Source organism: Lynx canadensis, chromosome A2, assembly GCF_007474595.2.
Source record: "Lynx canadensis isolate LIC74 chromosome A2, mLynCan4.pri.v2, whole genome shotgun sequence".
NCBI lineage: Eukaryota > Metazoa > Chordata > Mammalia > Carnivora > Felidae > Lynx > Lynx canadensis.
The window spans coordinates 161,804,421-161,874,359 of record NC_044304.2 but is presented as its reverse complement, the minus strand read 5'-3'; the positions used below and the strand labels follow the sequence as shown (position 1 = coordinate 161,874,359).

General features: G+C 50.2%; 2 protein-coding genes and 1 non-coding gene across 7 annotated transcripts in view; all 3 read left to right on the top strand.

Annotated features, from left to right (window-relative positions):
* Positions 1–13,529, top strand: part of ZNF746 (zinc finger protein 746) — a 23,814-nt gene extending 10,285 nt beyond the window's left edge. For 2 of the 4 annotated variants that reach the window (XM_030308706.1, XM_030308703.1), the window contains exons 5-7: positions 8,969–9,160; positions 9,647–9,772; positions 10,722–13,529. In XM_030308706.1, coding sequence (XP_030164566.1) covers positions 8,969–9,160; positions 9,647–9,772; positions 10,722–11,776 — 1,373 coding nt within the window. In that variant the 3' untranslated portion in view covers positions 11,777–13,529. Of the gene's footprint in view, positions 1–8,968; positions 9,161–9,646; positions 9,773–10,718 lie in introns of all 4 variants that reach the window. The other 2 variants (XM_030308705.1, XM_030308702.1) reach the window with 1 other exon arrangement.
* Positions 13,530–25,870: 12,341 nt separating this feature from the next.
* On the top strand, positions 25,871–54,138 carry ZNF777 (zinc finger protein 777). Of its 2 annotated transcripts, none has more exons than XM_030308701.1 (6): positions 25,871–25,924; positions 30,729–31,580; positions 32,814–32,940; positions 34,962–35,075; positions 49,254–49,505; positions 52,924–54,138. In XM_030308701.1, the coding sequence occupies exons 2-6, from the start codon at positions 30,744–30,746 to the stop codon at positions 54,078–54,080; spliced, it is 2,487 nt and encodes an 828-aa protein (XP_030164561.1). In that variant the 5' UTR covers positions 25,871–25,924; positions 30,729–30,743; the 3' UTR covers positions 54,081–54,138. The 2 variants fall into 2 exon arrangements, with proteins under 2 accessions (XP_030164561.1, XP_030164560.1); XM_030308700.1 differs by lacking the exon at positions 25,871–25,924 and adding an exon at positions 26,637–26,689.
* A 13,994-nt stretch (positions 54,139–68,132) lies between these two features.
* TRNAC-GCA lies at positions 68,133–68,204 on the top strand. The gene has a single exon. It is a non-coding gene; the product is annotated as a tRNA-Cys (tRNA).
* The last annotated feature ends 1,735 nt before the right edge of the window (positions 68,205–69,939 follow it).

The following is a 69,939-nucleotide window of genomic DNA, read 5'->3' as shown; positions in this document are numbered from 1 at the left end:
CAGTCTGTATCAGGTCTTCTAAGTTTGTAGTGCCTTGTATAGAAGTCTTGATTTTGGGTCAAATCAAACTTACCCATTTCTTCCTTTATGATCTGCTTTTTCTATCTTAAGATAGCCTTCCCTACCTCATTCCAGGTCAGAAGGACATTCGCCTCTACCTTCTTATAAAACTTTCAGAGTTTTGCTTTTCACATTTAAGTATTTATCAAGAATTAATATATGTGTAGGTTGCAAGGGAGAATGAAAAATGTTTTTCCCCACAAGGGTATCTGATTTCCCAACAAGGTTTGCTGAGGATTCTTTCTTTTCTCCAATGATTTGTACTGCCAGTTTAGTCGTGAACCGGGTTCCCATACACACAGGCACATTTTCTGGGCTCTTTATTCTGTTTTTTGGGTCTTGGTCTCTACGCCAACACGCAGTTTTTTTTTGTTGTTTTGTTTTGTTTTGTTTGTTTTTGTTTTTTTTTTTTTTTAATTTTTTTTTCAACGTTTATTTATTTTGGGGACAGAGAGAGACAGAGCATGAACGGGCAAGGGGCAGAGAGAGAGGGAGACACAGAATCGGAAACAGGCTCCAGGCTCTGAGCCATCAGCCCAGAGCCCGACGCGGGGCTCGAACTCACGGACCGCGAGATCGTGACCCGGCTGAAGTCGGACGCGTAACCGACTGCGCCACCCAGGTGCCCCAACACGCACTGTTTTAGCTTCATAATAAGCCCTCGTACCTAGAAGACTAAGCCTTCCCTACTTGCTCTCCAGAACTTTCCGTGGCTTTTGTTCTTCTTGGGCCTTTGTTCTCCTATATGAGTTTCAGAATCTTTATGTCAAGTTCTCAGAAAATCCGGCTGGCATTCTGATTGGAATTGCATTTACTGTATAATTTCATTTCTGGAGAATTACCCTTATTACAATATGAGCCCCTCTACCCATGGGAAGACTCGTTTAACAAAGGTTTCTGTGTGTGCTTGAAGAAGGCTTCAGTTTTCTCTGATCGTTGTGTCTATTGTGAATGGGGTTTTTACATTAATTACACTTTTTATTATATGAAATTTATTGTCAAATTAGTTTCCATACAACACCCAGTGCTCATCCCAAAAGATGCCCCTCTTCAATGCCCATCACCTACCCTCCCCCCCTACATTTTAAGTAGTTATCACAGGTACACAGCTCTGCTGTTGACTTTCTTTAGTAAAAAACAACTTTTAGTCAACTTTCTTATTCTAATGATTTGCCAATTTAGGTTCTCATGGTTTTTTGGTTTGTTTTTTTTTTTTTTTTTAATGTAGGCAATTGTACCCTCCACAGATAACACAAAAGTTATCTCTTCTTTTTAAACTGTTGTAACTTTATTTTTCTCATCCAGCAGTTTGGCTAGGACATTGCCGAGCAGTTCCAGAGATAGCTGGCATCCTTATCTGTGAGGTGCTTTGAAGGTCTCAGCAGTTAAGGATGGTTTTTGCCATAGACTTTCGATAGTACTCTTATTATAAGTTTATAGAAGTTTCCTTCCACTTCTGGCTAAAGCTTGTGAGCAAGTATTATGTTGTATCAAATGGGTTTTTTTTTTCTTTTTTAATATTGTTTTGTTTCTTTAAAACATTGTAACCGTGTATCATACATAACATTAGCAAATACATACAGAACAAAATCCGTGTGACCCTTGGAGAATCATAGTAAACACCCATAGTCTCAATACCCAGCATCAGAAATAGAACACAGCCAGAACCTTCCATGGCCCCATTGTCATTCTCTGATCCCATCCCCCTCCCTTCCTTTTACAGATAAACAGAAAATTCAGAAGTAGATATGACCAGTCCCTTGGTTTTCTTTACATTTTTCATTCCTTATGTGTATATTCCTAAATGCCATTGTGAACCTTTTTTGAATGACACCACACCATCTCTAGTCTTCAAGTTGAACTTGGTACAGATCATACCATCTGTATCCTTTCGTTTGACCTTGATTCTGAGCGTCGTCCCTGCTGATGCGGTACAGCTGATGTCCGTTCCTTTTCACCACTTCATGGGTTTCTCTCTTATGACTATGACACAGCGCATTTTTTCCTTCTGCTGATGGGCGTTTGTCTTGTTTCTAACTTTTTTGCTTTTAGGAACAGTGATGTTGGGAACATCGTTACGCGTGCGCAAAACTTCCTCTAGGTGTAGACCCGGGCGTGGAACTGCCGGGGCCTAGGAAAGATGCATGTTCGACTTTTCCAGGTGACGTCTGAGTGTTCAAAGCAGCACTGCCACCAGGCACCCGCCAGCGGTGCCCAGACGTCCGCGGCACCTCATCCTCGCCAGCCCCGGAAATACCTGCGTCCTCGCTTCTGCCCATCTGGTGGGAGTGAACCGGGTTAAAAGTCGTATTTTACCACGTGCATTTTCCTAATTAGTGAGATTGGACATCACGTCCCCCGCTTCCAGGCCACTTACCTTTCCTTTTCTGTGAAATGCCTGTTGAGTATGTCTGTTGTCCATTTCTCTTGTAAGTTGTTTTCCCTTTACTTACCGATTTGTAAGCGCTCCTTTCATGTTCTGAGTATTAATCTTCTTGTCAGGTATGTGTATTGCCGATACCTTCTCCGGTCACGGTGTATTTTAAAGAACAGATGCTTTTGATTTTAATGTACCGGGATTTACTAGTTTTTACCTTTATGGTTTGTCCTTTTTATGTCGTAAACTAGTAAGAAATCTTCCCTACCTCGAGGTTGCGATACACCATCTCACATTTTCTTCTAAAGGTTCTGCCTTGTGCGTTCAAGCGCTGAGTCTGTCGGGGCTGGATTTCCCTGGCGGTGGGAGGCGGGAGCCTGGTCCCTCCACACCAGTGCTTCGGGTCTTTTCCTTTGTTCTTTGGGGTCAGCTTCTCAATTGCCTTATAATAAGTTCTGTGAAAAATCCAGCTGGGATTGTGGTTGGAGTTGCACTCAGTCTATTATGCCCGTTGGAGACAACGGACTCCTTTGCCGTTATTCGTGTTATTTGTGAATGTCTGAAGCCCCTCCGTTCAGCTCGTCTGTACTCTCTCATTGAAGTTTTAGTATTTTCCCCCAAACGATCTTGTTTTTTTTGTTGTTAGGTATGTTACTAGGTTCCTGGTGTTTATTTTTATTCTTTCTTTTTTTTTTTTAGTTATTTCCCTTGTATTTTTCTTAAGTTTTATTTATTTATTTTGAGAGAGAGAGAGAGAGAAAGAATGAGTTGGGGGGGGGGGGAGACGGGAGCAGAGAGAGCGAGAGAGATGCAGAGAACAATGCAGGGCTCGAACCCACGAACTGTGAGATCGTGACCTGAGCTGAAATCTAGAGTCAGATGCTTAACCGACTGAGCCACCCAGGCGCCCCTTTCGTTGTATTTTTTTTAAATCATTATTACCAGTGGTGCCTTTTGTTAACATGCTTCTTCTATCTGTTGCCGATGTATGCTAGAGCTGCAGGGCAGGAAACACTCCTCTCCAGGCACTTTATCTCTCGCAGGGGCTCAGTTATGTGACATCCCTCTCTGCCCCCAGGCATCCCCTCCAGGGGGCCCACCAGGGACAGTCCTTGTTTGTCCGTCCTCCTCCCCTGGGGCAGCTGGTCACCCACAGGGGACAGGTTCCTTCACTGCGGTCAGGTAGGGGACTTCCTGTCCTAGAGTCAGTAGTAGGAACCCCTCTTGTGCATGATGATCCTCAGCTATCATTATGTAATAAAAACAGTTTACCCTCACCTGACTTCCTCTTTTGTTTTATTTTCTCTGTTAAGATCCACGAGAGGGAAGAGAAATGGTAGTTGATGGGCTCCCTTAAAACCCTTTTGGAAAGCATACAAAAATACAGTTGTATTTCATTTACTGATATTTCCACCTCAAAACCTTGCTCACATTCTCATTAATGCTAATAACATTGCTAATAATTGTCTGATGATTCTCAGATCTCCTGAAAAGATAATCCTATCATCTATGAGTAATAAGAATGTTTTGTCTCCTTTCAGATCTTTACGGTTAATTTTTTTCTTGTCTTATTGTGCTGGCTGAAATAAAAGTGGCAATAGCAGGTATCCTTGGTTCATTTTAAAGAGAATGCTTATTAACTTTTCACATTGAGTCTAACATTTGTTAAAGGTTTTGTTTATCAGTACCCTTCATGAAGTTAAAGAAGTTTCCCGTATTTCCAATTGATGAGATATTTCTAATAAGGAAAGATGTTGAATTTTTATAGAATGCTATTCTGGTGTTTGTTGAGATGATAATGTGATTTTTCCTCCGTTAACCTGCTAATACGGCAAATTATGTGATTTTCTATTGTTGAATCAATCCTGTGATCTGAGAATAAACCTAACTTAGTCATGAACTTTTATATACACTGCTGGATTCTGGATTTAGTATGCTAGTTGTTTAGGATTTTTGAATCTTTGTTCTTGAGTGAAACTGGCCTATTTTACTTTTTTCAGACTGTCTGGTTTTGATATAAGCTATGACGTATTCCCTCTGTTTTTATTTTCTGAGAGCGTTTGTGTAATATTGCAATTATCCGTTCCTTGAATGTTGAGTAGAGAATACCAGTGAGGCCATCTGGGCCTCAAGTGGTCTTTATGGGGGGAGATTTTGGTCTACTGACTGAAGTTCTTTAATAGGGATAGGACTATTCAGGTTTTCTATCACTTTTTAGTCAGTTTTAGCAAATTCTAGTTTTTCTAAGAAATTTGTCCACCTCCCCAGAGTTTCCAAATGACTTGGAGTAACATTCATAAAACCGTCTTCGGGGCGCCTGGGTGGCGCAGTCGGTTAAGCGTCCGACTTCAGCCAGGTCACGATCTCGCGGTCCGTGAGTTCGAGCCCCGCGTCAGGCTCTGGGCTGATGGCTCAGAGCCTGGAGCCTGTTTCCGATTCTGTGTCTCCCTCTCTCTCTGCCCCTCCCCCGTTCATGCTCTGTCTCTCTCTGTCCCAAAAATAAATAAAAACGTTGAAAAAAAAAATTTAAAAAAAAAAAAAAAAAACCGTCTTCTAATCTCTGCTGTGTTTATAATTCTGTTCTTTTTCCATTCTTCATGTCGGTTTTCAGTGCTTTCTCCTTTTTTTCTTAATAGATGTAACGGTTTAATAGTCTCTTCAAAGAACCAACTTTTGGCTCTCTGTATTCTATCTTTGTTTTCTCTTTTATTAATTTATGCTCTTGTATTGTTGCCTGTCTTCTACTTTTTATTTATTTTATTTTTAATGTTTATCTATTTTGAGAGAGAGTGTGTGTGCACGAGTGGGGGAGGGTCAGAGAGAGAGAGAGAGAGAGAGAGAGAGAGAGAGAGAGAGAATCCCAAGCAGGCTCCACACAAACTGTGAGATTGTGACCTGAGCCAAAATCAAGAGCCAGACTCAACTGGCTGGGCCACCCAGGCATCCCTGTCTTCTAGTTTTTAAAGGGGTTTTGTTGTGCATGTCATTTCTTTTCCAGCATCTTGCCCTGACCCTTAATTTTCAACCCGCCTTCTCTTTTTAATATAAATATACAAGGTCATAAAATTCCCTCTAAGTACCATTGTAGATGCAACTCACATATTTTGATAAATTATATTTTCGTTAGCATTGGGTTCCAAATATCTTCTAATTTTCATTGTGATTTCTCCTTAGAATCTTGAATTATTTAGAAAACATAGATTTTTTTTTTTATGTTTATTTTCGAGAGAGAGAGAGAGAGACAGAGTGTGAGTGGAGGAGGGGTAGAGAGAGAGAGGGAGACACAGAATCCGAAGCAGGCTCCAGGCTCTGAGCTGTCAGTCAGCACAGAGCCCAACGTGGAGCCCAAACCCACAAACTGTGAGATCATGATCTGAGCCAAAGTCAATCGCTTAACCTACTGAGCCCCCCAGGCGCCCCAGATATTTTTAAATTTTAGTAGGTATGGGGAGTTTGGGGGTATGTGTTATTGATTTCTAACTTAATGTTATAGTTACAAAATCAGTGTTTAAAAGATTAGTATTTTAAAAATTGACTAAAGTTTGCTTTATGGTCTAGAAAGTGTTCATTTTTCCTTCTTGCTCGGGGTGGCTTAAAAAACTTGAGTTTTCCTTGTCTTTAGATTCTACTATGTCCATTTGATCAGGTTTGTTAATAGTGTATTCGAATCCTATGACCTTGAATCAGCTAGATTTATCAGTTATAGAAACAGGTATGTTGAAATACTCCACTGAGAAGTTGGGAGTTATTTCTTCTGGAGTTTTGCTGTATTATTTTAAAGCTAAGTTATTAGATTAAAAATGTAGAATTAGTTTTTCTTTCTGGCCAATATAACTTTGCACAGTGGTCCTTTTTTTATTTCTGTGAATATTTCTCTTTTTAAATTCTATTTTGATGGGGCACCTGGGTGGCTCAGTTGGTTAAGCTTCCAACTTCGGCTCAGGTCATGATGTCACAGTTTGTGAGTTCGAGCCCCATGTCGGGCTCTGTGCTGACAGCTCAGAGTCTGGAGCCTGCTTCAGTTCTGCATCTCCCTCTCTCTCTCTGACCCTCCCCTGCTTGTGCTCTGTCTCTGTGTCTCTCTCTCAAAAATAAATAAACATTAAAAAAAAAAATCTATGGGTGGCTCAGTCGGTTAAGCCTCTGACTTTGGTGCAGGTCATGATCTTGTGGTTTGTGAGTTCAAGCCCCACATTGGGCTCTGTGCTGACAGCTCAGAGCCTGGAGCCTGCTTTGGATTCTGTGTCTCCTTCTCTCTCTGCCCTCCCCTTCTTGTTCTGTCTCTTTCTCTCTCTCTCTCTCTCTCTCTCTCTCTCAAAAACAAACATTGAAAAAAAATTTTTTTATTTTATTTCATCAGATATGGGATAACTGCATCTTTTTAAAAATTTTCTTTATTCTGGCTTTGATTCTTTTACACTGCTTTTGCAGCCTTCTGTTGTAGGCGTGTCTTTTGCAAACCGCATATAGTTAGGTTTCTTGTTCATTTTTAGTCCGATCATCTTTACCTTTTAAATGTCCAGCATGGTGGGCACTAGCCACATGTGGCTGTTGGTGACTTAAAAAGTCCTATAAAGATGAGATACATAAATGCTGAACATTTTGGATATATTGGGTTAAGTAAAATATATTGTTAAAATTAATTCCACCTGTTTCTTTTTATTTTACTATTTTTTTTTTTTAACATTTGTTTATTTTATTTTTGAGAGAGAGAGAGAGCATGAACTGGGGAGGCGCAGAGAGGGAAAGAGAGGTAGAATCCCAGGCAGGCTCCACACCACCAGCACAGAGCCTGACGCGGGGCTTGAACCCAGAAACCGTGAGATCATGACCTGAGCTGAAGTCAGACACCCAACTGACTGAGCCACCCAGGCGCCCCTCCTATAATCAGTTTTGATACTCTCATCAGATGCTCCCCTTTTTATTTTTCTGAATACATTAAGGTCTATATTCTGTATATGGTAATTCCAGTATCCTAACCTCTCTGCAGGGCAGATCCTGCAGTGTGTGGTCTGCTGACCCACTGAGGCAGCTGCTTTTCTGGTTGAGGTGGCGATTTGTAGTTGTGAGCTCAGTAATGTCTGAGAACTGTGTTTATTTTTTTTTGTCATGTTTAATTTTATTTATTTATTTTGAGAGAGACGGAGAGTGAGCTCGCACGCGTGGGCACAAGCCAGGGAGGAGCAGAGAGAGAGGGAGAGAGAGAGAATCCCAAGCAGCCTCCGCGCTGTCAGCACAGAGCCCGACAGGGGGCTCGATCTCAGGAACCGTGAGATCATGACCTGAGCTGAAACAAGAGTCAGACGCTTAACCGACTGAGCCACCCAGGCATCCCCTGAAAGATTTAAGATGTTTAAGATGCTGTCATCCTGAGACTCTCTGTCCACCTCTGCTGGTCCTTGGGGCCACCAAGACCTTGGCCTGGAGGTTTCCGGGCCACTCCGTGGTGTGACCTGGCACCAGTGACCCTCGGGCACAGGCTGTGCTGTGTCAACTCCCACGCTGATACTTAAGACACCATATCCTTCAGCTTCTTTTTTTCCGTAGTTCTTGGGAGTGAGTTCGGCCACGACTCTCGTGTTGTTTGGCCGCACTCCTGGTTTGTAAGTTTATTTTCATAGGACCTCCTGTGGCCTGAGTTTATTTTCATAGGACCTCCTGTGGCCTGAGTTGTGGGGGGGTGTCCCCATGGGCAGGTTTGCTTTGCCCGTGCTGGGCGGGGGGGAGGGGGGGCCGCCTGGGCGCCGTGGTGGTCAGCCAGCGTTTCTGTGAATTTCTCAGCTTAGGGTCTCTGTACCACGTAGGCAGTATGAATTCGGTGTGGACATGGGGAAATTCCCGTTTCTTAGGGTGGCTGTCCCACCCGTGGCTCTAGACAGGTGGCGGCTTCCTTGTAGCGCCCTCAGGTGGATGGAGTTATTTCCAGCTCCCAGCTCACCGAAGGGACAGAGCCTCCTGGCTCCTGGCTTCACGCAGGCAGCTCAGCACTGTCTCGCCACACCTGGACATCAAAGCCCAGCCTCCAAGGCCTGTGTCCTGTTCCAGCAACTCCCTGGGTCACCTGGCCTCTGTTCCAACTCTTGATTTGACTTTGCATTTGCTCTTTGATTCTTATATCTAGAATCTTTGTTTTATGCTCACTCATATACATGTGCGGGGGGGGGGGGGGGGGGGGGAAGGTTTGGGGGGATACTCGGGCTTACATTTTATGTAACATTTCTGTGTTAAGAGTGAGGGCAGGACCTCCCCAGAGCAGCGCGGCCTTCCCCAGGGACCAAAGATCCAGCCCTAAGAACTCACGGTCGTATTCCTCACCCCTTCCCACCCTCCCCTGTGCTCACTACCGTGTGACCTCACGCTTTGCCCAGAAGGCCCCGCTGCCCCTGCTTGCTCTGGCCTTCCGTTCCCACCAGGCTCTTTTGCCATCTGAGCCTTGTAAGCGCCCGTGTCCATTTCCTTGGCTGGATGTGTGTCCCCCACCGGGGCCGAGGGGCCCTGATGCTGTGTGTTCATGCACTTTCCCTTTCTCAGGCTCGGGGCCCCCGGTTCCTGCCCCTGACCTCTTGATGCAGATCAAGCAGGAGGGCGAGCTCCAGCTCCAGGAGCAGCAGGCTCTGGGGGTAGAGGCCTGGGCAGCCGGACAGCCGGATATCGGGGAGGAGCCGTGGGGCCTCAGCCAGCTGGACTCCGGAGCAGGAGACGTCTCTACAGATGCCGCCTCTGGTGAGTGGCCGCAGCTAAAGCAGACACAGGGACAAGTGTGGGGGCTGACGGCAGGGTGTGGGAAAGGACCTGGAAGCACCGTGGAGCTGTGGCCTCCCAGATCTCGGACATCCGGCCTGACCCACTGGGGAGTTTTCCCCCCTGAAGGGAGGGGGCTGTGCCTAATGATACCTTGTGCCCCCCCCCCCCCCGGGTTTGGTGGTGCTCACGTCTCAGAGCCTCTCTGCCTGACCTCGGTCCACTGCACTCCTGTTTGCCTTGCCCTCGCCCCAGGGCAAATTGCCAGCTGCCTCGCATTACAGAGGCCTGCATGAAATGAGCAGTGACATCGAGCTTCCTGGTGCCTCAGAGAAGGGGGCCACAGAAAACCGGGTGCGGGAGAGGAGAGGTGGTTACGCTCCCGCAGAAAAGGCCCAGGTGGGATCTTAGGGTCTCACCTGCCCTTCCTTCCCCTAACGCCCGGGCTCGGATCTGTCCTCACTGCAGGCGTCCACTCCAACTTTTCCACCACGATCCCACCCACTTCCTGGCAGGCGGACCTCCCTCCCCATCACCCTTCTTCAGCATGCTCGGACGGGACACTGAAGCTCAACACAGCAGCCTCCACGGAAGGTATGGTGCGGCCGAGAGGGGGCGGGAAAGGCTCGCGTCTGCCTGCAAGGCTGCCTCGGCCCAGGGCCCTCGTTTTTACTGCCGAACTGCCCTGACCTCTCAGCCAACAGGCCTTTAGGTGTCACATGTGGCGTTAGGACTCTATAGTCTGTCCTTGATCTCCTTCCAAACTCTTAAGCTCGAACAGCCTTTCTTGAGAGCGTATGTGTTTCCGACTGTCCCTTTCACATATGGTCCTAACCAGTCAACCCTGCTAAAGCTGATCCCTTGAGAAGGACATATCGCCTGCCCAGGCTCAGCTGTCCTGGCTCTCTGCTGGCGTGGGAAAAACCAAACCAGACCAGAGCCTCTTGTGACCCATCAACACTACCAAAGACAGGCGTCCGAAGGCCAGGATCAGGAAGAACGACTACCAAACTTATGGATTAGTTTTCCATTTACTTCTGTTTTGAAGGCCAGTTATCTGTTACTTTCCTCATTCCTGTCATATTTGTGCTAAAAGCCCAGGTCCCTGATATAAAACTTCAGGATGTGAGAGTCCAGTACATTTATATAAAATCAAACACAGTTTTACTGTTTGGCTAATATTTTTCTCACTAGCCGGCGGGCCACCTAGAATGCTTGCTGCATTCCAAACGTGCCCACCAGTGGTCAGCCTTAGGATGAACTCAGGAGTAGCCTTAATAACCAAAGCGAAAATGGACCCGGGTGAGCAAATGCGATGGTTGCTTTACCTGTGAAGGTCCTCGCCCAGGGTTTGGCCGCATGACTGCGTGGGGGGGGGGGGGGGGGGGGGCTCTGCCCAAGGGGATCCTGAGGCTTGGGAGAGTAGGGCTCACCGTCATGGTGGAGCGGAGTAGCTGCCGAACAGCCAGACGGAAGGATCGGCTCCTCCCTTAAGCAGGTACGGGGACACGACGATACCGGGTCCTTCTGCCTTTCTCAGCAGATGTCAAAATTGTGATAAAAACAGAAGTCCAGGAAGAGGAGGTGGTGGCCACGCCAGTGCATCCTACCGACCTGGAGGCTCACGGGACCCTGTTTGGACCAGGCCAAGCCACAAGGTTTTTCCCTAGTCCCGTCCAGGAAGGAGCCTGGGAAAACCAGGGCGGCTCCTTCCCCAGCCAGGACCCTGTGCTGGGGCTGAGAGAGCCCGCCCGGCCTGAGCGGGACATGGGCGAGCTCAGCCCCGCGGTGGCCCAGGAGGAGACCCCGCCGGGGGACTGGCTCTTTGGGGGGGTTCGGTGGGGCTGGAATTTCCGCTGTAAGCCCCCCGTGGGCCTGAACCCGAGGACTGGGCCCGAGGGGGTGCCCTACACCTCCCCCGACAGCGGGGAGGCCGTGCTGGACCCCAGCCAGGCCCCGAGACCCTTCGGCGACCCCTGTAAATACCCCGGCCGGACCAAGGGCTTCGGCCACAAGCCGGGCCTGAAGAAGCACCCCGCCGCCCCGCCGGGAGGGCGGCCCTTCACCTGCGCCACGTGCGGGAAGAGCTTCCAGCTGCAGGTGAGCCTGAGCGCGCACCAGCGCAGCTGCGGGCCGCCCGAGGGGGCGCCGGGGGCGGCGGGCGGCGGCGCGCGGGACGGCAGCGCGCTGCGGTGCGGGGAGTGCGGCCGCTGCTTCACGCGCCCCGCGCACCTCATCCGCCACCGCATGCTGCACACGGGCGAGCGGCCGTTCCCCTGCACCGAGTGCGAGAAGCGCTTCACCGAGCGCTCCAAGCTCATCGACCACTACCGAACGCACACGGGCGTGCGGCCCTTCACCTGCACCGTCTGCGGCAAGAGCTTCATCCGCAAGGACCACCTGCGCAAGCACCAGCGCAACCACGCGGCGGGGGCCAAGGGCCCGGCCCGCGGCCAGCCCCTCCCGCCCCTCCCGGCCGGGCCCCCGGACCCCTTCAAGAGCCCGGCCTCCAAAGGACCCTTGGCCTCCACAGACCTAGTGACCGACTGGACTTGTGGCCTGAGCGTCCTGGGACCCAGCGACGGCGCGGACCTGTGACGCCCCCCGCCCTCCCCCGCCCGAGCTGGCGAGGGTGGGGGGGGCGCCCCGGTGTCCTGGCCCCGCTGCAGGCCGCGCGCCTAAGGAGAGCCCCACTCGGAGGCGGCAGGGCGGTGGTGGGAACGGAGCCCGGGGAAGCCGGTTTCCCAGCCGCTGAACTGATTGCTGGAGGGAGAGAAACTTATCAAACGATCCGGCCTCCACCTCTAAACAAAGTAGAATTCTCTGATTGTGAAACTGAGCAGCATAGAATTTTAAGTAATTTAATTATGGAGACTTTTTTTTTTTTTTTTTTTTTTAATTCTTGACGAAAACGCTGGAAAATAGTCGTAGCACCAGTTTAAACTTTATAGTGTACTTTCGGTTTCCGGAGCGTGCGTTTGTGTGGGCTGTGACCGTACCAAGTCCGACAGTGAGTTGGCCGGCTGGGGACACAGATGAGGAGGGTCCCGGACCTGCCCTGGCCCCGCTGACTCCTAGGGAGGGGCCGGTGGGGGTGGCGGCGCAGCAGAGTTGAGAAACCCCCGCCCCACCTGGCCACCAAGCTGGCCTGGCGGTGGGGCAGGTCTGGGCCTGGGGCTCCAAGCTCCTCCCATCACCCCTCCCCTCCAGGGTGTGGAACCCCCACCACGGGTCAGAGTCAGCAGGGAGAAGGACGCGCCCACCGGCAGCCAGTCCCGTTCCCCAGCTTGCCCCTCCATCTGAAAAGTCCCCCCACCCAAAGTGCTGGCCCATTATGGGCCATCTGCCGCCCCTAACGGCAAGGGATCTGGGTGGTGTCACCCTGTTATGGGACTCAGGGCCTCATAAAGGAGAGCCACCTGAAAACACAGTGTTAGGGCTGCGCAGGGGAGGAGGCAGAGGTGGGCAGGCCCAACCTTTCACCCTCAGTTACCGGCGGAGCCAGGAACAAAGCCTGGCCTGCCGAACCCCACGAACCCCATGTGGGGCCGCTTTCCTCTCCAGCCAAATGCTTCTCTTTCCTTTGCTCTGTGTAGTGAGTGTTTCTTCGTTGTCAGAACGCTTTCACATCGCGTCTCATTTGATTACTGTGACCTTGTAAAGCACGCGGGACGAGTGTTGTTAAAGATGAGGAAGTAAACTCCTCCAAGGGCACCCCTCCCAGCCTCACGCGGGAGCGCGAGGCCGCGTGCCAGCAGTCGAGGAAGGCCACGGCTTAGACAGGCTGGTCGTCCTGGAGCACCACCGGCTTGGGGGAGGGAAGGTACTCGCGGCTGCCCTCTTAAGATCTGTACCACCGCTGGCCGAGCAAAATCATTAGGCGTCAAGGTTCTGCTGGCCTGTCTGGAGTGTGCACCCATTCTCCCCAGGGGGCGGTCGGGTTGGGGGGGGGGGTTGCTGGGTGGCAGGTCTGAGGCTGCGTGAGGGGCAAGCGCTTGTTCATTCCCCCTCTGACATCTTAGAGGTAGAATTAGAAACGGCCCAGGTTTCTTGATTCTGCCGCAATGCTGTCCCTACCACACAAGTGTCCATTCCTGTTTCGTTGGCACAGCCACTGGTCCCCTTGCCCCCAACGGGTAACCTGTTCCCCCTTGAGGAACCAGAGACCGTGGCTTCCTTTCAGTCCGCTTCCTCATGTGTCCTTTTGTTAGGCAATAGACTAGTTCGGAAAACTGTTTCTATGTACTGTATATTTTGTACCCGTTTACACTTCTAATATTGATATAACTGATATTTTGAAAAACGGATGAAGAGGAAACATCCTGTTAAAATAAAACCTAACCAGCACCAAGACGGCTTGGCGGGTTCCATTCTTAGACCTGTGTCTTGGGCACTGATGCCTCTAGACCCTCCTCCCACGGGAGCCGTGTGGCCAGCTTCCTGGGCGCCCTCCTCCTACACGTGGTCACCTCGGACCCAGGGAGGCCGCCGTCCCTCAGAGCTAGGAGTGGAAGAACCCAGAGAAGTCTGACTCCATGGAGGGGAAACCATAACGCGCCCAGTCACTTCGCTTCAGAGTAGAGTCCTGCTTTGTGTCGTCCGGCTTGATGTAATGCGATGCGAGGTGCGTGAGACCGGGTCTGGGAGAAGAACTGCAGAGCATCCGAGAAAAGCAGATGCCGGGTGTTCTCTCCTCGCCTCGTGCCTCTGCTGGGCCCGCGGCTGCTGTGTTCCTGGTCCGGGGGTGGAGGCCCCCCGACAACCAGAGCCAACGGTTGTGAATGTTTTATCTCGTGTGTTCGGTCTTTTTCATCTTGATCTTTGTCTTTTTAAGAAAATGAAAACGTACAATAAAACCTGCGGAAACTTGCCACGAGGGCCTGGGAGTGGGACGGGGCGAAAGCGAGAGTGGGTGTCCCGTGGCGTCGAGGTGACGGTGGCAGCGCGCTCCTCACCGGCAGCCCTGCCCTCCCCCGCTGGACGTGGCCCCGGTGCTCGGAAATCAAGCAGGGACGCTTCCGGTGACTGCTGGGCTCACCGTGCCACCGCCCCGCCACCGCACGGGGACATCCCCACTCGCCCTCTTGCCACACGCCCTGTGCGCACGAATCCCGAGGACCCTGCCAAAGTCCCCAACCATTTAGTGGTTCACTCCAGGGCCGACTCCTGAGGCTCTCCGGGCAGAGCATGGGGGAGGGGGGTGAAGTTCAGTATCCAAAGGGGCGCCCCCATCAGTAGTTAGGGAGACCGGGCCAGCCCCGTGGGCGGGGGGCCCCACCACTGCTCGGAAGCATCAGCCTTAGGCCGGAGCACTGTGGTCCCTGTTCGCTGAGTGTCCTTTTGCTGCTATAGCAAATGAGCACAAACTTTGTGGCTTCAACCAGTACAGACCTATTTTATGCCTCTGGAGGTCAGAAGTCCAGAACGAGCCTTACGGAGCTAAACTCAGTGTCAGCAGAGCTGCGTTCCTTCTAGAGTCCAGGGGAGAACCCACTGCCTCGCCTTTTCCAACTTCTAGAAGCCCCCTGCCTTTCTTGGTTCGTGGCCCCTTCCTTCATCTTCAGTGGGGGTCACTCCAACCTCTGCTTCTATCATCCCATCTTTTTCCGGCTTTGACTCTCTTGCCTCCCTCTCAGAATCTTTTCTCTCTCTCTCTCTCTCTTTTTTTTTTAAAGTTTATCCATTTATTTTGAGAGAGAGAAAGAGCACAGGCCGGGGAGGAGCAGAGAGAGAGAGAATCCCAAGCAGGCTCTGTGCTGTCAGCGCAGAGCCCCACGCAGGGCTCGAACCCACAAACCAAACCGTGAGATGGCGACCTGAGGTGAAACCAAGAGCCTGACACCCTACTGACGGAGCCACCCAGGCGCCCCTCCCTCTCAGAATCTTGCAGTTCCATCAGGCCCACCCAGCTAATCCAGAATAATCCCTTCGTCTGAAGATCCTGATTTAATCACGCCCTCAAAAGTCCCTTCTGCCACTTAAGGTAACATATCCACAGGTTCTAGGGATCAGGATGTGGACATCTTGGCGAGGGGAGCATTTTTGGCTTTACTACACTTGCCAAATCCCAGGGCAGTTCTCCTCTCCTACCTGAGGCCAGGCCACATCCTCCACGGATCCTCCCGTGTTCTGGCACCGAAATAACGTGCTCCGGCGACAACATTTGAGGCTCGTCGTGCCCAGCCACCCCTTCATCTCAGCCACCCACTGTTGCCCACAGAAGGGTACCCGTCTGCTGCCTGCCTCCTCCCGGCATCTTTCTTTACCCTCATCTTTCTACAACTTTGTTCTATTCCTGATGCGTCCAAAGATGGCCCCCATCCCTTCCGACTTCCCGTTGTTAAGTAGCAGTGCCACGTCTCTGTCGTGTTCCCGGGCAGACTGAAGTCAAGAAGGGTCGACTGTGCCTTAACCGGTCCAGCAGCGTCAAGATCTTTGAAGATCGTGCTGGGCCCTGTAGCTGTTCTTTTATGCCTCCGTTCTTGGGAAGATACCCACGCTCCTCCGAGGTTCCTGTCTCCTTCTCTCTTTCCTTTTCTCTGTCGTTTATCCAACTTCATTCCACACCATTGAAGGCTTGGCAGAGCCCCGGGCTCCCGGGGTGTAACTCCCACCCCGTCCCGCCCCGCTCCATCCCTCATTCTGGCCCAGGGTGACCTTTCTAACTAGGAAATCTGAGCATCCTCGCTCCCTGACTTAAAGGCCTCCTATGACTCCCATCACCTACTGCTGAAAATCCAAATTGCAGCCCCGCATGGCTGACCCCCCCCCGCCCCCCCAGGAGGCGGCTCCTCCCCGTCCTCATCTCCTGTGACTGCTCTTGTGTCATCCTGCAGGTGAACTGAACTGCCCGTCTTCCCTGGGCACCACGCTGTTCCCACCGCATGCAATGTCCTCCTCTCCTTGCCCCTGCCCCCCCCCCCACACCCGGTACACTCCTTACCCCTCAGGTCATGGCTCAGCAACACCCAGCTGTCCCCGGTCTCTGCAGGTGGCACCGATGACTCCCCTGTTTCCCACAGATGCTTGCTCAGTCTCCTTCTTTCCTCTTCTTAGACTGTCCCCTACTTCACACATAATGTGTGGCTGGAAATGTGTATAAGAGTGTATGTATAAAGATAAGGCGGTGCACTCACAAGTCATAAAGAAGGCTTTATTCCCCGACAGCTATAAGCAAATTCCTGATCTGACATAATTGTCAAGTTCCTTTTAGCCCCGAGTATTGTACAATTTACACATGATTATTTAAAAACGTTAAAAGCACACGGGGCGCCTGGGTGGCTCAGTCGGTTAAGCGTCCGACTTCGGCTCAGGTCGTGATCTTGCGGTTTGTGAGTTCGAGCCCCGCGTCGGGCTCTGTGCTGACAGCTCAGAGCCCGGAGCCTGCTTCCGATTCTGGGTCTCCCTCTTTCTCTGCCCCTCCCCTGTTCACGCTCTGTCTCTCAACAATAAACGTTAAAAGCATTTTTTAAAAAAGAAATAAAACATTAAAAGCACAATTTGGACATTAAATATACACACTGAAATAATTGGGCAAAAATTATTTTAAAAATTGGGCAAAAAAGTAATAAATGCGAATATTTGGGGTTGTGTTACCTGGTGTAAGGGGGCACCTGGGTGGCTCAGTTGGTTAAGCGTCCCAACTCTTGATTGCAGCTCAGGTCTTGATCTCACGGTTTGTGAGTTCGAGCCCCATGTTGGGCTCTGCACTGACAGCACGGAACCTGCTTGGGTTTCTCTCTCTCTCTGCCCCTCCCCTGCTCGTGCTCGCTCTCTCGCAAAATAAATAAACATTTTTTAAAAACCTGATATAAACATCTGGAAACTCCAGATGGGATATAATAAACATAATTTTAAATACAGAGCCTTGAAAGGAATAAAGGGAAATCCTAGTGTACCAGAAATGAAGACAACACAACCCCGGCATTGTAAGCATGTGAATAGATGCTGCACCGAACAGGTGGGGGCAAGAAGGGTGGGGGCGCCTGGGTGGCTCAGTCGGTTGAGCATCCGACTTCGGATCAGGTCATGATCTCACAGTCCGTGAGTTCGAGCCCCGCGTCGGGCTCTGTGCTGACAGCTCAGAGCCTGGAGCCTGCTTCACATTCTGTGTTTCCCTCTCTCTCTGCCCCTTCCCTGCTCATGCTCTGTCTCTGTCTCAAAAATAAATAAACATTAAAAAAAATTTTTTTTTTTTTTAAAAAGAAGGGTGTATGGGCCTTGGGCCCAGGAAGGTCACGGTTAGAACCGACACCTCCTCCAGAGAAAGTCCCTTAAAGGCCCCATCTTCAGACAATACATGGTTCAGAAAAAATGCAACCCAGCGCTAAAAGATGGTATGTTAGTTGGGTCCTCGGGAAGTAGATGTCGAGACACAGTTTGAAGTGCAGGAGGTTTACTGGGGAATAGTGCCTGTAAGAGGTAAAGGCAGGAGGGAGCAGGGTTTTGCAGGCAAAGTCTCAGACCAGGACACAGACCCAACATTCATGAAAGGAAAGAGACGGGCAAGCAGGTTTGAGCGGCAGGAGCAGAACATACTGTAGTTCTGACAGAGTTTCAGCCAACCAGTCAAAGGCTTCTAGAGCAGATAGTTCCTGTTAGAGGAGGCCTGCATTGAGCAGAAATGCCCAGGCCCTAAGACCCCCACCTGCTCACTCATTGGCTGGGGCTGCCCAAGGACGGTGTGGCCCTAGCTTGAAAGCCTGGGCATGTCCTGAAGGTGCTAATAACTGGAGGTGACAGCTAACTGCACTTCTTGTAGCCGGTGGTAAATTCTTAAAGATCCGAATGGCATAATTCCACGGCTGCCGCGGTGACAAAAAACGTATGTCTCAGGCTGGGCCCTGGAAGATGGTAGTGGATGGGGTGATATCTTCCTTGAGAATCCAAAACGACAGCCAGTACCTCATGGAGGTTGGGATTCAATTTTCCATTACCCAAACGGCTGAGCAATTGACATAAAAGCCGGACCTAGGCCAATGATAGCGCTTGACAGTTTTGGCTGAAGGAAACCCCAAAAGAGGAGGAACTAGCTCACAATCCGGACCACAAGCCCGGCTCAGTATAAGCTCACAATCGCAAATTGCAAACCCAGAAGGAAGAAGTCCACCATTAGTGAGACTGTAACAAGCAGCAGGATCAAAGTCCAAGAGCTTGAATTCATGTAAAGATCATCCAAAATAGAAGGTCATAGCAATAGTTTTATAAGGCATAAAACTAACAGAGGGCAGAAAGTGGAAGAAGCAGCCTGGGGAAAGCATGATAAATGGGGGAAAAAAGAACCATAAGAAAAATCAAGATACTATTAAAAAGAAAGTGAAATTTGAAAAACAACAAAATGTCTGGAAATAAAATAGCCACTGAAATTTTAAAAACTCAGTGGACAGGTTAAACAGCAGATCTAGATACAGCTGGAAAGAATTAGTGAAATGAAATATAGATGAGAAAAATACTCAGAATGAAGGACAGAGAGAGAAAATCATGCACGGAAATAATATGTTTAAGAGCATAGACTAGAAACACCTACCATAATCTATCTAATCAGATATTCTCATCTACAAAGAGATAATTAAGAAATTAGGAGGAAGGACTCCTGGGTGGTTCAGTCGGTTGAGTGTTGGACTCTTGGTTTCAACTCAGGTCATGATCCCAAGGTCATGGGATTGAGCCCAGCATCAGGCTCTGCACTGAGTATGGAGCCTGCTTGGGATTGTCTCTCTCTCTCTCTCTCTGTCACTCTCTCTCTCCCTCCCTCCCTCCCTCCATCCTCCCCCTCTCCCTCTCTTTCTGTCCCTCTCCCCAATTCTCACTTTCTCATTCTCAAATTAAAAAAAAAAACACAAAAATAATGAAATTGAGAGGAAGTAAATATTTTAAAAGAATGACAATCTTCAAGAATTGATGAAAGACAAATCCTCAAATTCAAGAGGCCCAAAGGTAAATCCACACATAGAAATATTGTGGTGAAACTAGAACCACCAAAACCAAAGGGAAAATCCTAAAAGCAGCCAGAGAAAAAGACAGATTGGCATCAAAGGAAAAGGGTGTTCAACTAACCATAGACTCTTCTATGATAAAAATAGAGATCAGAAGACAATGAGTGAACACCTGCAACGTGGTGACAGAAAATAACCGCCAACCTAGATTTTTGTACCCTGCTCAATTATCACACACCAGCAATGCCAAATAAGGACTTTTTCAGAAAATAAAAACCCTCACTTAAAAACTGCTGAAGACTGCTGTCCTTTAGGAAGAAGAAACTCGAACACAGGTTGGAGAAGGACATAAGGGGAATAATGAGAAAAAAAACTAGTAAATACAGGTAAATAGTAACATGTCGACTTTATAAAACAATAATAAAGATAAATTTGGGAGATACAAAACAAAGTGGGATTAAAATACTAGACAGCATGTAGAAGGGTGGAGTATGATGTCAGTGAAAGCATCCTGTGGTCCTTGTGACTTCAAGAGAAGGGCAATTACATTTAGACTTTGTAAATCAATCATACACATTTAAATGTTCATCATAGCCCCTAAAAGAATAGAAGTAGAGTGGATCCTAGCAGAGGGAGGAAGAGTGTATTAGGAAAACTCGATTCATCTATTAGAAGGTAGGAAAAGGGGGAAAGAAGCAAAGCTATGGTAAACCAAGATCACAAAATAAGATGCTAGAAAAAAACCAAATATATCTATATTCACTGTGAATAGAAAACAAGCTCTTCAGTCGAAAGACACATTGTCAGATTGTACAACTATACAGAAATCCAGCTCTATGCTTTGAAGTTTTAGTGAGCAATATTCCTTGGGGCATGCACTTTCCTTCCTCCAACTATGGCCCCGTAGTGGTGTTATGTCAGCCCTTCTCTTCCTGGCTGTTCGGTACCATAATGACCTCTGCCAAAATTCCAAAATATTTCATCACTTTCCATTATCAGAAAAGTCTCATTCCAGCCTCAGTCTGAACCATATTTGAACTTGAGTGGCAAACTTGGTCAGAGCCTGTGTCCCCTCCACTCTGGTTTGGGCTGGATCTGTCTGGGGCACCAGGAGTTTGGGTGGAGAGAGCACAGAGTCTCTTCCTCAAATCCTTCCTCCTTTCTCTCTCCGATCCTCCCAGACTCCAGCTTAGGCCTTCACAAAGCCTCACTTTGGCCAGACCATGGGGTGAAAGATGTGAAGCAGGATGTGCTCATGTGAGTTGCCTTAGAAACTTCGTTCAGCTTGTTTTAACCTGGGACTGTAGGGCTTTACTGTACGGTGGTTTCCAGGCGGGTGGGATGTGAGGTTGTCTTGGGGTGGTACTCAGCTTTACCCTGACTTCCTTTGACATGGAGAAGAATTCCTTGAGGGGTGGCAAGAAATATCTGCCCCTCTTTCCAGGCATAACCACCCATTATGTGGCCTGTGGAAATGTGCATGCATCACAGGTCCCCCCCCCCCCAAATGCTGTGCTCCTTTACAAGAAGGCCAGGAAGCAGCTTGGGTCTTAGATCGCACCCTTGGGGTGCGAGGGGAACTGGAACAAGGTGAGAGTAGCCCCACCTTTCCCTTGTGATGTCTTTAAGCCTCCAGAAATCTCTGCATTAAAAGCCATCTGCTGCCATGTTCCCTGTGCTCACAAACTTCAGGGGAAAGTATCACGTACACTCCTCTTCTTCCCTGTGGTGGAAGAGGGAGCCCGGAAAGGGCAGCGAGCACAGTGCTGGGCTCCACAGAGACACTTTGAGCTCTCTCACAGGGAGAGGGAAGGATGGCCGAGAACTCCCTTCTCTCTAGGCCTCTTTTCATGTGTGTGTGGCGGGGAGTAGGCTCTGAGCTGAGGGTTGCCAGCAAGGCTCCGTAGGTGAGTGATTGTCCCACTGGCCACACAAAAGTAAATGGTGGGGTAGCTTATGCCTTTTGTCCTTGGCTCTGGGCCTTCGCCTCGATCCCCAGACAAGGACAAAATGACACTTGACATCTTGTCACATGATGTTTACAAAAGACGTACCTAAAAGTTAACAGCACGACACACAGCGCAAAGTAAAGAATTGGGGGCAGGGGCGCCTGGGTGGCGCAGTCGGTTAAGCGTCCGACTTCAGCCAGGTCACGATCTCGTGGTCCGTGAGTTCGAGCCCCGCGTCAGGCTCTGGGCAGATGGCTCGGAGCCTGGAACCTGTTTCCGATTCTGTGTCTCCCTCTCTCTCTGCCCCTCCCCAATTCATGCTCTGTCTCTCTCTGTCCCAAAAATAAATAAAAAAAAAAAAAAAAAAAAAGAATTGGGGGCAGAAAATATATACTGGCAAACACTCACTGAAAGAAAATGGACCAGGAATACCTTTAGATGAAACAGATTTTAATGCCAAAAGCATTTCTAGGTAAAAAGGGTCACACATTATGAACAAAATAAAGTACAATGTACCTCATGGCATGGACTCAAAAATATAAAGCAAAAAGTGGCAGAATTCTGAGGACAAATTTGAAAAGAATCACAATGGGAGATTTCTATATAGCTCTCCATATTTGGTAAAACAAACAAAAATTAGTGAGAATATAGAATAGTTGAAAAGCATATTTAACTAATTCTATCCAAACAATTAGAGGTTTTATGTTCTTTTCAAGAACATGAAGTATTTACAAAAACTGGCTACAAAACAAATTGTGACAAATTCCAAATAACCAATTTTATTCAGACTCCTTTTTATAATCACAGTGTAATAAATTGGAAATAATAAAATGACATACAAAACATTTGTAAAAGAACCATCTAAGAAAAAAAAATAACTTTTGCTCACATTTTAAGATTTTTTTTAGGGGCGCCTGGGTGGCGCAGTCGGTTAAGCGTCCGACTTCAGCCAGGTCACGATCTCGCGGTCCGGGAGTTCGAGCCCCGCGTCAGGCTCTGGGCTGATGGCTCAGAGCCTGGAGCCTGTTTCCGATTCTGTGTCTCCCTCTCTCTCTGCCCCTCCCCCATTCATGCTCTGTCTCTCTCTGTCCCAAAAATAAATAAACGTTGAAAAAAAAAATTTTTTTAAAGATTTTTTTAAAATTTTTTAATGTTTATCTATTTTTGAGAGTGGGGAGGGGCAGACAGAGAGGGAGACACGGAATCCGAAGCAAGCTCCAGGCTCTCAGCTGTCAGCACAGAGCCCCACGTGGGGCTTGAACTTACAGTGAGATCATGACCTGAGCTGAAGTAGGGCACTTAACCAACTGAGCCACCCAAGCACCCCTTTAAGATTTATTTTTTAATTTTTTAAATGTTTATTTATTTTTGGGAGAGAGAGAGAGAGAGACAGCACAAGTAGGGGAGGGGCAGAGAGAGAGGGACAGACAGAATCAGAAGCAGGATCCAAGCTGTCAGCACAGAGCCCGACGCGGGGCTTGAACTCACAAACAGTGAGATCATGACCTGAGCCGAAGTCGGGCGCTTAACTGACTGAGCCACCCAGGCACCCGTTAAGATTTTATTTTTAATGACATGGGGCTCAAACTCACAACCGCGAGATCAAGAGTTGCACACTCTACCGACTGAGCCAGCCAGATGCCCCGTCTCACATTTTAATACTGTTTTACATGTTTGTTTTTTCGAACAATTCCTATTGTAAAAAGTTTGTAACAAAAAATCGCAGCTGATTGCAGAATATTTATTTAATATTAATGTATCAAATATACAACTAGTAATCTTGAGGAGGAAAATATACCAAGACTGGGTACAGTTGTAAAAGTAGATTCATATAAAACATGTCAAATGGAAAGTATATTTTTATTTTTCCACTTTTCATATACACTGGAAGACAAAGAAAAATCCAATCAGTTAACTATTTGGGTGGCTGAAGTCTTTCATTTTATTTTGGTAACAAGAAAATCCAAATTTAATGCTTAATATCTCATCTTTCAGTCATCTGAAAAAGAAAGATAATACACTCATTAATCTAGGTGTTTCTTAGTGGGATATTAGCTGATTAGTTGACCTCTTGGCCCCATCAAAATTCTAGCTGGCTTAGTTGCAGAAATTCACAAGCTGATCCTAAAATTCAAATGGAGGGGTGCCTGGGTGGCTCCGCGGGTTGAGGGTCCGACTTCGGCTCAGGTCATGATCTCGCAGTTTGTGAGTTCGAGCCCCGCGTCGGGCTCCGTGCGGACAGCTCGGAGCCTGGAGCCTGCTTCGGATTCAGTGTCTCCCTCTCTCTCTGCCCCTCCCCCATTTGTGCAATGTCTTTCTCTACCTACCAAAAATACATAAAATATAAAATAAATAAATAAATAAAATAAAATTCAAATGGAAGTTCAAGGCATCCCAAATGGCCCAAAACAATCTTGAAAAAGAAGAGCAAAGTGAGAGGGACTCACGCTTCCTGATTATAACATCTGGAAACATAAAAAGTATGCTAACAATAGCACAAAGGATGGTAGGTAACCTGTTGTAAGATTAACGAACCATAATAAAGTGGTATGACTCATGTGAAGAGAGTTGTTAAAAATTAAAAGTGTATATTTTATTTTTTTTTATTTTGAGAGAGAGAGCGTGCGCGCATGAGCAAACGGGGGAGGGGCAGGGAGAGAGGGAGAGAGAGAATCCCAAGCAGATTTTGCCCTGTCAGTGCGAAGCCGGACTTGGGGCTTGATCTCACAAACCGTGAGATCATGACCTGAGCCAAAATCAAGGGCTGGCCGCTTAACCAACTGAGACACCCAGGCACCCCAATGCTGTAGATTTTAAAACTTAGGGCAACCTTTAAAAATGAGGTATAAATACCAAGTGTACAGTGAAAAATAGAATTACTTAAAAAATACTCTATCCAAAAGCAGGCAAAGAAAGAAAGAGGGAGAGAAAGTATTGAAAACCTGGAACACAAAGAAAACAACTAGCAAGGTGGTAGATTACAACGCAGTCCTATCCGTCCAACTCTTGATCTCAGCTCAGGTCCCGATCTTACTGTTCTTGAGTTCAGCATCGGGCTCAATATTGACAGTGCAGGGCCCGCTTGGATTCCCTTTCTCTCTCCCTCTCTCTCTGCCCCTCCCCTGGTCAGTCTCTCCCTCAAAATAAATAAATAAACTTAAAAAAAAAAAACAAAAAACAACTCAAACCCAGACATTAAAAAAACCCGAAAACTGTAAAAAATTGCAATCCTATCAGTAAGCACATTAAGTTCTGGTGACAAAGTTTATAGCCACAATATGTGTTCTAAAAACACCTATAAACCAATAAGAAAAAGACTTCACAACAGAAACACTGGCAAAGGCTAGGAAGAGGAAACTTGAAGTGCAAGAAACCAAATGTCTAGATGTTCAACCCTCTTAATAACCAGGGAAATGCAAACATCAATACAAGGTAAAATAATGACTACTAGTTTCAAACTCATCCTGCTGACGAAGTTCAAGGTCCATTATCAGTAAGTGTCGGCAAGGCTCTGAAAACAGGACCCCGTGCACTGCTGGTGGCAGTGTCGCTGGGCACCATCTCACTGGTGAGCAATGTGGTGAACTTAGGGAAGAGGAAGGGCTCCTGTCACCCACTCTTCAGTGTCCCGGGGTCTCTCCGAGAGAAACTCCGACGGACACAGCAAGAGGTGAGAGCAGACGTTCCCAGCAGCAAGTTTGTTTTCATTGCTCGCGGGGGGGAGGGAAAGTACACTGGAGTGTATTTATTCAATGAAATACTATATAGTGGTTAAAAGGAATGGACCAGATATTCTCGTTTCAACACGACTATATCTCAAAAACAATGATGCAAAAAAAAAAAAAAAGCAAGTTGCAACCTGATATGGACTGAATTACATTCACATACACATTTAAAATACCAAAAAGCAGGGGTATGCGCTGTTTGCTGCTGCATGGTAGGAAATGCATCAAGACATATAGGTGGGAAGTCCAACCTCTGGGAAGGGAAGGAAATAGATTCCGACAGAGGCGCTGGCCTCATCCACATCCATAACTTTCCATTTTTACAGAGACATAGGAGCGGACAGCGCACTGAGTCCTGATCCTGTCGCCTTCCAAGGCAGCTCCACCCCTGGCCTCCCAGGGATCCCGTTAGGTGAACAAAGATATTCTACTTTTCTTCCCCGCTTAAGTTCCAGTTGGGTTTTCGTCACTTGTAACCAGGAGGCCTGCCTATACTTTCTTGCTTTCTCCCCCCCACCCCCACCCCCAGTTCTTGCCACCTGGTAGGTATTCCATAAATATGCGGATAAGTGAACCTGTCCAGCAAAGGGAGCCGCCAACTCGCAGCTCTACCATTTCTTTTGGGGGAGCCCTGAAGGTTAAGAAAGAGCATTCCGACAAGGGGCTGGCACAGCAACTTAGGGTAAACAAGTCCCTTCCCGCTCGGCCTCAGTTTCCTCCCAAACGACGGGTCCGGCCCCTTCCAGCCCCAGCACTCTATGATTCTCGGAATTGTGTCCTTTCATGTCGAAAACAACACTCGGGCATTTCACAAAAGCACCCAGCCCCCTTGTTACCCTTGGAACCACGCAGCCCGCTTCCCTGGAACCCGGGCTGCACAGAGCCGGTCACATGAACTCGGGCTTTCTTTGCCGTGCCGGGTTTCTTAGATCCCTTTGTGAGCGCAGGTTTTGAAAGGGAACGACCCGGGTTCTGGGTTTGAGAGGAGCAGGGGGATCCGGCGGGAGGAAGGCTGTCGGAGCCAATCAAGCCGCCTCCAGACCCCAGCACGTCGCCTTGGCTGCGCGCGGCTGTTTGTGCTCGGCTCTCCCGCCTCCGGGTCTCGCCCCAGGCTGCCCGGGGAGGCGAGGACCCCAGGTGAGAGGCCAGGGAGGGGGGGACCCCGGGGGGGAGGCCGAGCGGTTCGGCCCGGGCTCCACGACGGGCTGGCCCGGGGCTCAGGGCGTGTCCGTCGCCGCCTGGCTGCTCGCTCGACACTGTTCGCTCCTACCGGCTGTAGATGGAGCTGTCTGGGTTCCTGCAGCCTCCGACGAGCCTCGGAGTGTTTCTCTTTAAACGGCCTGAGAGGGACATGCCTCCCAGGATGCAGTTTGTATCAACATGGCAGCTGCTGTGCAGCTCCCCTGCTGAAGAGGCGCCGGGACGGCAGCGCAGCTCGCAGCCGGGGCCGGGGCCGGAGCCGGGGTCGCAGCCGCGGCCGCAGAGGGGCCGCGCGCGGGCCGGGGGCCGGTGCTGAGGGCCGGGGCCCAGCTCGCGGCCGGGGCGCAGCCCGCCCGGCCGCCCGCACCGCCGCGCGCCCCGCTCCGACGCCGCCGCCCGGCTCGGCCGCTCCGTCCCCGCCCGCCTGAGCAGGCCGGGCCCGACGGCCGCGCGAGCCCGGGCGGGGAAGGCAGGGCCGGGCGGGCGCCGCCTGCGGAGAGGCCGGGAGGGGGGCCGGCCTGCGTGGAGCCGCGCGCGGCGGCGGCGGCGGCGGCGACTCCGGCCCGGGCCGGACAGCGCAGGGCCATGGCCGAGGCGGCCCCGGCTCCGGTGAGGGCGGCCCGCGCGCGCACGGACGCGCGGACTCGGGGCCCGGGGGACGGCCTGCGCGTCCCCGGCTCGGCGGCCCGGCCTGGGGTCTCGGTAAGGGACACAAACGCCGCGACGTGGGGGGCGGGGGGCGGGGGGCCGGAGGGCTCGCGCGCCCCTTAACGGGAGTGGGGGTTGGGGGGGAGGGCTGCGGGATGGCAGCGGGGCCGAGGAGCCGGCCGCCGTCCGGGCGAGGCTGCGGGGACGCCGGGGCCTGGCCCGCTCGCGGGCCCGGAGGTGGGCGCCCCGGGCGGCGCGCCTCGCTCCCTGCGGAGCCGGCGCTGCGTCCGTCGGGGTTGCCGCCGCACGTTTTCCGCAGAGCTCGCCCCCGCCGAGCCTCCCGCGGCCGGAGCGCGGCGCTGACGCGGCTCTCCCCATTTCGCAGAGCGGAGACACTGAGGCACAGACACCTGGCGGCGACCCGGCCGGCCTGCCCCAAGGTCACGTAGCGAGTCATCCGTGGCCCGCTGCCCGCGTCCCCAGAAATACCAGCCTCCCGGGCGGCGGGCCTGGACGGGGAGGGGGGCGGCTCTGGCGGCGGCCTGCCCTGGATTAGGGGCCTGGCCCGGCTCGCGGTGGACGCGGCCCGTCGGGGGGGAGGTGACGGCAGGGCGAGAGGCCGGGCAGCGCCCGGCCGAGCGGTTGCGTCGTGGGGAGCGGGTGACCCTCGGGCTCCGGCGCCTGGGGCCTCCAGCCCCTGCCTCCGGAGGGCCCCCTGCCAGATTCTGGGTGTCCAGACGGATGGGGTCGGGGGAGCGAGCTCCTAGGGGTTTGGTGGCTGATGTTCCTCTTTAATGGGCCATTCTCGAAAATCGGTCCTAAAATCTCCCCGCAGACCTGCTCTTTGAGATGCGGTGGCTGTGCCTGGGAGCAGGATTGCTGCATGAGGGTCAGTGCCTCTGAGCCTCAGTTTACTGGTGTGTACAGGAAGGGGTCGGGATAAACGCTTCCTAAAGAGCCTCCCGGTTCAATACAACTCATCATCATCTCTTGGAAAAACAAAATACAGTGGAGATTTCAAAATGCCCACCTCTGGGTTGAGGTCTCCAGGGCCTTTGAATGGTATATAATTCTGAGTGAACCACACCGGGTCATACAAGAAACTGGCATGGCTTTCTTTTCTTTTCTTTTCTTTTCTTTTCTTTTTTCTTTCTTTCTTTCTTTCTTTCTTTCTTTCTTTCTTTCTTTCTTTCTTTCTTTCTTTTCTTTATAAATTGATAGGAATGGTTCTGTATTATTCTGCTAAGATAAATGAAGCCTGGAGACCCCCATCCACTTGGGATACAGGAGGCAGGGAGAGTCGGTTAAATCCTGTGATAAAGGTCCAGAATCCTCTCTGCCCCCCCCCACCCCCCATGGTTTGAGAATGCAAGCTTGTTCATCTTAGATATTATATTTACAGCTCCATCCCTCTCCTTGGCCATTTCTTTATGCTTAGGGTAAAATCAAGCCACGGGTTTATTGGTACTGACGACATTATAGCAAGGGGCTTTAATTTGGGGGTAGAGGAGGGGGTGTGCTCCTGTGGCCCCCTCATCCCTCAGCAGTCCTCCAAATCTGGAAATGGGAAGAGCCAGGCTAATAATAGAGAGCAAAGAAATGGTAGTTTCCTTGAGCTCTGATGAGACTGGTTGGGAAAGATATCTTAGCCTGCTGGCTCTCTGTACTGTACTGGATGGGGCTTTTTGTCATGGTTTTAGTTAAACCCCTGTATCACTCAGGGATACTAACTTGGCCCCTGGGGATTTTCCCTTCTTCCTAGTAGTTGTAGACAAATACCCTAATCCCCCTCCCAGCACAGGGCCCTGATGGGCTTATTGTGTTGCATTATGCTAGTCACTTGCCCTGTGTCTGAGGCTCCCGTCCCACAGGCCTGGCCTCTGTCTGCCTTCACCGGTGAGGAGCTGAGAGGTGGCTTACTTGTTGATGAGTCTTCAGGTCTAGGGGTCTGCAAAGCCCTTGAAAGCGTTTGCGGACTTTTGTGTGTAGGCCGGTGTGTGTTTTTTCGGGGGGGGGGGGGATGGAGAATCCCTAACTTTCGTTAGGGTTTCAAAGGCGTCCCTGACCCCTGGCTTTCAGCGGCCCTGTCTTTATGGGCAGGGCCTTCCCTAACATAGAACCTACCCCCAGGTCTTTGGGAAGTCTCCATGCCTCTGGATGTTAGAGGTGGAGAGGATTCAGAACACTTACCGACCAGCTGCCCGGAGGCCCAGGTTCTGCGGCCAGCCCGCTGTGTGACCTTGGCCGAGTGAGTTGGCCTCTCCATGCCTCAGCGTCTTCATATGCTAAGTGTGGGGAATGGTTCTCAGAGTCCCTATTTCATAGGGTTTCCTGGGGATTAAATGAGATAACCCTTTAACATGCTTAACACTGTTCATGGCACACAGTAAGTGCTGAGTAATTGTTAGCTGTTATCTGACTAATAGGCTCTCACATCTGGCTAGCTGCAGAGCTCTCGGATCGTACTTACCTCGGAAAACATTCTGCCTGAACAGGCCTTACGTTTTCAGTTCTTGGCTTGAGAGTGTGGTGCTGTCTCAGTTAAGGCTCTCGTGAGTGAATGAATGAGCAAATAAAGGAAAGAGAGCGGGAGGAAACGTAAATAGGTTTAGGCTCTGACAGGTGACCGAAGGAGCGTCATTTTTGTTTTTGTTGTGACCCAATCACGTATACTGTTCATTCATCCAGCAGACATTTATTGAGCACGTACTACATGTCAGACTGGACACCAGGGATATACTCCTTTTCAAACAAAGAGAAGGGGCATTTCAGTTGTATTAAAGATCGCTTGTGTGTGGCACAGTGACAGGCCATTCAGATTCGCTGAAGGAAGATTATGAGGAAATGGACAAACATGTTATAGAAGGAATTCTGTTCAGCTCCAATAAAGCTATTGATTGTCTGGATAAGTAAATACAGAGCTGGTCATTCAGAAGACCTTGGCTTCACCTCCCCGGTGACACAAGAATTCTCTCAATGTGAATGTAGCAAGGTGGGGAACAGGAAGAGAGTGAATAAAGAAAGTCTCAAAAGGAATCGATCTTTCTTTTGGTTCTAGTCCCCACCAGCGTTGAGGCGAGTCACAGAACCGGCTGACTTCGGCTCTGTTTCCAGTCTGTCCAGGCCTTGGCTCCTCAGTTCCCATCTCACACACCACAGGGAGGAACCCAGACCACCAGGAGTGCACCTGCCTCAGTGGACCATCTGCCCCGGGGTCTTTGCCTCCCGTACAAAGACTGAATTGCCATATCCCTGGCCTGGCTGAGGGTCTCTCTTCTCTCTTTGCTTATAGCCTGGACTGCCCAGAAGCCCACTCAGCCTCCCCAGGAGGGGCTGGGTCCATAACACATGTCTCAAAGTCAAACCTATACCATATAAATCCTTTGAAAAATGCTATTGGCTAAGTCAGTAAGCTTTTATCAAAGAGCCTGGGAAACAAGGTAATTGTGTGTCCTCGCTACTAGAGTAAGTGAGGGAAAGCATGAAGAGGGCTGGGACTACCTGATCATTCACATAAGAAGCAGTGGGGCCAGATGGCACGTTCATCTTCCAGGTAAGTCCTCGAACAGCCCTGGCCCCACCGCTGTCTCCTCCCACCTTGCTGGGAGTCTTGGGGTAGTAACAGTGCCCGGCACTGATAAAACTCTGCTCTGTCGTTTTGCCAGGTTTTATTTCATTTTATGCTCAGTGCTCAAACTCAGCGAGGTGGTCTTTGTTTCCCGTGTGAGGACACTGCGAACAGGTCGAGTAACCGGGCAGCGGTCCGTGTGGACAGGACCGAAAGCCAAGGCCAGCATCCGTCTCATACGCTGCTGGTCATGGGTAGATCCTGTGAGGCATCTGTTGTGAAGAAAGAGACGCCTCCATCAAAGCAGAAGGTGGCATGGCCGCCCTTTCTTGGTTGTTAGTTGTGCTTTTGTAACTGATCTCTGAATCAGCGTGAGGTTCTCAAGAAGAGAGTCGTGTCCGTGGAACAGATCTTGATTGCCAATAAACCAGAAACCGTTTTTTATGTGGGTGCCTAACTTTGGCGTTTATCTTGCCAGCTGGAGACTGTGGCCTTCAATCCTGCCCTTTCTTTCCTTGACCACAGGTCCAGCAGCTGGACATGGAGACCCAACGCTCCTCACCTCTGTCCTTCCCCAGTGTTCTGCAAGAAGAGACCCCACGTCAGGCCCCTGCTGGACCCCCCCGAGAAACTCTGTTCCAATCGCGTGTTGTTCCCCCCAAAGAAATTCCTTCTTCGTCTCCCCCCATTCCCCGACAAGCCTCCCTGCCCCAAACTCCCAAGCTAGAGACCTCTGGCCGAATGCCACACGTTCTCCAGAAGGGACCCTCACTCCTGTATCCTGCCGCTTCTGAGCAAGAGACTCGTCTCCAGGGTCGCCCGGCTTCTCAAGAAGAGACCCAGTATCTGCCCCCAGCTGCTGCTGAACAAGAAATATCACTTCTGTCCCACTCCACCCCCCACCAAGAAGCCCTCCTCCACTCGCCTGAAGTTCCTGAGAAAGACCCCCTGACCCTGTCCCCCACAGTTCCCGAGACCGACATGGACCCCCTCCTTCAGAGCCCAGTTTCCCAAAAAGACACCCCCTTCCAGATCTCTTCGGCAGCCCAGAAGGACACACCGCTCCCAACAGCAGAGATCACCCGCTTGGCCGTGTGGGCTGCCGTCCAGGCCGTGGAGAGGAAACTGGAGGCCCAGGCCATGCGGCTCCTGACCCTGGAGGGGCGGACGGGGACGGCCGAGAAGAAGCTGGCGGACTGCGAGAAGACGGCCGTGGAGTTTGCAAACCATCTGGAGAGCAAGTGGGTCGTGCTGGGGACCCTGCTGCAGGAGTACGGGCTGCTGCAGAGGCGGCTGGAGAACATGGAGAACCTGCTGAAAAACCGAAATTTCTGGATCCTGCGGCTGCCCCCGGGCAGCAACGGAGAAGTTCCCAAGGTAAGAGCTATCCCAACTGGGGCTTCCCAAGGAGCGATCTGAACTGGGACGTGTTCTAGGAATTTCATATAAAAGAAGGGAAAAGAGATGCTTAAGAAGGAAACAAATACTGGGGGCTCAGTTGGTTAAGCGCCAGACTTCAGCTCAAGGCATGACCTCACGGTTTGTGGGTTCGAGCTCCGCATCAGGCTCTGTGCTGACAGCTAAAGCCTGGAGCCTGCTTCAGATTCTGTGTCTCCCTCTCTCTCTCTGCCCCTTCTTGCCTCGCTCTCTCTCTCTCTCTCTCAAAAAATAAATAAACATTAAAAAAAATTAAAAAAAAAAAAAAGGAAACAAATACAATGATACCTAGTTGCCAACATTGCTGCACTAAACCCAAGATGGCCCAAATTCAGATGATTTGTCCCGTTAATAAAACCCTACGTGAATAGAAGAGAATGTCCGACGGCATCCTAGTGACCAGGGACCGTCGATTCGGAAGGGTGTTCAATTCACAACAGGTGTGAACCCGTGGTTCACTGTTGAGGTGGACGGAGAACTTGGTGAAATGTTCCAGGGCTCTGTCCGGCCTGATACTTTTATCAGTTGACTTATAAATTATGTTGATGCCAGTAAAAAAATGTGATTTCAAGAGGTATCCTAAAAGGCTAGGGAGTGGTTGGGTTTTAATATTATGTCCCAGAAGATCCTGATAGAACTTGAACGTGGACTGGTTTTCTTTCTGTTCTTTTGTGTGTTGTCCCTGTTCACAGCCTTATGTAGGGAAGAGACTTGGACAACATTCTGTAGGCCAGCGCTTCTCAGATGTTCTTGTGTACTTGAATCCCCTGGGGACCTTACTAAACGCAGAATCCAATTTAGTGGGCCTACAGCGGGCCTGAGGGGCTGCATTTCTAGCAGGTTCCCTGGTACCATGGTGCTGGTCTGCAGACCATGCTTTTAGAGCCGCAAGGATTATCCTAGACAGAAAACGGACCAGATAAAATGAGGCCCTTACTCTGTGGGGCCAGGACAGTGGCTAAAGTCAGGCCAGGTTTCTAGAGAGATCCGTGGTGAATACCTACAGCTGTGCCTTTGGGCCTAGCCCACTCCAGTCCTAAGAAGAGGTGTTTGAGCCAGGGCGGTGCGGGGGGGGTGGGGGGCAGAGTGGAGCCTTTCACCGCCTTGTGATTTGGCAGCTGAGGGCCTGTGACTGCCTTCCGGTCGGTCCAAGCTGAGCTTGTGTGGTTTCAGGTCCCTGTCACCTTCGATGATGTCGCCGTCCATTTCTCAGAGCAGGAGTGGGGGAACCTGTCGGAGTGGCAGAAGGAGCTCTACAAGAACGTGATGAGGGGCAACTATGAGTCTCTGGTTTCTATGGGTAAGGAGAAGGTTCACTTATGGGGGGCTTCCTCGACACTGGCCTGGGGTTTGGAAACGTTGGGAGTTCTGTGCTCCAGTGCTCCCCATAGTCAAAAACAAGGGACACTGGGGCAAGGAGGGGGAAGACAGACATCAGGGTCTCACCTTTATATGAGTTTCCCCATGGTGTGTGTGTGCGTGCGTGTGTGTGTGTGTGTGTGTGTGTGTGTGTGATGAATTTGTCCAGCAAACTATTATTGAACATAGTGCGAGGTGCTTCACTGAGAAGCACGTTACTTAATCCCCTGACTCTCCCTTGAGGGAGACGGGACAGGTGTTAGTGCTCCCGTCGGACCATCCAGCTGACCGAACATTGTCCCTGATGGAGGGCGTATGTCCCCCGGGTTCTGGTCTCCACTGTGCATAGAGAAGGCTGTGACCCAGGAGTTTAATACTCATGCCAGATCCCTACCAAAAAGTCACAATTTCACTGAGAACTCTAATACCCCAAAGTTTGTGGATTCTTGCTGTTTTCATTTTAATAAGAGTATTTAAGGAGGCAAACCTGGGAAAATATACTTTAGTTTTATAGGTATCCTTTTCTCTGTGATGGGAAACTCTTTGGACACACACAAAAAGTTAGAAAAACACTATATATGCTGTTGCATAGAAACTTTGATTCTTGTCAGAACCGTTAATTTTCTGCACACATACCTCCCCGGTAGGACTTTTTTCTTTTTCATTTTTTTCTTTTCTTTTGAAAGTATATACATAATTGTGAAAATTCAGCAATCTAGATTTATATAGTAAGGAGCAATCCCTGCCCTCCCCCCAGTACTTCTCCCCAGAGGAAACCACCACAGACCCTTTGGCAGGTATTAATGCACACACACACACACACACACACACACGCACACACGCACGCACACACGAGGCAGGTACTCGTGCATATGCAGTCTGTGGTGTGCACGAATGGGATTGTTCACCTATTCTACCGACCAGTAGGCCGTAGACAGCTTTCCATGTCAGCTCAGAAAGACGGGGCAGCATTCCAGGTGAACCTCTGGGCATTTGACCTTTCTGCTGTCGGTGAGCGGCAGGCCGATCGCGTCTTCTCGCTGCCACCAAACGTAATCGACATCTCTTTGTATTTACGTGTGCTTCCGTGAGTATTTCCACGGGACAGATTCCAAGGAGGAGGTTCGCCGAGTAAGGAGAGTGCAGGTTTACAATACCACGGCCACTGCCTCCAGAAGGCTGTGTGTGTTTACAACACAGAGTGTGACAATGTCGTTTCACCCTGGCCCGAACCGATGTCCTTCCATTTTAAATACTTGTCTTTTCTGTCGGGTGGAAAATAACACTTCATTATTTAAGTATGTCTGTCTTCGATGACTGGTGAACTGGTGTATCTTTTCCTGCGTGTGCTGGCCACTTGCATTTCCTCTGTGAATTACGTACTTAAATTTCCTTTTTTATTTTTCACTTATTGTAGAGGCTCTTTATATATAATGATGGACGTTAACTATTTAGTATAGAAGCCTCACCTATGACAAATACGTGCACATGTATTTCCTCCAGGTTTATCTCATAACTCTGTCTCCAAAGAGCTTTAAACTTTTTTTAATGTGAGGCACACTATTACTATCGAGTTTGATGGCTTCTAGGTTTCATCAGGATTAGTTTTTCACTCTAGGAGATTTCAAATCTCTTGGGTCTTTGTCATGAGAACCTGAGCAGGCATTGGCGGCAACGGGAGCCACAGATGACAGAGGGCCAGTTTCCACCGGTGGAAGGCGGTGCCTGCTGCGGCTCCCTCGTGGGAGGCCCTGGTTAACGCACATGCGTGCAGGCCCACGCACACATATACACGCACACGCGTGCAGGCCCACACACACCAGGGCCCCTAAGGAGAAGGGCTGGGAACTTGGCCCGTTTCTCTTCCGACACGGCCACTGGTAGGGTGGCTGCTCCTAGGGTCCCGGTCACCCAGGTGACACCTCACCACACAGGATGCCTTCTTTCCTTCCTTCTGCCCAGACTATGCAATTTCCAAACCAGACCTCATGTCGCAGATGGAGCGTGGGGAGAGGCCGACCATGCAGGAACAAGAGGACTCCGAGGAAGGCGAGACGCCCGCGGATCCCAGTGCTGGTGAGTGGCTACTGGGTGGCCCGGAGCTCTGCCTTCTAGATCTTTCAGCACTCAGGGGGCCCAGCATGGAGCGTTGCAATCCACAGTAGACCCCGGAGGGGTGTGTCAGCAAGTTGTGTGCGGGAAGGAGGCCTGCAGGTACTGGGGCCTGCTGGAGGCCTCCTCAATCCCCAGTGGCCCAAGTGGCCAACAAATAAAAATGCCACTGGGTTCATCGTCTTAGGGAGTGTTTGCCCTTGTCTCACTCTTGCAGGAAACAAAACCAGAACCGAAAGAAAAGTGGTCACTTGGCGGGATGCTAGTGATCATGCATTCTGGAGCCCCCCAGAGAAGGGCCACACCCTGGGTCCTACAGCCGGTCAGTGGAAGGATAGGGACAGGCAGACTTGACCGGGAATGTTGTGCAACATGCAGGACAATGTCTAGGTGGGACAGTTTGAGGGGCACTCGGGTGGCTCGGTTGGTTGAGTGTCCAGCTTTGTCTCAGGTTACGATCTCGCGGTTTGTGAGTTCGAGCCCCGCGTCGGGCTCCGTGCTGACAGCTCAGAGCCTGGAGCCTGCTTCGGATTCGGTGTCTCCCTGTCTCTCCCCTGCTCTCTCTCTCTCTCTCAAAAGTAAATAAAGATTAAAAAAAAATTATTAGATGGGACGGTTTGATGGAGGCAGCAGAAAGGTGCCAAGCAGGACTGGCCATATTCTCAAGTACAAACTCCAGTGTCAGGTGCCTGCCCTAGAATCCCAGCTTCTCTGGTCACCCGTGGTTTGATGTTAGTTACTCAGCCTTTTTGGAAACTTGTTTTCGCCATCTACAAAATAGGACTGGGAACAATACCTAGGGCCTGATGGGGTGACTGGCGTGCACCAGTGGCCCAGTAAACCCCAGCTGTTCTCATTCTGCGTGGGGTCTTGTCCCTCCCCAGCCGCCCTATCCGTGGCCCACATGCTTGCCCTGCGGGTGCTTTCGTGGTGCACAGTCTGTTTTTGCAGTTCCTGCTCTGGAATCGCCTTTGGGCTCGTATCATCTACCTTGAAGGTCTGCAGCGAAGCTGATGCTTGTCCTTCGCAGCCAGACATCATTGGTGATCATATCTTTTGAAAAAGGATGACAGTCTCGCGGGAGAACTCATTGGAGCCTACAGCCAGGTCTTGTTATGAAGTAATGTCGCCTATTCCGGGACCTGTCAGCCGGCTTCCGGCAGGAGGCCCAGAGACACCGAGCAACGTCAACCCTGTGGACCGAAAGCAACGGCAACTGACAGAAGAGACAGAAGCCTGTGGAAAATGGGTGCTGGCATCCTTCAGAGAAAGCCAGTGGCCTTACTTCCTAGAGACTCACACTGAGAGTAGAGGCTCCTCTGAATTCATTCTGGCAGACAAAAAAGACGATTTAAAAGTAGGCGAGAACGGGGGCTTGGGGACAAAGTATAGTATCTGGCAGAGGGTCCTTTGGTTTGGAAGAAAATAAGCGTATCCAAAAGGCTCGCGTGGCCACAGCCAAAAACGAAGGTCAGGTGAGAAGAAGAAACATATCTGAAGCAGAAGAAATGAGAAAGAAGGCCTCGGAGGCTGAGAATGAGAAGACGGGAGAGCGGTTTATGGTAAATACCCTAAGGTCCGGTCTGACGTCCCAGGAGGATTTTGTGGTCCACGCACTGCTTCTCTAGCATCTTCTTAGAAGCGCTGGGATGACAGCATCGATCCCCGAACCCCATCGATGTGTTCACACCCTCATCACAGATGGGCCTCCCACAGGGTAGGGCCAGAATTGAAAGCAAATCACCTCAACCCACTCTGCCTCAGGCCGGGTTTGTTCCGGCACACGCACATCTGTGGCCCGAGCTTCCGTGGGAAGCGGCCGCCTCACAGAGGCTGCCTTGTGTGGCTGGAATGTGCCATTTGTTCCACTGACCATCTCTGGCGTCTCAGAGCCTGGACTGGAGGGAGGACAGGGGAGGACGTGGGAACCAGCATCACACAGGGCTGGCTGTGAACTCGCACCCCGGTGCGAGACCAGAGGCCCTGGCCTCTGGACAGTGGGATTGTTCTGTGAATCTGCGGTTATCTGAGCCCCAGACGTGCTAGTGGTAACCTGCCTGTTCTTGTGTCTTCTCCCTGAGAAGGGTGACTGCAAAACCAGCTCTGGTGTGATACCGGTGAGGAAAAGCCTAGCACGTTGAGAACTTTCACAGTTCCAAATGCATTGAACATGACAATTTTATGAACTGGCTAAGTAAAATTTATTCAGTAAACTGTTATTTATGGTTTGGATCCCTGAGGGCAAGGAGATCCAAAAATGATTCAGATATCGACTCTGCTCTCCAAATACTCAGAGCCCGGGCTCCCATTCGTGGCCCTGTGAGGGGGCAATAGAGGCCCGGTGAAGCCAGGTGCCGTTTTCACCTAACAGATGAGCAGAGAGTAAAACAGACCAGAAGGCATGGCTGAGATCCAAGGTCTCAGGCTTTTTAAAAAGCAATTTGATATTTTTTTAGTCTGTAAATACGTTTTAAATATTTCAAGTGTTCATATACTTGACCTAGTAATTTCCTTCCCTTTCTGAGAGTCTATAGCACGGAAGAGAATCCAAACGATGGATTAAGATGTACAAATATTTTGTTGCATGACAATAGTCTCTTAGCCACTAAAATCATAAGTGAAGTTTGTATACCATATGTTTCATTTGTATGTTTGTTACTTAGTTCATCAATTTGCATATGTCAAGAGGCTTATAGCAATAACTAGCCCCCCTCTACCCCCCACATTTAAAATTACAGTAAGGAACGGTGGGAGAGCTGTGGAGGCAAGCATCCAAGCCCAATCGACTCTACTGAGATAGGAGAGCAGAAAAGGCCTCTTTGGCAAGTGGAATGTCTAGTGGGAACTTAAAGAGCAAGTAGGAGTTCCACTTGCCCCAGGGAGAACTTACTGGAAGGAAGGAAGTCTGGAAGCTAGGAGACCAGGCGGAGACTTTTTGTAGTCCAAGCAGGCAACCGTGGCGTCGCCCAGGAGAGAAGCGGGTATTTCCGAGATCTGTTTTGGCAGTAGAGACTTCGAGACAACCTGCAGTTGGCGGGTGTTGACCGAGGGAGATTGTCCCCCCGCCCCGCCCCCCCCCCCGCCTGTGACTGCAGTAGAACAGTAGATGGAGGACAATAGGAGGTGCAGACCTAGACATATGACAAGAACATGTCAGGTTTGAGATCCCTGCAGGGGTTCCAGGAGAGAGTGTTGGTGTTGAGAAAGCAGCTGAATAAAGAGTTAAAAACAGAAATGTGAGCTAGAGACAGACATCTGGGCATTGGTAGCATAGGCCCAGTCTGGAGAGGGAGAGGAGAAAGAGCAGAGGCCATGCCCTTGGGAGCCCTGAATTTTAGAGTAAATTTGGCGATTTGGAATATATCAGTCTGGGTAGGGCCTAGGCGTTAATATTCTTTAAAAGGCTTCCAAGATGATTCTCATGCACAGCCAGGATTTGAAAAAGGAAGGATGAAGCAGAGGTACCGAAGGAAACGGAAGGAGTGGTCAGAAAGGTAGCAAAAAATTAGGATAGTTGGGGCCCAGCAGGCGGCTGGCTCAGTTGGTAGAGGATGCAAAATTCGGATAGCGAGCGCATTGTTGGGTATTTCAAGAGGAGGGCGCTTCCAGAAGCAGGGAGCGTGGTCAACCATGTTGGATCCTGCTGTGCAGCTCAGTGAGGCAGAAACTGCCATGTCCACCAGTGACCTCGGCAGGAGGAGCGTTGGCGGTGTGATGGAGTGGATGGAGGGGAGAATGGGAGGGGAGGGAGGCAGCGCCCGCATCAGTGAGTGGGGATGGAAATAAGGGGGCAGTGGCTGGGGGAGCGGACCCTGTCTACTTAAGATGGGGATCGCTAACGCCGAGGAGGGATACTGATGGCAGTGATCCAGTTGATAGGGGAAGTTAATGATGCAGAAGTGGAAAATGTAAATGTAACATGAAGTCCATGATGTAAACAAAGGATAGGAAAAAAAAAATTCAATGGAGAAATGCGATTTCATTATGTTTCCACTTGACTTTTTTTCCTATTTTTTGTGTGCTTTGTAGAATGTTCTGAAGTAAGTATATATTACTTCTTATTCAGTAAAAATAATTTTTGACAAAAACAATGCATGAAGAAAGACTTCGAGTTAAAGATGGCAGGTTGAACATGTGTTTACTCCTACCTCCCAGAATCCTTCTAAAGCAAGAGCGAAGGGACTTTTAAAAGGAATGGACAAGGAGACAACAGCAACCAAATCTTGGAAGTCTGAAAGCAGATGGCTGGGTGATTACTGATTTAGAAAGCTAAATCCAAAATTGGTATTGGGGAAAGCAGAAAAGAAACTCGATTTGCACTCCACCCCCCATCCCTACTCAAGACTTGGGAATCAGCAGTACCAGAGACTCTAGGTATCTTTGGAAATGGGGGCAAAAGTGGTGTTAAAAACAGAAGATTGGTCAAACATCTTTTTTTTTTTTTTTTAATATTTATTTTTGAGAGAGAGAGTACGAATGAGGAAGGGGCAGAGATGGGGGTGGGCAGAGACTCCGAAGCAGGCTCCCACTGATATCCTGATTCGGGTCCAAACTCACAAATCATGAGATCATGACCTGAATTGAAGTCGGATGCTCAGCCAACTGAGCTACCCAGGCGCCCCTGGGTAGATCTTTTAAAGAGGCATTTAAACACTACCATATCCCCTCCGCTGCCCCCTTCAATCCCTACAACTGGCATCTGCCTCTGCCAACCCCGGTGGACAACCAAGGCTTACTCCCTGGAGAAGACGAACACGAGGATGTCTAAACGTGGACGCCAGGCACAATGGAGGGTGGGCACAATGCTGAAAACAAGGGAATCAGTGAAACTTGACCTACACATGTTGAGATCTCCAGCCTTCCTCCCTAACCGGACTCCAAAATGATGCTGACATCCAGGACGAGACCTCAGGGCAGTGTATTCGAAGAGTCTTGTCCGGAGACTTTTGGGACCAGCCCAAGGTATTTCCCAGTGAAATGACTCCGTGAAGTCATCCTGTTGGGAAACCCGTCACTAGCAAGCTCTACCTAAATACACCAAACTTTAAATCTCTTTTGAGTATTCTACTTATAAATAGAAAACCAAGAACCACAGACATTTGGGGAAAGCCTCTAATATACAGAGGCCAAAGGAAAAGAAAGCAGAAAAAATAGATTCCAAAGAAACATGGACCATGCAGAGAAATTTAAAAAACTATGTTTTGGGGCACCTGGGTGGCTCAGTCGGTTGAGCGTCCGGCTTTGGCTCAGGTCATGATCTCGCGGTTTATGAGTTCAAGCCCCGCGTCGGGCTCTGTGCCGACAGCCCAGAGCCTGGAGCCTGCTTCAGATTCTGTGTCTCCCTCTCTCTGCTCCTCCCCTGCTCACACTCTGTCTCTCTCTCAAAAATAAGTAAACATTTTTTTAAAACTGGAAAATATTTTCCAACGATTCTAGGGATTTATATCAGCCAGACCCTTCTAATTAATGTGAGAAATGAAATCGAGACGTTTTCAAGGTCTCCTGTGCACACCCTCTCTCAAAGTGGGGGAGGCGCTTTGCTGAAATGAGGACGTAAGCCGAGCAAGAGGTGTTAGGAGCTCCAACATGAGCGAGGCGAGGCAAATCCCTGGGGTGCTGCTGAAGGGGGATCCCAAGAAGACAGCTGTGCACCTGGAGGCAACCAGTCCAGACTGGAGCACATCAGAAGGTTCTAGAAAATTTTTCTTCAAGTAGATGAAAGTAAGAAATGCCCATTATATCTGAATGTTTTGAAGAGACCGTTACAGAGGAGGTTGGGGAGTTTAGAGCCCACTTCATGAAAACAGTAAGCTAAGCCAAGGGAAAAAAATGATCAACTCCAGGGAAAGCAAAAACGTTCGCAGACAGACAAGTAACTGTGGTATATACTACACATTCGATTTTACATAACATTTATGTCTTCGAGTCATGTGAACACCTGAAATTAATCCAGCCAGAGTTGCAACCTAAATTGGAAGGATGAGGGATTTGGAAAAGGTTTGCCTGGATGCGGAGGGATGGTCTTCATGTTCAGCTCTTGGAAGTCAATAGGTGATGTTTAAATTGAAAACTCGAGGAGTATCAATAGATGTCTATTCCTTAGAGTTAGGAAGGGGAATGACAAAGGAATCAGCTGGAATTGCCTCTGGGGAGCAGGAAATAGTGGTTGGGAGTGAGGGAGAGCTCTTTAAAAACACATTTTGAAAAACTAACCCTTAGCCTGGGTACATATATAAATTTTTTTTTTTAAGATTTTTTTTTTAACCTTTTATTTATCTTTGAGAGAGAGAGCGCGCACGAGCAAAGGAGGGGCAGAGAGAGAGGGAGACACAGAATCCGAAGCAGCTCCAGGTTCCAAGCTGTCAGCACAGAGCCGGACATGGGGCTCGAACCCACGAAGTGTGAGATCATGAACTGAGCCAAAGTCAGACGCTCAACTGACTGAGCCACCGAGGCGCCCCTAAGATTTTAAAAATTAATATGCCAAAAATTTTTAAAGTCTAACAGAAAGTGCAGCTATAAGAAGGTTGGAAAGCTAGTGTTGACCATCATTGCTTTGCTTTGAGCTGATAGGGAAGGTTAACGTGGCAACACTCATTTTTACTTTCCAGTAAAACTCTGAAGTTTCATCAGCGCAATTCAAAAAACGAATGCAGAGAAAGCGAAAGTCCCACACAGTTCTCTCTCGCAAGACAACAGTTTATTCCTTCTAATTTATGTGCACATAACACATACACAACTTTAATTATATAAAACATAAATACCTTCTCATTGTAAAAATATATATATATATAGCAGTACGTACATTGGGAACTCGCTTTTTTCAATTGCGTCTCTTTGACTTCTTTGCATGTAAGAACATACAAATCTTTTTTTTAGTAGCAGACTATAGTATTCTATGTATTGATCTCATAACTTATTTAAATGAACTCCCACTGATGTACATTTAGAGTGTTTACAAGTTTCAGTGCTTCACTAAAGATCCTTTGTAAGTAAATCTTATGCACTTGTCAGAAAGTTGTTTAGAAGTAGACTTTGTGGATAGAAGGGTAGACCCATTAAAAAATTTGATACATACTGGGGCGCCTGGGTGGCTCAGTCGGTTGAGCATCTGACTTCAGCTCAGGTTATGATCTCACAGTCTGTGAGTTCGAGCCCCGCATCGGGCTCTGTGCTGACAGCTCGGAGCTCTGTCTCTCTCTGTCTCAAAAATAAATAAAAACATTTAAAAAAATAAATTTAAAAAAATTGATACATACTTTAAAAATGTCCCTCAAGGGGCGCCTGGGTGGCGCAGTCGGTTAAGCGTCCGACTTCAGCCAGGTCACGATCTCGCGGTCCGTGAGTTCGAGCCCCGCGTCAGGCTCTGGGCTGATGGCTCAGAGCCTGGAGCCTGTTTCCGATTCTGTGTCTCCCTCTCTCTCTGCCCCTCCTCCGTTCATGCTCTGTCTCTCTCTGTCCCAAAAAATAAATAAATGTTGAAAAAAAAAATTAAAAAAAAAATGTCCCTCAAAACTGGGGTGCCTGTGTGGCCCCGTCAGTTGAGCGTCCAACTTCAGCTCAGGTCATGATCTCACAGTTTGGGGGTTCAAGCCCCACATCAGGCTCTGTGCTGACAGCTCGGAGCCTGGAGCCTGCTTTGGGTTCTGTGTCTCCCTCTCTCTCTGCCCCTTCCCCACTCGCACTCTGTCTCTTGCGCACGCGCTCTCAAAAATAAACATTAAAAAAAAAAAAAGTCCCTCAAAACAATTGTGCCAATTTATACACCTTCGGTTTTATACACAACCATGTGACTACCTGTTTTCCCCACACTGAAGCCGATATTAGGTATTATTTATCTTTTTATTATTTGCCCAAAGTGATGGCTAGAAAAGACAATATTTTGGTGCTTTCATTTGACTTCTGTAAGAGCAGTGTCGAGCCTATTTTCCTACCTTTATTGATCACCAGGATGTCTTGTCTTATGAATTATCTTCTGCTTATTGTCCTTTGGGATTATTCATCTTTTTATTGATTTGTGAAAGCTTTTTAAATGTTAAGGGTATTAGGTCTTATTATGTATATAAATATATGGTTTACCTTTGTATATAGTATTTGTGTGGGGGTGGGTATGGCTGTTTTAAATTGTTGTGTGTTCAAATTTATCATTTTTTTTAACGTTTATTTATTTTTGAGACAGAGAGAGACACAGCATGAATGGGGGAGGGTCACAGAGAGAGGGAGACACAGAATCTGAAACAGGCTCCAGGCTCTGAGCTGTCAGCACAGAGCCCGACGCAGGGCTCGAACCCACGGACCGTGAGATCATGACCTGAGCCGAAGTCGGACGCTTAACCGACCGAGCCACCCAGGCGCCCCCAAATTTATCAGTTTTAAGTTTCTGCGTATTCAGATTTACCCATTATTTTCTTTATGGTGACTGGGTTTCACATTTTGTGTAGAAATACTTACTCAGCCCCTTTTATTTAGTAAACATGATCACAGGTCTTGGGCCTATGAGCTTTCAAAAGCCTCTAAAACTATTTGAAATCTGAAATAAACTATTTTTTTTTTGCTCCAGAAAACAAAAAATCGCAGAATATACATAATGACACATTTTAACTAAGTGTCTGCAAATATAACATTATTTCAGCTTCACTAACTATTAAATGTGGTGCTCACAGACCCACCATACATTTGGAAACCATTTGTAGGATAGTATTTTTTTTCCCATCTTGCAGGGGTTCTTAGGAAGAATTGTACTTACAGAGATCAGAAACCAAGCACAAATTAAAGAAGTCCCTCATCACCAAACAATGTCCAGGCAAAACTAGAGAAATTCTTTCCAAAACAAGTTAGAGCTAAAAATGAGAGTGGGTATGTGTTGGGCACATTTCACGTTTGGTGTGGCTGGCCAGACGGCCTCCAGAAGGAGTATCTGAAGTCCCAGAGGGCGTGGGGTAGAGCCTCTTCCACACCTCACAGTTGTATAAAGAAAGAAAAAAGGAAAGGGAAGAGGCTGTGTTTTCTTCTTCTAATACTAGTGTGATTTCATTGTGTCTAAAGTCTTGTTTCATCAGTGATTTATTTTGATGTCGAGATGCTTGTCTTGTTGGGAAGCCAGTTGTCTCCACTCCATTCATTCATTCATTCATTCATTCATTTGTTCCCACTCCATTTATTTAAAACTTTTCCTTACTGTTCTGCCATTGGTCATAAACTATAGTCCTACAAGGGATGTGTCTTTATTTATTTTTTTTAATGGGAGAACAAATTACTGCCTATAATGTATATTTATTTTTGAGAGAGACAGAGTGCGAGTGAGGGACGGGCAGAGAGAGAGGGAGACGCAGAATCCGAAGCAGGCTCCAGGCTCTGAGCTGTCAGCACAGAGCCTGACGTGGCACTTGAACTCATGAACCTTGAGATCATGACCTGAGCCGAAGTCGGATGCTTAACCTACTGAGCCACCCATGCACCCCACAGATTACTTCTTATAAATGCAATTTGGTTGTCAATACTGTTTCAAAAGTTGTTTGGGGTGGGGAAGTCTTTTTGATGGGAGACAGCTGGCTTCCTTACTGTCTAACAAATGGAAGGGAAGCATGAAAATGTATAAACATGGCACATTTTGAGGGAAAAAGAAAGAAACGCCATAGAGAGGAGTACAGTTACATTCAGCTGAGAGCATGGTAGGAGGTTTGGCAGAGTGAGGTCTCAAATCCCACAAACCGCCCCCCCCCCCGTCCCCATCTTAGGAGGGAGCATTTCTCTGAGGTATAAAAAGCCCCATGGGTCACAGAGACAACCCAGAACGCAGGGATACATGGCCGCAAGTGCATCGCGTTGGGACCCATATGGCAAATTCTTTCGCAAGTTAGATCATTTGCAATACTTTGCTTTCAACAAAATTGAAAGAGAACCTAATTAAGTTGTCAGCTAATAGGTCATTAGAAACAGTTTTTGATGGTATGTTAACCATGTGTGCTTTCATAGCATTATAATTCAGACAAATTCAAAGAATCAAGTGATGATTCCGTAACAAAGCTCCCGCCAGCCCATCCATGTATCTTTGTAAATGAGCTTTCCCAATGCTTGTACTTATGAAAATGAAAATTAGGAATATATTTGATTCTGAACTGTGTCTCAATCAAGCAATAAGAATATTCATTCTCAGGGAGCGCCTGGGTGGCTCAGTTGGTTAAGTGACCGACTTCGGCTCAGGTCATGATCTCGCAGTTTGTGGGTTCGAGCCCCGCATCGGGCTCTGTGCTGACATCTCGGAGCCTGGAGCCTACTTCAGATTCTGTCTCCCCCTCTCTCTACCCCTCCCCTGCTCACACTCTGTGTCTGTCTCTCAATAATAAATAAATGTTAAAAAAATTATAAAAAAAAAGAATATTCATTCTCAGATAAGCAAACTAATTGGTAAAAAAAAAAATTCCTCCCATCCTTCTAAGAGACGTTTCTAATACATTTTTTGTTTTCTATCTTGAATAACCACTGTGTATCATTCTATAGTAATAATAACTAAGGATAACTTAAGCCAGGAAGACAACAAGTAGAGAGCCCTGTGGTTAGTAGAAATGAAAGCAAGATTAATCTTTCAATTTACATACACATTTTTGTGGCAGAATGGTAGACGAGGAGACCTGTGAAAGTCTTCTAAGCATAAAAATATATTCTATTAGGATAAAATTCTGTGGGTAAAGTGGGAATGGAAATAGAAGTTCAGGGTGCAAAGGGATGATACAAAAATTGCAAGTATCAAAGAAGAACTTGTTTGTGTATTTTTTAAGTGAATAATAGCGGGTTTAAAATTGTTGCGGTCCTTAGATGCCACTGGTGACATTAAAAAGTGTCGGAAAAGTTTATTTTAAAACATCAATATTTACAGTACTCCAAAAATGACATCTTTTGCAGTTACTGAAGCATTTGATATGTTTATTCAAAAAAAAGTGCAAAGGGGTACCTAGTTTTTAAAGACTACTTTAAGGGGGCGCCTGGGTGGCTCAGTCGTCTAGGTGTGTGACTTCTGCTCAGGTCATGATCTCGCGGTTTGTGAGTTCGAGCCCCGTGTCGGGCTCTGTGCTGACAGCTCGGAGCCTGGAGCCCACTTTGGATTCTGGGTCTTCCTCTCTGCCCCTCCCCCGCCCACACTGTGTGTGTGTGTGTGTGTGTGTGTGTGTGTGTGTGTGTGTGTGTGTGTGTGTCTCTCTCTCTCTCTCTCTCTCTCAAAAATAAATAAACATTAAAAAAATTTTTTTTAAAGACTACTTTAAGGAGGAGGCAAGCAAAATGTTTTCAGGTGTTTGTGAAGTCAGGGAAGATCTTCCCCTGGTGCCGGAGTCACGGTCGTGCCTGTGACCCTAGCACAGAGACCAGGATTGCAGAGAGAAGCGGGCCCTGCTGGTGGAGCGCGGTGGCCGGTGGCCCCGTGAACACTGGAAACTGGCAGGGTTAAGGGAAAGAGCAGAGGGGCCACTGTCCCCTCCCTCCCCCAGTGGGAGAGGAAAGGGGAGGAAGCAGGATGACTGAGCTAGAGCAGGAGCAAGGCACCGACGTGAGCGTGTGTGACTCCATCTTCTTTGTGAGACAGAGAATAGGATGAAAGTGTTCTGGAGACTTGGTTGTTGGGGGGGAGGTAGGCACGTCCGTGTTTAAGGCTGCGGACAGGGCGTCGGGGACCATCAGAGCTGCCTTATGTTGCCGCTACTCCCCACGGCTGGCAGGAGACAGGTTGGCTGCGTGGAAGAGGATTAAAGGGTTGCCGGGCATCGGGAAGAACGCAGCTTTGGGTCCCGTGGCATCAGCTGCTAGGAGGTGCACTTGGTGGCTCCGCTTTCCCCGGCTTTGAGCTTGGGGATCACCAGTGCCCGCGGTCAACAGCCAGGAGGCTTCACAGGGGCAGGGACCGTTGGCTTTGTTTACGAGTTTCCTGGTTTCTTTTCTCTTCCCACAACACTTATCACCCTCTAGCTTACCATATAATTTATTAATTATGTTTATTGCCTGAGGTGAGATGTGTGAGGGAGGGGAGAAGCTCTGCTATGCTCACTGATGTATCCCAAGCCATTCAAACACCCCATCGCCCATAGTTGGTGCTCAGTAAATATGCACTGAATGAATGAATAAATGAATGAACGAATGATGGAATGAATATGTTTAGGCATTATACATTTAAATTTTTTTTTTAATGTTTATTTACTTTTGAGACAGAGAGAGACAGAGCATGAATGGGGGAGGGTCAGAGAGAGAGAAGGAGACACAGAATCTGAAACAGGCTCCAGGCTCTGAGCTGTCAGCACAGAGCCCGACGCAGGGCTCGAACTCACAAAGTGAGATCATGACCTGAGCCAAAGTCAGACGCTTAACCGACTGAGCCACCCAGGTGCCCCGGTATTATACATTTATAAGTTCCTTAATTAACAAAATGATTTTCAACCGTGAGGGAGTTGATGCCGGATGGAAGAAAGTAAGACTGAATCCCTACCTCACACTCTACACAAAATAAATTTCAGATGGAGCAAAGACCTAAATGTGAACAATAAAACCATAAAAACCTTGAAATAAAATCCAGGAGACCAGATGAACCATCCAGGGGCGGAGGAGACCCTCTTAACTAAGACAGAAAACCCAGAAGCCATGAAAGAAAGAGGGACATGGGTGACCACGTGAAAACGTGAAGAAAGCGGTCTGATAAGAGGTGGCACAGAGTCAACAGACAAACATTAGATTTGGGAGTGTCTGAAATGCTTCTAAGGGAAGACGGGTTATCTTTAGCACAGGAACCAAAGGACCCTTACCGATTGACAAAAACAGAACCCGGTTCATGCAGAATCAACTAGAAAAGGCCAATAAGTAAAAGAAATACTCAGATCACCCGAGTCAGGAGAGTATCAGTAAATTGTCAATTTACCCCCATCTGAGTGAGGAAAATTTTAGGTGTCTGTCACTGGCAGGGGTGTGGGGAAGAGGATGTTCTCATGCAGGTAGAAATACGAATTGTCACAGCCTGGCTCAAAAGGAGCCTGACGACTTCTACCAGATTAAAAATAACGACACCTTTGACTCCGCGGCCCCCGCTCCTGGGGCTCTCACGGAAATAAAATCCCTAGTTGATAGGCGGCCATGTAAATCAACATGTGATTGCAGCACAGTTGATCACGCAAAAAGACCAGAAACAAAAAAGTGAATGTTCCTGTGGGAAGGGAGTGGTTGCACACACACGCAGCACTTAGGAGGAGTGCATTAGCTGTGCAGAAATTGCCGCGCAGGAATTTCTACAGGATACCTGAGAGGGAAGAGGAGGTATATGGCAATTTTCTTTTTTTTTTTTTTAAACCAATAATGGCCAGAAAATAAAAACAGATACGCATCAACTTGTTGCAGTAAATAACCACAGAAGCATAGAGAAAAATACTAGGTTAACTACAGGAGTTGCCGGGGAGGCCATAAGCTGCGACAGGGGAATTGAGGGAAAGGGAAGGGCAAATCAAAAGAGAAAAATCTGTGCACTAAAAGAGTATGTGCGAGATCCCACTTAGGCAACATGATGCCCGTGTGTGTGTGTGTGTGTGTGTGTGTTGACATTTGAAATCACCTGCAGGCCTACCGGCAAGTTGAAAAAAAAGGGCAATGTGTGTAATCAGATGCTGTTTAACTAAAAACAAACCCAAGAGCTCTGAATGTACATGTGCTCGTGCTTGTTAACTGTGGGCCGGGGTGGTGGGGGGACTCGGGGGGCTCTGGTCTGTCCGTGCCGGACTCCTGGGGCATGGGCTGGAAGGGTGTGCAGGGTGAGGAGATGGTTGGCCTTTTCGTTATTCACCTTGACTGTAAGGGAGAGAAACTGTCGACTTTGGCTGGCCTGACCCGGGAAAGGGAATTAAGATCTCTTTTTAAACCCTGGCAATACTATTTTAAAAAGTAGGGGTTGTGGAACACAAACTCTGCATCTATTTAACTTTACTCCAGTTCGTACAAGATGTCCAGAAAATTCTGTCTGCTCACTCAACCTTGTATTTCCTCACGGTCTCTAAAATCAGAATTCTTGAAATGTAAAATCTAGGCTGCAGAAACCTTGGCCGTGCAATGACCATGTTCTGGGTTCTTTTGTTTCCCTCCCCCACCCCCGTCCCCCACCCCTCCCCGCCCTCCCAGCACACGACGGGATCGTGATTAAGATCGAGGTGCAGACCAACGACGAGGGCTCGGAAAGTTTGGAGACGCCGGAGCCCCTGATGGGACAGGTGGAGGAGCATGGCTTTCAGGACTCCGAGCTGGGCGACCCGTGTGCGGAGCAGCCAGACTTGGACATGCAAGAACAGGACAACACGCTGGAAGAGTCCACCGAAGGCTCCAGCGAGTTCAGCGAGCTCAAACAGATGCTGGTGCAGCAGAGAAACTGCGCAGGTCAGTTGGAGGGGGTCCAGGCGTGGGGAGCGGCTGCCATCAGGCCCGCGGGCAGGCCCCTGCCTCGTGGCAAAGTTGGAGTTTCTCTCCGAAAGGTCATGTGGCAGTGACCGGTGGATAGGTGTGACGTCCCCCGGCGTGGTCTCAGGTGCAGGTGTCCTGCCTCAGGATTTGTAAGAATCGGTCTCTGGCCTGGGCAGAAGGTATTAACAGCCAAAGACTAGGTCAGATGAGGACCCAAAGGGACCTCAGAGATCATCTCCCTCCAGCTCCCCTCCTTCTACAGGCAGAGAAGGTCAGAGCAATTGCCCAAGGTCACGACATTGGGGCCAAGCTAGAATTTCCGTCTCCCGGTGTGTCCTTGATGGTTCTTAGGTCGCTCTGGAAGCCTCAGTGACCCGGAGATCTCAACCCCCACAACGCATGCTTTTTAAAATGCCGGACTAAGCGGTCCCTTCCCGGTAGAATCGAGCCATCACTTGTGTTTGATCGTGAAACCTCTGGGTCACCCTTCTGCACACTTGGGAGTTCTTGCTCCTCGGGAGTTCAAGAACAGTGAGGAAGTGTCGCCCTCAGCAGCCTGAGCTCAGGACATCTTTTGTGGCTGATTGATGCTGAACGGTCCGGGCAGTCCTGAGAAAATCCCCATCTTGTCATCATGGTGTATTTCTAAAACGCACCATTAGGCTTAGTTAGCTACTGTTTTGTTCAGGAGTTCTCAGCTCTATTCATAAAGCAAATCAGCCTGAACCTTTCTTCAGCCACCCTCGTCTAGTTTGGGAAATAAAATGATCTTCTACTTACCAACTGAACTGGGAAGCTTCTGCTCTTTTTTCCCACATTCTGCAACTACTGTGGGAGGTAGGAATTAAGTGAGTTCTACCGAATTTTTAAGGAATACACTTAGGTTCTGGTTTTTGTTTAGACGTTTGTTTATGTGCAAAAGAGTCATTAGCTATCCTATCAGTTTATATGCTGTTTGTACTGAGAAATGTGTCCACATCCATTTTTCATTTAATAGGTTTTTTAAAGTATTATGCTGATGCTTTAAAAAAAATTGTTCACTTTGTAGATGATTCCTTTGCAGTTTGCCTTTTTTGCACGTCATAAAATAGCACGGACATCTTTCTTAGGCAAAAGATGTGGATCTAACTCCTTGTTTTTAAAGAACTGCATGATATTCCAGAAATCCTTCTAATATGCCATATGCTGTCTCTGGAAAACAGTGAAAGACGCAGGGCAAACTCTGAGGATGTGCCACAGCAAAGCCTTACAATAGAAAGGCCAGAGTCCCCTCTGGGCACTCCCGTTAATTCTACTGGGAACCTTAGGAAATTACTGGATGGCACTTGGTGGGATTTGGAGTCCTGGGTTTTAGGGCTGTTTCATTCTCATTTCACTGAAAAAACAAAAACAAAAACTTTGATGCTCAAGGAGAGTTTTTTTTTTTCTTTAACGTTTATTCATTGTTGAGAGAGAGACAGAGCACGAGCAGGGGAGGGGCAGAGAGAGAGGGAGACACAGAATCCGAAGCAGGCTCCAGGCTCTGAGCTGTCAGCACAGAGCCCAACGCGGGGCTCGAACCCACAAACCGTGAGATCATGACCTGAGCCGAAGTCGGACGCTTAACCGACTGAGCCACCCAGGCGCCCCTCAAGGAGAGTTTAAATGTCCCAAGGAGCCCATAGTTTCCCTGGGTCTTTCAGAAACAACCCTCATTTTCAGGATAAGCACAGGGACAGCTAATTACCGACCTCTGAAGCTGCCTCCTCCTTCCTGATCTTTTAAGCATCCTGTTCTGAGGATGTTCTGGGCCCCTTGCTACTGAGAATCTGTTGTCCAGCCTGAGCGGGGACTGGCACATTTATGTCCTGCCATGTCCTGGGTTCAGAGGAGTAGAACGGGCCGTGGCCCGGCGGTCACTAACGAATTTGTGGCCAAGACCTTGGCCAGCTCGCGCATGCTGCCAGCTTGTTTCCCCGTCAGCTGAGGAGACCGACTAGGTGGTCCCTAAGTTGCAAGCTCTGAAAAGTCTGACTGCACTTTATTTGGAACTGTCACTTGGTATCTCTGGGGTGGATGCCCCACGTCTGTGTTGCTCGACTTACCCTCTAAGAGATAGTGAATAAAAAGACACCAGTTGTCAGGCGAGAACTTGAAAAAGTTCTCGTTTGTTTGCTTTTAAGAATCCTGCAAATGCCAACTATTGCCGCGTCCGCCTCACAGGTGGGCCTAGAAAGGTGAGTGCCTTTCTCATGTCACACAGTGTGTGACACCAATTATCAGTGTTTAGGGGGTTGCCAAGTAAGTACTAGGCATCTGAGAAAATGCAAACAGGAGTCAGAGGCCACTCCTTTCCTCTAGGACTTAGGTGCTCGGGGAACACTATAGAACACCACGCAGAACAGCTAACAAGTTGGGCCCTAAAGGGCCAGCCTAGAGGGTGGAGGGCGGGGTGGAGGAGCACATCGTCCAGTCCGGGAGTTCGCAGAACACCCCCCACAGCAGAGCGTGGGGGAGAGGCAGAGGAGACCCCCCGACCCCAGCTTCAGGGTCGGTAGAGCCACCGCAGGTGAGTCCCCCACCTGTGCGTGCGCGGTGCCACGTGAGAAGCCTGAGGTCCCCAAGTCCTGGGGAGGCGCACCAGCTTGTGCTGTGCGCCCAGGGGCGCTTGAGGGCTGCAGCTTGGGCAGGTCAAGGAAGGTTTTAGGGCAAAGACAGGATTGGAGGTGGGTGTTGTGTGACCCGGGTGATTTGGAGGCATGGAGAGGAGGGAGCAGTTGCTGGAGGAAGGCGAGTTAAGGCACTTGAGGGAAGCCCAGAGGTGCGCTCAGGAAAGAAGGAGACCTGGGAGACCTGGGAGCCAGAAAACAGTGACAGCCTGATGAGTCAAGGCCCTTTCCATACAGATGGTAGAAACCCACCTCCCCAAGCAGCCTAAGTGAAAACCGGAAGGCGTGGTTATTGGGCCACGATAGGAATCCATAGGTCCACCAGCATGCCAGCTTCAGGCACCCGGGACGTAGTGGTTCCCCGGGGGGCTCCGCATGCTGGGTTCCTTCGTTCCTGCTGAGTACTGCCCGCTAGCAGCTTGGGGAGATGGGCGCCGGGCCGCCCCGTTCCTGCTCCCTCTGCATAGACTTCCCAGAGAGGGCTCCCACGGGCCACTGGGGGCCTGGGCTCCTTCCTGACCCAACCCCGAGGCCCGCCTGGGTCAGACACCCAACCCCGTGGAGGTGGGGGCCGCGGGGCGGCAGGGAGTGGAAAGGAGCGTTTTCCCAAAAGAAGGCACCGGGGCCGGTGGGACACAGGCAGTGTGTGTGGGCGAGGGTGAAGCCACCTCACCCGCCGGCGCCCAGGGCGGAGGCCCCGGGCGACAGCTGACCTCTCTCCGTCTCTCTCCCTGTCCCTGGAGCAGAGGGGATCGTGATCAAAACCGAGGAGCAGGAGGAGGAGGAGGAAGAGGAGGAGGAGGACGAGCTGCCGCAGCACCTGCAGGCCCTCGGGCAGCTGTCGGGGCGCTACGAGGCCGGCATGTACCAGACCCCGCTGCCCGGGGAGCTGTCCCCCGAGGGCGAGGAGAGCCCCCCGCCGCTGCAGCTGGGCAAGCCGGCCGTGAAGAGGCTGGCGCCGCCGACGCACGGGGAGCGGCACCCGGGCGACAACCGCGGCTCCTCGAGCCAGCAGCAGCGGAACCGGCGCGGCGAGCGGCCCTTCACCTGCATGGAGTGCGGCAAGAGCTTCCGGCTGAAGATCAACCTCATCATCCACCAGCGCAACCACATCAAGGAGGGGCCGTACGAGTGCGCCGAGTGCGAGATCAGCTTCCGCCACAAGCAGCAGCTCACGCTGCACCAGCGCATCCACCGCGTCCGCGGCGGCTACGCGTCCCCCGAGCGCGGGCCCGGCTTCGCCCCCAAGCACACGCTCAAGCCGCGCCCCAAGTCGCCCAGCTCGGGCAGCGGCGGCGGCGGCCCCAAGCCCTACAAGTGCCCCGAGTGCGACAGCAGCTTCAGCCACAAGTCGAGCCTGACCAAGCACCAGATCACGCACACGGGCGAGCGGCCCTACACGTGCCCCGAGTGCAAGAAGAGCTTCCGCCTGCACATCAGCTTGGTGATCCACCAGCGCGTGCACGCGGGCAAGCACGAGGTCTCCTTCATCTGCAGCCTGTGCGGCAAGAGCTTCAGCCGCCCGTCGCACCTGCTGCGCCACCAGCGGACTCACACGGGCGAGCGGCCCTTCAAGTGCCCCGAGTGCGAGAAGAGCTTCAGCGAGAAGTCCAAGCTCACCAACCACTGCCGCGTGCACTCGCGCGAGCGCCCGCACGCCTGCCCCGAGTGCGGCAAGAGCTTCATCCGCAAGCACCACCTGCTCGAGCACCGGCGCATCCACACGGGCGAGCGGCCCTACCACTGCGCCGAGTGCGGCAAGCGCTTCACGCAGAAGCACCACCTGCTGGAGCACCAGCGCGCGCACACGGGCGAGCGGCCCTACCCCTGCACGCACTGCGCCAAGTGCTTCCGCTACAAGCAGTCGCTCAAGTACCACCTGCGGACCCACACGGGCGAGTGAGCGCGCCCGCCGCCGCGCCGCCCGGCCAGGTGCGCCGCCAGCTGCGCGGCCCGGCCCGCCCCGGACACCTGCCCGGCCGCCGCCGCCGCGAGGCCCGAGCCGGGCGGGCGGGGGCGGGGCGCCCCCAGCCCCCTTGCCGTGAGCCCCCCTCCCTCCCTTCGTCCCTCCTCCCAAGGACACGGGGGTAGTGAGACCAGGTCGCTTGCTGCCGTGTTTACCGTGTTTACCGGGGGCCCCGGGGGGGCGGGTGGGGAGTGCGGGGACCTGGGGAACCCCCTTCGGGCTGTTAATTTCCTTGACAATAAAATGGATGAAACCAATCAGCACGGGGGGAGTGATTTGGCCGCCGGCCACTCGGAGGGGCGGTGTAGGGCCACTTAGTTGGGGAATAGAACTTTATAATTACCTTTTGGATACTGTGGTTCTATTTGATAATAATAGAGTAATTTTTAAAAGACGAGCGTTTCCTGTTTGCCGTTTTTGTTTGGTTTTGAAGGGGAGGGTTGAGAAGGTGGCCGAGGGGCGTGTGCCTAGCGTCAGTTGACAGGTTCTCTGGAGCCCCTCTTCTGTGCCCACTCCCTGTGTTGGGTGGTGGAGGGGGCGCGGAGCCCGCGGATTAGAACATGGAAAAGGAGGCGAGCTTGTAGTGAATCCCTGGACGGCAGGGCGGACGCTCCTGGCTGCGGACCCTGGCGCGCGCAGTGGTGTGGGGAGGACAGTGGGAGCCGAGGGAGCGGTAGGGCCCGGTTGACCAGAATGGTCAGGGAGGGTAACAGGTTTGGAATGGGCTGGAGAGACAGTTCTACGGCAAAAGCTGGGCGCTTCCCTCGGGACCGGGCCAGATCTCCCGCCCAGCTTGAAATGCAGCTGGTGGGGGATAGCAGGCCAGGGGTGCAGGGAGGGGGGGTAGGGAAGGGGTGCAGAGGCTCCTGGTGCCCGTGGTTGGAGGAACCACAAAAGGCTCCGGTCAGACCTTTTTTTATGTGTATGTTGCGCCAAAGCTACTCTCTGGGTTTGTGAAATGCACCAACGCACCCTGGTTGTAGGTGTTGGTTCATCTCCGATGACCCCCCAGTGAGGCGCCCAGAGAGAAACTGCAGGTGCATTACTTTGCCCACCGGAGCGGTTTATTCTCACCTGCTCCTGGGCTTGGCAGTGACCCAGAGAGAATTCGGACAATTTGAAGGGCCAATTCATGGAGGCTAGCAGAGGGCCGAGCTCAGCCTGGTAAACCGGGGAGGCCAGCCTTCTGCTGAAAAATGGGGAGAACAGCGGGCGAGACAAGAAGTGCTCCGGGGAGGCAGGTTAAGCCGTGAGTCAGGGTGGAGAGGAGCGGATGGTGGACAAGAGGATCGGAAAAGGGAATCTGAGGGAGAAGGTGCCTTGTCATTGGCTCTGCAGAGACCCAGAGGTCGTCAACTGCCTCCTTTATCAGGATGCATAAACTGAGGCACAGAGAGGGGAGGCGATGCTCAAGGTCTCACATTCGAAAGGATCTGACTTTTCTGGAAAGTTTCTGCAAGGCTGGTAGGACATTAGAACAAGCAGCTGGAGGCCGGGAGGAGGCCGGGGCTAGTGCGAGGGGCTTGCAAGGCCGGCCTTGGTCCTGGGCTGCAGAACCAGCTGGAGAGCAGTCGGATCCAGGAGCAGGCGGTGAGGCAGGCCACGGGGGAGGATCCTGGAGGATCAGAAGAGCTTCTCCACGAGGGCGGTGACGGAGCCCATCCCGGGCTGCAGAGGATTCCACGGAGGAGAGAAATGGGCCAGGCCTTCTCGGCGGCGGGATCCTTAAAGGGGGAGGTATGGCAAATGAGCTCCAATGTTAAGCAGTGACTGATGAAACCCACTGAGCTGGAGAAAGGGCTTGGGTAGGAAACCAAGGGCAAAAAAGGTTGGCTTGAAGCAGATTCTGCGTGCAGAGGGGGTTTTGGACCTAAGACTTCGTGACGGTGGGGTTTGATTTGCTCTCGTGTGGGAAACCCTTGCCAAGCAGGAGAGGCTTGATACGGACAGATAGCAGGAGACCGAAGCGGACCGGGAGGGAAACGTGCCGTGGTCAGACATCTGGGGGAAGCAGCCGTGTGCAGCAGACGGGCCACGGACGATGGGTCTGGTGGCTAGTGGCTGAAGGAATGCCGGAGGACCCGGTGCTCTGGAACACCAGGATATTTGAGGCCTGGAAGGGATGTTAGAGGCGTTGTGGAGATACTTGGTGGAGGGCCATTGGTGCCCAATTTACTGGTCCCGGAACTGGAGGACCAAGAGTGCCGGAGATGTTCAGACTTGAGAAGGAGACCACGGTGGTTTGGGGAGGCTCAGAGTGACTTCATTTGTTATACACGGTTACCAGGGCATCCTCGGGGCATTGGGGGCCACGTGGCGATGGTGAGCCTTTCTTTTCCTAGGAAATCTGGCTGTAACGGATTAAATATAGCCAGGGACCCGTACTTCTTGCGTGGGGCTTGGCTGGGCTTTCGGGGTTCTCTGTGCCTCTACCTTCCCTTCCTTGGCTCTAACCCCCTCTCCAAGCGTCTTGGGGGGTGGCGGGGGGGGGGAGGCTGTGCTCCACGGTATCTCTTCGCTCACACCATGGTGACTCTCACTTTCCATCCACCACGATCTCCATGGCGTCAGAGGCCAACAGCTCTCGAGGAGGGTCACGGAAGTGCAGACAGACTCTGGAGTGGACCAGATGTGGCTTTAAACTTGACAGCGGTATGGCCTTGAACCAGCTAATTAGCAGAACATCAACTTCCTCGCCCGTTCAATGGGGATAAATAAGGCTCCACTGTTCGGAGGCTTAAATCACGTAAAGAATAAATAAGCAAAGAGGCTGGCACATACTAAGGTCTCGGTAAAAGTTTGCTTTTTTCATTATTAGCTCATAATTAAAGACGGCTTAATTTACATAAAAACAGAAGTTCAGGTAGGTAGCCGGCTCGTGTTGTATTCTGAAAGAATGATTCTGAAAGAATGAATCTCCGAGAGGGAGATTTTCCCCCACAGGCAGAAGCAGAAAGTTATTTTGGTGTGAAGAAGTTCAAAAGCACACAAGCAACTCTTGGTCTCGATGTCGGGGTGGACAGGGATTGAAACACGCCTGTCCGCCGCAAGCCAGAATTTGCAGTGGGCTGTACCCCACCTTTCTGGGTATCTGGTCGTCATCCACAGTGCTCTCCCCAGGCGCCCTTAATTTAATTAGAAGGGCAGACTTTGAAACCAGTTGCCATGGGCCCCATGGAGTTGTGTACCAGGAAGAGCAATTGCCATTAATTGAATGCTAATTACTGTTGAAGACCTTAGTTATACTCTTTTTTATAGATGAAGAGGTTGAGGCTCAGAGAGGTTAACTAGGCCCAAAGTCACCCAGCAACCTAATGGTACAGTCAAAATTTTGAACTCAAGTCTTTTTTTTTTTTTTAACATTTATTTATTTTTGAGAGAGAGAGAGAGAGCATGAGCAGGGAAGGGGCAGAGAGGGAGACACAGAATCTAGAAGCAGGCTCCAGGCTCCGAGCTGTTAGCACCGAGCCCGACGCGGGGCTTGAACTCACGAATCACGAGATCATGACCGAGTCGGACACTCAACCGACTGAGCCACCCAAGCGCGCCTGACCTCAAGCCTTTTTGACTCCCAAACCCATGTGCTTGACCACAGAGTCCTTTCCCTGGGATCTGAATGGTTGTTGGAAAAGGAAAGCCAGCCCCTCTTTCAGATTATTCCATTGTATCCTCAGATGTAAGACAAAATTTGAGGAAACAGAATATAGTGAGCAGAACATGCCCTGAGCCATATGTTTGCCAAAATTATGAACGTCGTCAGAGAAGACAGTTGCAGAGGCAAAAAAGGCCTCTGTGTGGACTCTATGCCATTGCAGCTGGAGAAATCAATGCAACTTCCTCAGGTTGGGGGTGGGGGGCAGCCAGCGGAGCAGGACCTGAGTCTGGTCCCTTGGGGACCGCCCCAGGTACTTATTAAGCACCACTTGTGTGCAAATCGGTTGTGTTGGGCCCCATGGAGAAACACAGAAGGATGGGAAGCCATCTGCTTCCTCGACATGCCGGAGACTCGGAGGCCTAGTCCTCTAGACCAAGCCTTCGGGGGTCTGGAAAGCTGAGACCCTCGCGGACACATTTAGGCAGCTGTGTTCCAGGAAAGAGCCCCGCCTCCATCTCCTCTCGGTGCTTTAACCAGCCAGGTGTCGGGGGAGACCTTTCCCGAGGCACAGTGGTGGAGGCTCCTCAGATTAAGGGATCAGGGCCGGAGGCCTCCAGGCCCTCCTGTTGCCAGGGCAACGGTGAGTCAGGCCAAGGCCTCTCCTCCAGCTCTGGAAAGCTGTTTGGCTACTGAAGCCTCTCACTGCTTCCCAGGCATAGCGGGAACTTCTAGATTTAAATTAAAAAAAAAAAAAAAAAAAAAAAAAAAAAGTCTTCATGGACCTCCTCTAGTTGGGTTCCTTAAAACGAGTATTTTTATTAAAATACAATAGAATCGGGGCGCCTGGGTGGCGCAGTCAGTTAAGCGTCTGACTTCAGCCAGGTCACGATCTCGTGGTCCGTGAGTTCGAGCCCCGCGTCGGGCTCTGGGCTGATGGCTCAGAGCCTGGAGCCTGTTTCCGATTCTCTGTCTCCCTCTCTCTCTGCCCCTCCCCCATTCATGCTCTGTCTCTCTCTGTCCCAAAAATAAATAAAACGTTGAAAAAAAAAATTAAAAAAAAAAATACAATAGAATCTAACCCTTTTATTTCTATTTTCTACAAGAGGTAACTCCAGGCTAACACCCTTTTTAAAAAAGAAAGAGAAAGGGAGAGAGAGGAAGAAAGGAGGGAAGGAAGAGGAAAGAAAGAACGAGAAAAGGAAAAATGAAATCGAGTACTGCGGACGCTGGCCTTACCGGAGGACTGACTTCCGGTCAGCGCTCAGCCCAGCCTTGAGTTTTAGGGACGGTAACGATCATCACCACGATTCAGCGGATCTTCCTATGTTCCAGGCACTGTGCTAACGAAATGCTTTCATTTCATTTTCTCTTGTGCCCACCTGTGAAATCGGTATTCGTCCCTGCCTTTTCCAGATAAAATCCAGAGAGGTCAAGCAGTTAGTCCAAGGTCACGTGACCAGGATGGCCCCTTAAGCGTGTGGGACCCAAAGCGTGTGCTGTTAACTGCTGTTCCATACTGCCTCCCAATTTCTTCAGCGTGGATCCTTAATAAAAAAGGCAAAGAGCACTATTTCTCTCTGATTCGCAGCCCTGACCGTCCTGTGGACACTGCACCTAAGCTCTGCATCTGGCTGAAAGCAGAGGGCTCACTGGCCCACCAGCTTAGCTCAGCCAGGCCTGGCCTGGCCTGCAACCCTGGGACCCGGCCCCCCTGGGACCCGGCCCCCCTGGGAGGCCCAGCTCACCTGCAGGCGCCTCAGTGGCTGAACTGCCCAGCTAGGAATTCCGCCGCCCCCACCCGTTTGAAACTGAGTCTCTCTCTTGCTTAAGGCGTTTGGGAAGACAACTGTGTGTTAAGGCCAGGGGCTCCCCTTCTGTTTGTTGCTGAAGTCAGGACCTAACAAGCCATTTGTTTAACAGAGGAGCTGGGCTAGGGAGATGATGACAAAGAAAATGCACCTGCTCCCTAATAAAATACCACTCTCCTCTTCCAGGCGACACTGCCTGTGGTCGTCACTGTTCCTTCTCACCATTCCTGCCAGCCGCATGAATGAAACTCACGGCTTCTCTTTGTAAATAATACCCCGGTTCCCAATTAACTCGAGTGTAAGATAGGAAGGAGCCAACTACTGTCTATCAACCAGAGAAAGGGAAAGTTGAATTTTAATGACGAAATATACCAGTGAAAACTTCTATCACTTAAATAATGAATATCAGGATAACAAACTGTTTCCTTTTAGATCAGAAGAGTCTATACCTTTTTAAGCACGGTATTCCATCAGTTCTTTATCTACAGGATACAGAAACACTAAGGTGGTGCCCTCAAAGGATTGAAATTGATTGGATTTAACCTAAATTCAGCAGAAAGTTAAATGACTTTTGCCATTCTTCCACTGAGGGGATGATCCAAGAGCCACATGGCTCCATGATCGAATTTTCTGCAAATTATTGATGTAAATTCTAAAATCTAAGATAAAACGTTTATGTATGTATTGTCCTTTTTTAAGTGTTTTTTTTTTAATGTTAATTTATTTTTGAGAGAGAGAGAGCATGGGGGAAGGGCAGAGAGAGAATCCCAAGCAGGCTCCATGCTGTCAGCACAGAGCCTGACCCGGGGCTCGAACTCACAAAGCACGAGATCATGATCTGAGCTGAAACCAAGAGTCAGATGCTTAACCAACGGAGCCACCCAGTTTGTGTTGCCTACTTGGCAACTTAATCGTCATCGTTGAAAGTCACATTAATTTTGTCCAAAAGTAAAAGCAGTACATTGATTTTGCATAGTTACCCTCTGCACAATTTAATAATGTATCCAACTAAAATTACTATTATTCCCTTCCCACTTTAAGGCAGTGGTTTCCTTAGCTTATCTTGAATTAACTGATTTACCAAGTCAAAGGTTTGTAATACATTTTGAAATAAGTTTGAAAAAAAAAAATTAAACCTCAAACATTTCAGAGCACTGCTAAAAAAAACAAGTCAATATCCAGACCAAATTACACCAGTCTCCAGTATATTTAATTCAAACAGTAGACATATTGAGAGGAAATAGACACATTTTTCTTGCCCGAATCTGTGCCAGCTTTTTAGAGTCTTGGAACGGGCATAAATTGCATACAAACATGCTTGGGTGTTCATTTTACCAAAAAGATGAACTCACATTAGTATGTAATAAGCACATAATAGGATTTTAGAATTTAATTTAAAACCCTTTTCCCCCCAACTGAAGATAGCATTGTTATTTTTCCTGTGAAAGGAATTTTTGAGTTCCAAACAATAAAAGTTTATCTCAAAATTGAATGAGCCCTTTATTTCTTCAGAAGAAGGCATCAAGTCTCCTCAGTAAATGTAACAGAAATCATTTTATTTACCACCCAGTATGAGAACTTCTAACCACCTCCACACCTGTGAAATTAAGCGGATTACTTGGAAGAAACTGAATCGACAGAAACTAAATCTATAATATTTTAGAATGTCTTTCAGACTAAGGACACAAAATCTTCATCAAATATACAACGATCAGCCAAATGTTCTGGGCTTCATCTGTCAGTGTTTTCAGGCTTTTGTTTTTAGCCCAGGATCCTGTTTAAATAAAGCCATTTTCAGAAAGTAAACAAGTAAAATAACGGGGGGGCAGGGTGCCAGGGAGGTACTAAGCCCACCTGATCAGCCCTCCCCTGGCCCTCGGGATGCCCTCCGGGTCTCTGATGACCCTTCTCACTTCACCCTTCCCAGTTCAATCCAAACTCTGTGTGTTTGATTTATCCAGAGACCCATTCCATGCTTACTTCATTCTCTGATAGGACACACGGTTTCTTATTTCTTCCTTTCGGGCTATAAACATTTCCATTCTCTATAACCTCTACAATACTGGGCAGATGTTCTCATCAGACAGTGGCGAGTCCCAGTGAAACCTAGCAGAGGTGACACTCTCCAAGAATCCCTGGAAGGCAGGGGGAAATAGCAGCACAGATGTCCCAGAAAAGCCCCGTCAGAAGCTACAAGGATCCCCAAAGAAATTTTTACAGCAAATGCGTACACGGTGAAGGCAAGGGAAGATCCAGGTGCACGTTACGCCTGCAGGACACTGGGCCACACAACGCCGCTCCGGGCTTCCCTGGGCTCTGTGTGCAGGGCTGGCAGTGAGGGCGCGGGGGGGGGGGGGGGGGGGGAACAGTTGTCCTCGGTCTTCCCAGGGGCGGGTTGTTTGCTCCCGCATCTGGCCCCCCGGGCTGACCCACGCGAGGGGCGCGGTAAATGTGAAAATGATTGGGTGAGTGGGCCACAGGTGACCCTGTGCAGGAAGAGACACAGGTGACACCCCCAAATCTCTGCCCCGTTGGTGGGGCTGCCGACGATTTTCTCGTCAAGCTAATCCAAATTCTTTAAAAGATATTAAAAATCGCATTTTATCTTTCCCTCCGATATTTCAGCCCCAATATTAGGTAGAGGCCCCGAGTCACTGCCAAATCCTCTTACCACGGTCGCAGGGTGCCTAGGGGCGACGGCAGGAATCCTCTGGGCTGCCCTGCCTTTGAAAGAGGGTCACCCAGCCGCCTCCTGAGTCCAAGGGTCCGCGGGCAGCAGAGCTGCACCGGGGGGAGATGGAGCCGTTGGGATTCCCCCGGCACCCGGGGGCCCCTCCCACCCTTCCCCCGCCGGCTGCGCGCTGTCACCGTCGTCCGTCTGTTTGCACAGGCCGGCGGCGACGCCGAGGCTCCCCGGCTTCCAGCGGCCCGGCTCCGCGTCCTCCTGCTCTCCGCTCCGCCTAGGACCCGGCGGCGGCGGCGGCGGCGGCCCCGGGACGCGTCCCCCGCGCCGTGCAGCCCCGGCCCCCCCCCCCCCCCCGAGGACCGCCCCGCCGCGGCCCCCTCTCCCTCCCTTGCCGCCCGAGCCCTCCGCGACCCCGCGGCAGCCCGGGCCCCGGGCGCGCCCCTGGGAAACGGGGACAGGCGCTGAAAGCCGTGCGGCGGAGCCGATGGAGCCAGGGCCGGAGGGGAGCCACTCTGCAGCGTTTCCTTTCAAAACTTTACTTCTCTGGGCTTGTTTTAAATGAGTGCGCGTGCGTGTGGTAAATTTAATCCCTAATGACTTGAACCGGGCCGCCGCCCGCCCGGCCGCGGAAGGCGTCCGGCGCCCCCAGGCCGGCCGCGGCCCTCGGCCTCGCCGCCCGCTCCCCCGCCACGTGGGGCGGCCGCCGCCGTGCTGCCCCCTGCCGGCCGGAGCCCGGAGGCCGCCGCGCGCACCTGGCCGCCCGCGGCCGCTCTAGGAACGCCGGCCTCTCGGTGGTGGCGCGGGCGGCCGCCGCGCGCCTACCGGGGGGCCGTCCCCGGGGTCCCGGGGTGCGTGGGGGGAGGGGGGACTCTCCCTCCGAGGCCGCCCCGCCCGGGACCAGCCCTTCCTGGTGTTCTCGTTGCTTCGCGCGCCCCGCCTGCCCGGCCCCGTTCCCGAGCTTCGCGGGGCCCGTGCTTTGTGCAGATCCGTGTGCGAACACAAAGGGCAGGCCCCGGGTTCGCCGCGCGGTGGAGCGCGGGGACGGGCGCCACCCCGGAGGCCCGCCGCCGCCGGGGAGAGCGGGGAACGAATCCCGGGCGCCCGGGACCCCGGGAGCCGCGGGCCGCACCAGCCCTTTCGCGGGCAGCGTTGCCTTTTGGCCACTCGCCTCAAGCTCCAGTCGGTTAAGCTGGAGGCCGATGGATCTGCACCACGCGGAGGTGGACCTTGAGAAGCACCGTGACGAGCGGCTGGACTTTCTGTCCTTTATACATTTTCAAATATTTGGTTATTTCCAAGAGGTGGATTTGCCCTGTCAAAGGGTATGGACTTTTTTTTTTTTTTTTTTAAGGCTTTTGATGCATCTTGTCAAACCTTTTCCCAGAATGTCCACCTCGTTCGTTATCTGCAGGAAGTAGATAGGGTACCTGCGGGCCCGGCTCAGACGGGGAAGGTCGGTTCTTGCCGGGGAGGGGAGGGAGGTTAACAATCACCTGGCATTTGAGGAACTACTAACGGTGTGTGGTTCCTTGTGACCAGGCAAGGCACTGGAGCCGGGACTGGGTCATATCGTGGGGCCCCACCCTCGATGGACTGAATGGTTTTGAGACATTGAGCCGCCAGAGGGATCCTCTGAAAATGCAGATTTGATCACTGCCTTCTTTTGTGGGTCACCCTAGGAGCAGCGGTTCCCCCATTGCTCTTAGGGTAAAAATCCAGAATCCCATCAGGGCCCACTAGGCTCCTCCCAGCTCTCCAGCCCGAACTGAGGCCACGTATCCGTTTGCTAGGGCTTCCACAGCAAGGTTCCACAAACCGGTGGCTTTGCCCAACAGAAACTGAGGGGGAAATCTGTTCCTCGCTTCTAGGTCCTGGCGGTTGCCAGAAATCCTTGGCATGCCTTGGCTTAGAAACACATCACTCCAATGTCTGCCTCTGTTGTTACATGGCATTTTCCGTGCATGTGTGTGTCTTCACATGGTGTTCTCCTCATGTGTCCCTCCTTTTATAAAGACAACAGTCCTGGGGCACCTGGGTGGCTCAGTCCATTACACGTCGGACTCTGGTTCGGGTCACGATCTCACGGTTTGTGAGTTCGACCCCAGCATACAGCTCTCTACTGTTAACACAGAGCCCGCTTGGGACCCTCTTTCTCTGTTCCCCCACTTTCTCTGCTCTTCCCCTGCTCATGCAGGCTCTCTCTCTCAAAAACAAACATAAACAAAAAAAATACAGACAAGAGTCCAATTAGATTAAAGACCCACCCTAATCCGGTATGACCTCATCTTAGTTTAACTAATTAAATCTGCAATGACCGTATTTCTTTTTTTTTTTAATGTTTATTTATTTTTGAGACAGAGAGAGACAGAGCATGAACAGGGGAGGGTCAGAGAGAGAGGGAGACACAGAATCTGAAGCAGGCTCCAGACTGTGAGCTGTCAGCACAGAGCCGGAAGCGGGGCTCGAACTCACGGACCGTGAGATTGTGATCTGAGCCGAAGTCGGACGCTCAACCAACTGAGCCACCCAGGTGCCCCTGCAATGACCGTATTTCTGAATAATGCAACATGCTGAGGTTCCTGGACGAACATGAATTTGGGGGGACACTATTCAACCCACAAAAAGCTGTCTCAGGCACCCTGGCCTTCACTCACTCTTCTGGCCCAGGCCTCCACCTGAACTGCACAGTCCTCCTGGACGGCTCATCTCCGCCTAACTTCCCTTTTACCTGCAAGGTGTTACGGAAATGTCACTGCCTCAGAGAAACCTTCTGGAGTCCCACAGACTAGGGTCATCCCGCCCCACATGGGTCCATGGCAGTCATCACGATTACCGCTGAAGATGTCTCTGATCACATGTGTGTGTCCTCCATTAGAAAGGAGCCTGGGGCGCCTGGGTGGCTCAGTCAGTTGAGCGTCCAACTTCAGCTCAGGTCATGACCTCACGGCTCGTGGGTTCGAACCCCGTATCAGGCTCTGTGTTGACAACTCAGAGCCTGGAGCCTGCTTCGGATTCTGTGTCTCCCTCTCTCTCTCTCTGCCCTCCCCCCGCTTGTGCTCTCTCTCTCTCTCTCAAAAATAAGCATTTTTTTAAAAATGTCTTTAAAAAAGAAAGTTGTTTCCATGAGGACAGGGACCAGGTGGACTGAATGAACAATAACAAACCTAAATTTGTAGCCAAAGGGACTGACAGACTGACACGGGAAGCCTTTTGCAATCGTGCCAGAGACGACAGGTCCCGTGTTGAGACCACCTGGGGGAGCCCATTAGGAAGTTCTGAGTGGCCCCGGTCCCCGGGAGGAGACAATCTGTATTCAGTCCAGGCTCCACCCTTCCCTTGGTGGCACATGAAATAACGCCCACCATCTGACTCTCCCCCACCTCGCTGACCTCTACTTGAACCCCTGTCCTGCTCTGTCCCTTTGCCGCAGCCACACTGGCACTGTTCACACCCCTCCATCCTGCCAAGCTAGTTTCTGCCTTCACGCCTTGGCAGTCACTGTACCACAGCCCGGAATGCTCTGCATCCGCATTTTACCCACTCAAACGGTCACTTCCCTGACCCCTCCCTCCCACCCCCCATCATCTTCCATCACACCACCCTGCTTTGTGTTCCTATTGTAACGTCAGTATCTGCAACGATCTGGTTCCTTTATTTGTTTTCTTGTCTGTTCCCCCCCCACACACCTCTCGGAAATTACAGGGGCCCGGAGGGCAGAGACCTTGTTAGTTTACCTCGTTCACTGCTGAGCCCTCAGTGCTAGACTAGAAGCTGGAACGGAGTGGGTACTTACTAAGTATTCATTAAATGAATGAAAGGTATCTAAGCCCTCTGGTTTCGAGTTTCTTCATCTGCAAAATGGGGGCAATCCTAGCTGCTTCACAGGAGATGGTAAGCGTACCTACCTCAAAGAGTCCTTGGGAGGATTAAATGAGAAGAGGTACGTGAGTGCCTCCAACGTAGCCAACACTCAACATGCCGGCGCCATTGTTAGTATTTTAGATTGGCACACATCCTAACACGGATGGGGGCAAGAAGGCAGATGAGGCGGTAACTCATTCCACCCTCCTGCGATTCCACCTTCCTGTTCTTCCAGTTACCCACCGCTCCCCACAGAAGGATGGGAGAAGTGTGGTATGGTGGGAACAGCCATGGACTTGGACCAGAAGGTCTTGAAACTGAGTCTTTTGGAAACTTTCTGAGGCTGTGTCATCTTCAGGATGGAAGTAACGATTCCTACGAAAGCTGAAATGAGCTATATGTGAACTATAAGGCAGATTTCCCAAATTAGCATTCCACTGATTCTTTTGATCTTAAAGCAATTACTTATTAGTTATGGCAATCAGAGACGGTGTTGCTTGCAGTTACTAGAAGGGAATAGTCTTAAGTTTGTAATGTTTCTTGGTTTTTCTGATTTTGAAAGCAACACATTTTATTGCAGAAAAGTATTTTTCTAATTTGATGGATGAAAAATATTATAATGCTGTTTTAATTTGCATTTCTTTGCTTTTACTAAGATGTATTCTGATTTACTGAGATTGAACACATCCTTGATGGCCTTTTCATTATATGTGGGCTCTTTACATGTGAAGGATATTAATTTGTAATATTTTGCCTATCGTAAATGATGAGAATATTTTCCCAACTTGCTATTAACCTTTTGATTTTGTTCATATACCCAAACTTTTAATGCTTATATCGCCAAATCTATCGGTATTTTCTGTTGGGACTTATCCAGTGAAATGCTTTCCTTGCTGTTCAGAAATCAGTTTGATATTCATAGTATAAATATCCATTTATACCCTTGTACTTTCATTTATTTACACATAATGCTTTAGTCCACTTGGACTTTATTTTGCTATACAAAGAGAAGTTTAGTTGCTACTTTAATTATTTTTCCCAAACGGCCAACTGAATTCTCCTAGTATAATTTACACAAATGACCTTTCCTTTCCCCTATGCGTTTATGACTGCCGTAGCCATCACGCAAGTAAAACACTGTGGCGAAGCGTGTGGGCAAGCCAGACTGCTTAAGTTTGCAACCCTACTTACTAGTCATTTCACGTTGGGCTATTTATGTAACATCTCGGTGCCTCGGTTTCCTCATCTGTAAAATGGGGATAAGAATCATAGGCCCTAACCTTACAGGGCTGTCGTGAACATAATGGCTGCTCGGTAAACATCTGCGGTTATTTTGTGACATTTGTGTCTATACCACGTGGATTCCCAGGTCCGGGTTTCAGGTGTTTCTGTCCTTAGGCTGTTTTCAGTGGTGTGTTTCAGTAGATGTTCTAGTGTTTACCAGGACAAGTCCTCCCGTGGTGCACCTGTTACTTTCACAGTTCTCGTAGCTTCCAACCTATTCCCGTTGTATTTACTGGGCCTGGTCTGACATTTACATACAGCCCAGGTAAGGTGTTAGCTTGGGGAAGGCAATACCTGATTTGGTAAGGGGCCCACGAGGTCTCGGTGACTAGGAGAGGAGAGTGGTGCGCAGGGCCGTGAGTGACATCAGAGAGCAGTGGGAAGAGGAGGGACAGGCGGCGAAGAGGAGAGAAGCAGGGCAAAGGGGAGAAGGGGCGGAAAGGGACAGACAAGAGAAGCTGCTAGGCGAAAACGCAGGTGACCCGCGCTCTCAGACCCGGCGCTGGGCGTGGCGAGGGGCTCCGGGAGGCCTGGGTTTCGGGGTCTAGGTGAGGAGAGGGTCCCGAACCTCTGCTGCCTCCGGCTGTGGCGCAAGATCAGGGGAGCCGCCTAACTCGGGCAAGAGAGCGAGCGGGGGTTCGGGGAAGAAAGGCCAGTTTGGCGCGAAGCCGGAGGCGCGGAGGGCGCCGAGGCCGGCGGGGCCGGGTGTGGCTGCGTGCGCAGAAGAGCGTGCGTGAGACGCAGCACGCAGGCCCGGGGGTATAGCTCAGGGGTAGAGCATTTGACTGCAGATCAAGAGGTCCCCGGTTCAAATCCGGGTGCCCCCTGTGTGAGCCGTGTGTTTTATCCTGCGTCCTGGCTGCAACGTGGAGCTGAAAGCAACCACCGGCGTCCTTTCTTGCCCAGCTCCCAGAGCTCCGGACCAGAGAGAAACACGGAGCCAATCCTTTGGGGGAGGGGGCCGGGCTCTGGGGTCACAGGCAACGCCCACCAGCGAGGTCGGCCTTGCGGAGGCCAAGGTCTACCCCAGCCCGGAAGTAGAACGCAAACTATGTTTCTAAGTTTATGTTTTCTAGTAGGCACTTTAAATAAAGCAAAAAAGGGCCCGATGGGGGGAAGGGGGTCACAAGGAAGTCCCGGGGTCGCCAGGTGGCTGTAGATAACTGTACTGTGTTGTATATTTGGGAGTTGCTAAGAGAGTAGATCTTAAAAGTTGCCATAACAAGGAAAAATATATATAACTGATGGATGTGAACTAGACTTACGAGGGTGGTCATTTCTCAATTCCAGCATATAATGTGGTGTGTCAATTATATCTCAACAAAAGTGAGAACTTTTTAAAAATATAAAGTAAAAATCAGCGACACTAAGTGCCATATGTTTAATGCAATATATCCAAAACGTTATCATTTCAACATGTAATCAATATAAAAACGTATAGGGGTGCCTGGGTGGCTCAGGCAGTGGAGCGTGGGACTTCAGGTCATGATCTCTCAGCCCATGAGTTCGAGCCCCGCGTCGGGCTCTGTGCTGACGGCTCAGAGCCTGGAGCCTGCTTCCAATTCTGTCTTTCTCTCTCTCTCTCTCTCTGCCCCTCCCCCTCTCATGCTCTGTTCTCTCAAAAATGAATAAAGGTTAAACAAAATTTTCTTTAATTATAAATGAGATACTTCATGTTTTGTGGGATTTGGGGACTCTTTGAAATCTGGTGTGCAGTTTCCTCCAAGGCACCCATGGATCGGAACCAGCCACCTGTATGTAGATGGTGGGCAGCTCCTGAGCGGGGGAAGCCTCCAGTTGCTTCTAGCAGTTTGGAGGGGATAGGTGGGTGTGCTGGTCAGGGGACAGAGAGGCTCCTCTGCTCCCCACAGTGCGGTGGGCTGCTCCCCCAATTACAGAGAAGAGACCCCGGTAGTAGGCAGGCGGCTCTGGGAAGGTGGAGGAAACCCAAGGATTTTCAGGTCCCTGGACAGCCACCTTCAATTTTCTCTGCAGACCCTCGTACATTTAATGAAAATGCTTTAATAAGGGTGCTAAGGCAACTGGGAAGCTCGGGGCAAAATACGCTAATTAGAGTATTCTTGGTGCTAATTTCTTTGTGTGTGTGTGTGTGTGTGCATTGCCATATGTAAATATTTTAGTCACAAAATTTTCATAGTGCCTGTCTTTTTGCGTCCATTCAAGGTACGTTTCTTCCACACAGCATTTAGAAGACAGATATTGCCACAAAAATATTTAGAAGACAAAGCTCTTCAGATGAGTGTGAGGTAGGGGTCTGAGTAAAGTGGGGGTTAACGCTCGTTGTGTCATTTACTCTGTCAGGTGGGGCAAGTTGCCTTGATCTCCTGTGTCATCGTCATCCGCGACGAGGATGCTGATGGTGGGGAGGACGACAGCACGGGCACAAACGGTTTTTAAATGGTATAGACCTATCTAGATCCCTATCTACCTCTCTGTATATAAAGCCCTTAGAATAGTTTATCTGGCACACTAGAAATGTTCAGTAAACATTAGGTCCAGTTCCACAGGGGTCTTGGGTGTGGTACCCAAGTGAAAAGTCCT

Bases quoted from the DNA above. Each gene is read 5' to 3' on its own strand.
- ZNF777 (XM_030308701.1), top strand. From the start codon at position 30,744: ATGGAGACCCAACGCTCCTCACCTCTGTCCTTCCCCAGTGTTCTGCAA. The intron at 31,581-32,813 runs GTAAGAGCTATC...GTGTGGTTTCAG, and splicing joins GCAACGGAGAAGTTCCCAAG to GTCCCTGTCACCTTCGATGA. The intron at 32,941-34,961 runs GTAAGGAGAAGG...CCTTCTGCCCAG, and splicing joins TGAGTCTCTGGTTTCTATGG to ACTATGCAATTTCCAAACCA.